General features: G+C 52.1%; 2 protein-coding genes across 4 annotated transcripts in view; one reads left to right on the top strand and one right to left on the bottom strand.

The window, feature by feature from the left end:
* Positions 1–18,678, bottom strand: part of TMPRSS3 (transmembrane serine protease 3) — a 22,746-nt gene extending 4,068 nt beyond the window's left edge. Inside the window, exons 1-10 of one of the 2 annotated variants that reach the window (XM_088017503.1) lie at positions 18,649–18,678; positions 17,130–17,262; positions 12,252–12,362; positions 11,303–11,419; positions 10,795–10,918; positions 7,144–7,269; positions 5,740–5,783; positions 4,849–5,014; positions 4,104–4,273; positions 2,284–2,379 (exon numbers count right to left, since the gene is read on the bottom strand). In XM_088017503.1, the coding sequence (XP_087873629.1) occupies positions 2,284–2,379; positions 4,104–4,273; positions 4,849–5,014; positions 5,740–5,783; positions 7,144–7,269; positions 10,795–10,918; positions 11,303–11,419; positions 12,252–12,362; positions 17,130–17,262; positions 18,649–18,678 (1,117 nt within the window). Of the gene's footprint in view, positions 1–2,283; positions 2,380–4,103; positions 4,274–4,848; positions 5,015–5,739; positions 5,784–7,143; positions 7,270–10,794; positions 10,919–11,302; positions 11,420–12,251; positions 12,363–17,129; positions 17,263–17,761; positions 17,946–18,648 lie in introns of those variants that run through there. The other variant, XM_028126548.2, reaches the window with a different exon arrangement.
* A 5,308-nt stretch (positions 18,679–23,986) lies between these two features.
* UBASH3A (ubiquitin associated and SH3 domain containing A) lies at positions 23,987–60,052 on the top strand. 2 transcript variants are annotated; one of them, XM_028126455.2, is made up of 14 exons: positions 23,987–24,133; positions 26,185–26,238; positions 28,667–28,853; positions 31,113–31,311; positions 34,454–34,623; positions 35,338–35,546; positions 42,160–42,286; positions 46,243–46,342; positions 49,471–49,593; positions 51,499–51,591; positions 53,686–53,830; positions 54,568–54,674; positions 56,974–57,083; positions 59,550–60,052. In XM_028126455.2, exons 1-14 carry the CDS (start codon positions 24,021–24,023, stop codon positions 59,685–59,687), a joined length of 1,875 nt encoding a protein of 624 aa, XP_027982256.2. In that variant the 5' UTR covers positions 23,987–24,020; the 3' UTR covers positions 59,688–60,052. The 2 variants fall into 2 exon arrangements, with proteins under 2 accessions (XP_027982256.2, XP_027982258.2); XM_028126457.2 differs by lacking the exons at positions 54,568–54,674; positions 56,974–57,083.
* Positions 60,053–70,202: the final 10,150 nt, after the last annotated feature.

Below are 70,202 nucleotides of genomic sequence, written 5' to 3'. Positions count from 1 at the left end.
ATGTGTCCTCCCAAAGGTGTCCACTTCCCAATCCGGGAACCTTTGTCTGTGTCACTTTCCCCGGCAGAAGGGCCCCGAGATGGGGACACGGGCCTGGGCTACCTGGGTGGGCTCTAAATGGAACCGCAAGCATCAGAGGTGAAGATATGATATGGGGGGGGAGCCAGGGGGGGCGGGGGACACTGCCTGGCCCACTGTGAGGACGGAGGCGGGGCCACGAACCAGCAGGCAGTCGCCAGAAACCTAGAAAAGGCCAGGAAACAGACTCTCCTTCGGAGCCTCCAGGAGGGACCAGCCCTTCCAACACATGGATTCCAGCCCGTGGAGATGGATGACTCCTGACCTCCGGAACCGAAGATAATACCTTCCTGGGGTTGAAACCAATGAGTCTGGTCTTGCTGCAACAGCAACAGGAACTGATACATCTGCCGTTGGGTCAGCCCCACCATTGACCCAAAGGGATCCACACCTCTAACTTAACCTGTTTGTAAACCGGGTATCTTTATGTTTTATAGGCTGAAAGCAGGGCACGGCCCCATTCCCGTGTCTCTAGCACATATCAGCAGGTGGGGTGCGGGTCTACACTCCTCGAGGCCACATTCGAAGAGTTCTCTGAGTGTGAGCTGCATCCTGTTTTCTGCACGGGCTTCTCCAATCCACCCATACCCCACTTGCCTGGGGCCCACTGGCCAGAGGTTGGCTGAGAGTGGTATCTCTCCCTACTCGTCCCACAGGATCTGGCAAAATAATGAACTAATGTTCTGACGCCACAAGTCCTGGAGAAACAATGTGACTAGGGCTGTGGGGGGAGTGTGGACATGGAAACCCCGACCTCCCACCACCTGGTCGTGTGAGCCCAGGCCAGGCACTCAGCTCCCCTCAGCCCCAGGCTCCTCGCCCTCAAGATGGCCATGAAGATAATTCCCCACTGAGGGGCTGCTGTGAGGCGCAGATGGCCTGGAGACATCCGGCTCAGCACCTGGTACGTGGTGAAACGGAGCTCAACGTGTCTGTGGAGGAAGCTTCCCATATAGGCAAGAGAACGTGGCAAGCCGCGGGGATGAGACCCTGCCCGGGGGAAGAGAACAAACCCTGTAGATCTGGGTAAGCCCCATGTGCCTTGGACGTTTGGGGCGGGAGGGGGGTTAGGCTCAACTAATAAGCCTCAGGAGGAAAATTCTGAACTTCCTGTATTGGGGTGAATTGCACCCCCCAAAATCATGTTCACCTGCAACCTTACAATGTGCCCTTATTTGGAGTAGGGTCTTTGCTGATGTAATTAAGGTAAGAATCTCAAGATGAGATCATCCTGGATTTAGGATGGCCTTTAAGTCCAAAGACCGGTGTCCTTATAAGAGAAAGGGGAGCGAGATTTGAGACTCGGGGCAGGGGGGGCACAAGAAGATGAGGCAGAGACTGGAGTGATGTGTCTACAAGCCAAGGGATGCCCAGGATGGCTGGAGCCACCAGAAGCTGGAGGAGAGGCCAAGGTAAGTTCTTCACCCTCAGAGCCTCCAGAAGGAACCGGCCCTGTGACACTTTGATCTCAGACTTCTGGTCTCCAGAGCTGGGAGAGAATGAGTCTCTGCTGGTTAAGCCTCTCCGTTTATGGAGCTTTGTTACAACAGTCCCCCTCCCCCCACCCCCGCCAAGGAACTCTTACATTTTCTACCCGAAGGAAAGGAATCGGTGGAAAACCTATGAGTGATGAGCACAGGTGTGCCCCACCCCGATGGAAGGATGGGCTGGGTTCCACTGGCATGCGCTGTTCTCATTAAGATGACTATTACCGTTACGATTATAGCAGTAAGTTTCCATACATCTGCTTCCTCTAATGAAAGAGCACATCTTCCAAAGCACGCAAGATGAAAATTCATCACCAGGTACAGATGTCTGCCTCCTGAATAACCCTTGGGAAGGGTTCTCTATGGGCTCCTTATGTACTCTGCTAGCATGGTGGCGAGGATGGGGGGGGAAACCGCCTGATGATTTGGTGAACATCTCCCCAACAAGGAGTGTCCCTAGTCCTCCTTTTTCATTTATTTCTCCCTGACAAAGTCTGCAGTTTCCCCAAGATAAGCGGAACCATGACTCTGACCCACAACCGCTCTGCCGAGAGCGTGTGTCCAGCAGCTGACCCGTACCCCCTGCCTGGGACACGGGGGCCTCCCACGGGGATGCCACGCTGTGACACGGGGGGGCAGCGTGTCATGGTGGGCGTCCACGCTGGGCCTCGTGGCTCTGGGCTCCCTGGGCTCAGAATCTCGATTTCAGGTGACTGACCTCCATCCTCTGTGGCCCCCCATCCTGACGTCCAGCACATTTTTCCATCAGGAAAGTTTTCTTCGGAGTTGGGCAGGCAGACGGGCTGGATCATCTCTGTTGCAAGGGGAGACAGCAACCTCGAACTCAGTTGAAGCACTAGTCCAAGAAAACAATGACTCTCCCCAGTGTCCACTCTCCCAAAGAAAGGTCAAGCCTTTGGTTGGTCTAAAAGCTGCCAGCTCAGCACAGGGATCCTCCCCCTCCAGAGCCTAACCTGTGGCACTGTGAGTGGGTCTGGACCAGGGGTGGCATATTTTCTGTGAAGGGCCAATTAGTAAATACACAAGGTTCTGTGGGGGGCCGCGTGGCCTGCCCCCGTGGCCTGAAAGCAGCCAGCCACAGGCAGTGGTACACAAACGGATCTGGTCGTGTCCCACCAGAACTTTATTCACAAAAACAGGCAACAGGTCCGATTGGGTCCTGGGGCCCTAACCTGCCCACTCCTGGTCTGGACCATGGGCACACTGCCTTATGAAACATCCCTCCATGGCTACTCTGGTCCCTCCTGGCACACCTGGAGGCAAGACACTTGCCTGTCCCCGTGGGCTGTGTCACATACACCCTCCAGCAGAGACAGTGTCACGGCTGCCATGAGGCTGTCTCGTGAAGACACTCTGAGATGCGCTAAGCCTTTCCGCATGGGACGGTAACGGAAAGGCAGAGAAGTGGTAAGAGCATTCGCTAATTTTTATCAAAGAGCAGATGTTGGCACCTCATTTTTTATAACCAAGTATCATTAACGATAAACGAACGCCACCATTACAATTTCTCTTTGCTTCTCCGGAAATGTTAGTTTCAGAGCATTACACATAGAACACGAGATGTGCGGTGTGATGAACACACTGGTCCCAGGCCACGGTTCCGTGGCATCAGGGGCCTTGTTCGATGTTCCTCTGGGGACCCGTGCGGCTATATGCCGGGGAAGGCAAAGGGGGCTTTAATTTATTTAAGAGTAGGTTCGTAATCCTTTGTCTGCATCTGCAAAATGTTTGGAAGCTCTATCCTGTGTGTTCTGGTATTCTTGAAACTTTCAGAGGTTAGGACTAGGTATTTCCCAGGGAGACACTTGGCCTGCCAGATGCAGCAGCTAGCGGGGAGAGACTGTTTCTGAGTAGTTCAGGGAGCTGAAGATGCCCAGTAAAGACGTGGCCACGGGGACGATCCCCAGCTGACTGACCTGTGAAGTGGCCCTCTTTATAAGCCATGACCAAGACACCGGGCAGGTGCACCTCACCTCAAGAAGCTCTGGGAAGAGCTCTTTAACCCCACAGGGCCAGCAACCCCCTTCCACCACCTCGAGGCACCTGTGGCCTGGCCTGGGGGAAGTCCCTTTCATCTCCAGCCGGCAACAACGGGAAGAAAATGGCACCCGTGGGAACCCCAGTGGCACCAGACGAACCAAGTTGACCAAAGTAGAACCACAGGGTCTCTAAAATCAAACATCATCAGAGGCACAGCCCACAAAAGTAGGCCAGTCACACACAGCGAACAGGGTGACCACCTGCAGAAGTTGAAGAGGTATATGGACCCGGCGTCACCTAATGTGACAGCCCGATGTCCAGAATGCTGTCGAAAATTACTCGTTATACCAAGAACCAGGAAAATCACAACTTTAATGAGAAAAGATAATCAACCATGGCCAGCAGGGAAATGAGTCAACTCCTGGAATTGTCTAGCCAAGGATTGCAAAGCAGCGTCATAAAAAAGGCATCAAGGGGTGATTACAAATTCTCTTGAAAGAACTGAAAGCAACAGAGCAGCAGGGAACCCAGACCTACCGCTGAAGGTGAGCGGCCCGGCCAGCTTCATGAGGGCGATGTCGTTGCCCAGCCTCTTGGGTTTGTACTTGCTGTGGTAGATGATTTTTTCCACCAGATGGGAAGGGGCTGGACTGTCCAAAAGGGAAACCAGCCCCACCTGGATTGTCCAGGACTTGGGGAGGTACAGGCTGAAATGAGAAGGCGGAGAGTTGAAGCAGGAGCACCCCGTGCATTCCCCGGGCAGGCCTCGATGCCTTCGCCTCCAGACTTCTCAGCATCTGAGGGGTCTGTCGGGGCCCATTCTCCATCAGACAGCAGCCAAAACAAAAACAAAAATGGAGAATTGACCTCTGGGGTTTGGAAGTCCTCCTGTGGTTTTTTTTTTTTCGCCCGTGCTCACCTCCCCCGAGACCCTGCCTGGGAGGCCGGTGCCCACCCGGCCGGGGCCACCTCTCAGTCTCTTGGCCACAGCATGCTCCCCTGTAAGTTTCTAGAGGGAGGTCGGCCGTTTCCCTCCTGCAAGGAAGCTTCTGCCCAAAGCTTTCTACCTTCTCCGTAAGAGAGGCAGGTCTGAAATCCTTAGAATGAGCTCAGCGTCACCAGTCACAGCCAGCAGGGACAGTGATGGGTCCACTTCACTGGACATTACTTTGTGACCATCCGGTCGGTTTGCCCGCTTTCTGGGCCTGCTGCTGACCACTGGAATCTTCCCCATCCTAACACGGCCCCGTCTAGATGGGGTCTGCGGGCGACAAGCACTCACTCATAGACGCAGTGTGCGGCAGTGACAATCCACACGGGGGTAATGACAGAGCCCCCGCACAGGTGATAGCCCTGGAACTGAAGGCTGGCCTGCCACGGCCACTGCATGAGCGAGGACACGTTTCCACCCACGATGCGTGAGCTGTAGCCCATTCTCAGACCGCAGACTGCAGAGAGAGAACAAGGGCTGGGGGTCGATCCCACAGACCTTTCTGGGGAACCTGCTGTCACACCCACAGACCATCCCCCCTGACAGCCTGCTGTCCTTGCAGAGCTCACAGCCCAGAAAGAGAGCCGGAGGGGGCGGGGGTGGGAGCAGACGTAGGGCGCAGTGGGAAGGTCTGGTGCTGGCAGCGCCCCTCCCCACGACGCCTATGACCCCAGTATGACCACCACTCACCAGGAGCACGGGAACCTTCTGCAGCCCTCTCCTCAGTCATGCAGGGCTACGGTGCACCTGCCTGACTTCTCCAGACCCCACCCCTGCAGTGTGAACCCTCCCTCTGCCAGGGGCGCCTGCCATGGGGCAGGGAGCCTGGGGCACTGACCAGCCTGGGCACACTTTTCCTTGAGGTGGGAAGGGGGAGTGGGAAGGAGAAAGTGACAGTGAGTCAGGCTGCTGGAGCCACTGCCGAGTGACAGGGCGTCACGGACCACGGTCCTGTCTGCGGCAGAGAAGTTGCTCCAGGCTGCCTCCCCACCCCCCGCCCCCCAGCCCGCTAACGGATGAGACAGACTGACGCTGCTCTCCTCCTCCATCAGGTGGGGTCTGCGGGGTTCCCACCTGGCACCTAGGACGGGGGGACCCCGAGCAGTCTGAGGAGGCGAGGGAGACCGGAGTCTGTGAGCGCGCGCGTGTTTCCATTTCTCTCTGCCACGCGAAATCTCTTACCTGCACACTTCAAGGTAACCACACGACCCGAGGCACACCCCTCCCTAAGGAGCAAAAGAGGAGGTTTACGGTCAGGGAAATGAGCACTTTTTTTCAACTTAATCTTGGGATAAAAGAAAAATGAACTCTATTTCCCTGCTGTTTAATACAGATTGCAATTTTTGTCCATATCAAAAAAAAAAAAAAAACCACACGCGTGTGAGGTCACCCATTCCGAAACATTTGGCTACAGTGAAGTATTGTGCATGTGGCAGGTGGCTGAGTGCCTCTGAGCTTTGTAGAGCCATGTGGCAGGTGGCCGAGTGCCTCTGAGCTTTGTAGAGCCATGTGGCAGGTGGCCGAGTGCCTCTGAGCTTTGTAGAGCCATGTGGCAGGTGGCCGAGTGCCTCTGAGCTTTGTAGAGCCATGTGGCAGGTGGCCGAGTGCCTCTGAGCTTTGTAGAGCCAGTTATGGGGGAGGCAGGAGGAGGGCTGTGGCATGAACATCACCGGCGTCGTTTGCAGGTCAGCTTTAGCCCAGGCTTCTTCGCTGGCCCCTGGAGGACACAGAGGGCCCTTCGGACAGCATGGCAGGTGTCCTTGCAGCCTGGATCACGCTCCTCCCCAGAGCAGAGCTGTGATTGCCCCAGAAAGGACCCGTGCTCGCCCTTGCACGGGGGGGGGGGGGCAGGGAATGTGCTTTTCTTAGAATCCACCTGTGTCCCTTTGTGACTTTCCCTGCCTTTAGAGCCCCAGGCCGCTCACGCAATCAAGCACGAAAAAGGAGGGGGGGTCACTAGACGGAGGTTTTAGGACTTAAGAGATGAGCTGTCCCCACAAAGTCTGGGGTGACTATCAATTATGTGATGGACAGGCTGACAAGCTGTTGTTTCCCAGAGCAGAGAACACGCTCCTGGGATTTGGCCCAAAGTGCCAGGAGGAGCACATGGGGATGCCTGACTGCAGAGGCAGGGGACACACTAGGCTGTGGGCACCATCATTTACGGGCACCTCCTTTTACTTTTCTCACGATTTGCTGGGGGAAACATGGAATAGGAATTGTAAATGTTAAAGTACTCTGTAGACAGAGGCTACGTGTCTTTCTTAATCTCGTTCTTTCCAGTTTCCTTGTCCCTCTGCCCTTTTCCGCACACACCCCTGGGGCCCACAATGAGAACAGCACGACCCATGCAGCACTGCTTACCACCCTCTTCCCCCTCTCTGTCGGGCCATGTTCGCCTGTTCTGGGCTGCGTTCTTGCACCCCAGCCGGTGCTCCCTCCACCCAGTCTAAGTGAGGCGGCCAAGCCCCCACCTTGCATTTGGAGACACACTCTCAAGTCGCTTGGGTCCTCGTGGGGCCGTGCACAGCTCAACAGAGCCAGCAGGTGACGCAGTGCGGACAGCGGCACCGCCTGGCCGCTCACCTCACATACACGGAGTGGTGCAGAGCGCTCACTTTGTCATCGGGCAAGAGGTGATTGATGGACGCAAAGTCCCCCTGGAGCTGCTCCTCGAGCAAGTCCACCCTGAGGGTGTCTGAACTCACGTAGCTGCAAGTACATTGGAAACGCAGACCTGAAGTGTGAATTCACTCTGGGCTTCAAACCAACCAGTGTTCGTGTCAGAATAACTACACGTATCGTACTGGGGGGCTGTCATTCCCTCCCCCAACCATCAACAGCTTCCTCCGCTGGCTTAGGAAGGCATTCTAGATCTTGCATTGTCTGGGACCATGGACCCATCTGGCCCCCACCCCACGGCCCCTCCACCCATGGCAGGCTCTGGGCATGCGCCAGGGAGCCCACTTCCTGATGTAGCTGAGTAGCCCCCCTTGACGCATCTGGCTGAACTGACCTTTGCTTGGCCTGAAGCAAGCCCCAGAGAGAGCAGAACACGGAACTAGGCAGAGTATTTTCAGGCGGGGCCAGAGTGGGGATGCTGGGAATCCAAGAGGAATAGGTGAGGGAGAATGAAAAAGCCAGAGCTGGGGCGGGTGCCCATCGGGGAGAGATGGACACCGAAGGAAAAGGCTCAGGGCCCCTCGGCAAGTGTGTAAAGTGTCAGGAAACGGGTCTTCTGGAGAACAACAATAAAGAAGACGTGATCTTTAAAAAAAAAATCAAGTGTTTAAGGAGTTATGAGATGAGGGGTAGTAAATGAAAGGGCATCCTCCCCTTTTCTCATGGAATGAACAAAACATGAGGCAGCTGGCTCGCTTCACTCCCTAACACACCCGTTTATCACACAGGATTGCATGTGGTTACGGAAATGCCATGGCGGGGGACAGGGGGGGACTAGATGTAGAATACAAAGTGCAGTCGAGTTTGAGTTTGGAGAGCAATGACCCTCGCAGCCCTCCCGGGACGGCTCAACCGCCGATAGGGCAGGCACCAGGTGACAAGCTGATGAGCCGGAGAGCTGTGAGATGCACGGCGGCCCCGAGGGCCACCCCGGGATCCCCATAAATGGCCCAGCCTCCAGGTGGTCGTAACCACCCCAGCCACCAGCTCCCCCGGGGCGTTCTTGTGTTCCAGGCTCAGTCCGACGCGAACCTCGCACCGCCCTTCAAAGCAGGTGCTACTACTGTCCCCGTTTTGGAGGCTGAGTCTGGGAACTGGGCTGAGGACACAGGGATTCGAACCCAGGCAACCCGGCTTGATAGTATCCCCTTTTGCTGTCATCCAGATAGCTGACATGGGATACCGCCGAGCAGAGAAGATCAAAGAAGGGCTTTAAGGAGAGAAGTGGGAAGAAAAAGCAAAAAGGCTACAGAAGTAAATCTTGGACTTGAAGCACTGGTACAGAAGGGAAGAACGGGTTCCTAGGGAAGGAAGGCGGCCGTGCTGGGGGGCGGTCTGGGAAAACCACGTCGGCTGGACTCCCCCTGAGGGCACACGCCAAGCTAAGAGGGACCATGTCAGCGTGGCTGGGCGCACAGGGATCCGGGCCCTTCTGCACCGTAGACGGGGGCCTGGGCGTCCAGAGGAAGGGATGGCACTCCAGGAGGGAGAGGGAGGGGAGCCAGGAAGAGTAGGGGCGCCCCCAGTGAGTCCAAGAAAGGGCCTCCATAGGGAACAGAAGTGCCCGGGGAAGCTTTCAGCTGTTTGCGGTGGTGGTGGTGGTGGTGGTGGTGGTGGTGTGTGTGTGTGCGCGCGCGTGTGTCTGCATGAGGCATGTGAGTGTGCATGTGTGTGACTTAGTGTTTGTGTAATGTGGTGTGTTTGTGTACATATGAGTAATGTAGTGTGTGATATGTGTGCAGTGTGGTATGTAGTATGTGTATGATGTGGTGTGTTGTGTGTATACTTGTGTCTGATGTGGTATGTGTGTGATGCATGTGTACGATGTGGTATATGATGTAACGTATGTGAATGCTTGTGTGTGTTTATGTGGTGGGTGGCATTCACGGTGTATGTTTGTGTGCGTGTGTGCACGTGTGGTGTGTGTGTGCACATGGTGTATGTGCGTGTGTGGTGTGTCTGTGTTGTGTGTGTGTGGTGTGTGGTGTGTGTACATGGGGTGTGCGTGTGCTGTATGCATGTGGTGTGTGCATGTGGTGCACATGTGGTGTATGTGTGTGTGGTGTGTGCATGTTGTCTGTGCATGTGTATGTGGTGCGTGTACATGTGGTGTGTGTGCACATGTGGTGTGTCTGTGCACGTGGTGTATGTGCATGTGTGGTGTGTCTGTGTGGTGTGCATGTGTGTGGTGTGTGTGGTATGTGTACATGGGGTGTGTGGGTGCTGTGTGCCCGTGTGTGTGCATGTGGTGCGTGTATGTGTGGTGTGTGTGTATGTGGTGTGGTGTGCATGTGGTGTGTGTGCGTGTGCACGTGCGTGGTGTGCGTTTGTGTGGTGTGCGTGTTTGCAGTGTGGTGTGTGCATGTGTGTGTGCATGTGGTGTGGTGTGCGTGTGCATGTGTGTGTGGTGTGCGTGTGTGGTGTGCGTGTGCATGTATGGCGTGTGCACGTGTGGCGTGTGCATGTGTGTCCGCACGTGTGTGTGCATGTGTGGCATGTGCATGTGTGTGGCATGTGCGTGTTGTCTGTGCATGTGCGTGTGGTGTGTGTGCGCATGGGGTGTGAGCCCCCTCCTCCCTGTCTGCGAGGGGTGAAGTCTACATAATCCTGGGAGGCATCTGTGTGGGTGGTTTGGCTGTTGTCACAGGGCTGAACTGCCGCTGATTCCTGAATCCAGGTTGTCACAGGTGAGAAGGAGGTGGTCTCAGGGACACAGGCTGGGGGACATTGGGGTGTCACGGGCACTGAAGAAAGGAGCTGAGAGGATGATGCACCAGATCTAAAAATTGAGGCTCCCTGGATTCCAAGCAGTTTCCGGCTTTAATGCCCAAGTCGGGGAACTGGGCCGAGGACATGGGGATTCAGGTGCAAACACCCAGGAGCCTGGGAACTCAGAGAGTCTACCCGCTTTGAACCCCGGGGGCCAGGAGCAAAGGGGGTTGGGGTGCCGTGGTGGGAGGCCACAGAGGACAGCAGGGCCGGGGGTCAGAGGAGGGGCCGGGAGAGAGGAGGAGAGAAATGTGTCCCCTCGGCACAAAACGTCACGTAGACAAAACCAAACGCTGGAAAGTGAAGACCCCACTCCCAGCGCTATCCCTCCTACGTGTTGCCAAACCACTGTTTGAAGTGATTGTGTTTTCCCTAAATGGCTGGCTTTTCAAACTTGGGTCTTTGGGGCTCCTGGGAAGTGTGCGCACACATCCGTGGGGCCACCGGCACCCGGCGCATGGGGGCCACGTAGCCACCCTCTGGCTATGGCCTGAGCAGCTGGCGGCTCAGAAGTTCTCTATTTCCTGTGTGCATCCGGGGTCCTGTCCGGACCATGAGACACCCCCAAACGTGCCCCTTCCCGTGTGCCTGATCAAGCCACTTAGCAGGCGGGGGTTTGGTGTGCCCACCTGGGGCGCGAGGATGACATCAAGGTTGCCGTGGGGATGCGGCATGACGGTGAGCAGCCGCACCCCGTAAATGCCCCGCTAAGAGGTGGCTCTCTCTCTCCCCATTGTCACCACGATCAAATGCTTTACCATCAGCAGGAAATGTTCTTTACGTTACCTTGGAAAGCCCAGCTGGGCACAGGCGACGTTAGCATGGAGGCCTCTCCAATCGTCAGAGCACATGGTTCTCCACGCCGCGGCTGTGAACACCTGGAGCACTGCGTTCTGGCCGCTCACGCGGACTGCCCGGTGCACAGGACGGTCAGGGTGTGAGCGGCCCGCCGAGGCTGAGCCCGCGGGCAGAGATCGCTCCGCAGCCGGCTCAGCTCCCTGCTCTGCTGAATCTGTCCTGCCCCTCACCCGCAGCACCCCCACCCTGCAGAGCAGGGGCCGTTCTTACCGCCTGGACCCCCTGAGGTGGTATGTGTGTTCCCCCCCAGCCGAAATTGGACCCCACGTAACAGTCCTCCCCCGCCCCGTGCTCCCAGCTCAGTCTCCCCTGGGGACGCGTGGCAGGTGGGTCACAGGTAAGGACGTGCGTTGAGAGCGGCATGGGTCTGGGCCCACTGCACGGATGGGCAAGGTCAGGGTCGGGCTGTCCTCCACCGTGAGGAGCCTGGCCTTACCACACCGGTACTCATCCTCCCCGTCTCTGCAGTCTGAGACCCCGTCACATCGAGCCGTCAGGTCGATACACTTAAAAGATGAGCGACACCTGTACTTTCCAGAACAATCGAAGTGGACTGAGGAAAAGGAGGGGACAAGGGCGTCAAGGAAGGGCTGGCTTCTTCAGTGGACAACACTAACAACCATCCACTGGCCACGGGACCTTGAGCTTGGCCATCAATAACGAAACCTGCATTGAAATTGCAGCCTGTTTCCCTCAGCCCAGTTTCTGTTCCAAATTCCAGAGGGTGGGGCTGCGGCACCCCACTTTGTCTCACCGTGGCCTTGAGCCACAGGTCTGGGGCTCAAGGTCAAGAAAGAAAATGCATGGCTGCGGGCCGACTGGCTAAGCCAGCTGAGCAAGGAGTTCCAGAGTGAGGACGACTCGGCCCCCAGTCTACCTCCTATTGTCTCCGACCCTGGGCAAGAAGAGAAGGGACCAGGGACCACACAGCTGAGCAGGTGGGCCAGTCATTTGAAAGAGAAGAAGAGATATTGTTCCCTATCAGAGTCCATCCAAATGACTCACTTTCTCAAAAGCCACATGAACCTTCTTTTTAAAATAGCAGGTAGGCTTGGCCTTGCATGAATGGCCTCCTTGTGTTCTCCCGGCCCCTCACCCCCTCCCACCCGCAGAATCCTATTTCATCAGCTGCCTTTCAGTACTTCTAACTGGGCAGGTTCCTTGGTGACAAAGCCCCGTGCATGGCCAGCAGCCCCTCCTGGGCCCCAGGCTGGCCCTACATTCATGCAGGCAAAGAAAACTCAAAGTCAGCAAGCCCAAAAGACGTTTGCCTCCAGTGATTAAGGCTGGGTGGCAGCACCCCGCCGGTGTGAGCGGGGAGCTCATCAAAGTTTAAATGCCTGGACAGGCATTCGAGAGCCCACTAAATAATGAATCGTACTCACCGCCCAGACCGATGGCCAGTGCTAATATCAAGGCAATGATCCCAACGACAATGATGGGAAAGAACTTCAGTGGGAGCAGGGACAGCAACTGTGCCGCAACCGCATCTGCGTCTGGAAACCGAGAAGGTGGGGGAAGAGCAAAGAGCCACAGAGCAGCGGATTTGAATAAAATAAAACTCAAAATTGAGCTACCCATCCTCTCTCCCCTCAAAGCAGAGAATGTTTTGGCCCAAAGAAAGTCGCCGTAGTGAGACCAAAGGCCACCCCTCCGGGGACACGTGCTCCAGAGGCTCAGCCCCATGCGCTCCACCCCTGACCCACTTGTGTCCACGCCGGGTTAGGGGCTGGTGCTACTGACCGAACTGTGTCCCGCCCCACCCCTCAGTATGTTGAAGCTTGACCCCAGAATATCATCTTATTTGGAAATGGAGTTTTTACAGAGGCCATCAAATTAGAACAAAGCCATCGGTGGGTCTAATCTCATCGGACTGGTGTCCTTTAAAAAGGGGACAGTTGAAGCCAGACACAGACATGCATAGAAGGGAATGGTGTGAAGAGACACAGGACACCATGGGAAAATGGGGGTGATGAACCTACAGGCCAAGGAACCCCAAAGATCATCAGCAAACACCAGAAGCTGGGGAGAGGCGAGGAAGGGTTTCCCGCAGGCTTTAGCGAGAACACAGCCCTGCCGGCCCCTGGGCTTCAGTCTTCTGGTCTCCAGAACCATGAGACAATGGACCTGTGTTGTTCTAAGCCACTTAGTCTGTCGTCCTTTGTCTCCGCCGCCCTAGGAAACTGGTAGAGGAGGGAAGCGGAGCCCAGAAACGTTTCCCCAGAAACGCTTCCCCACAGAGGGCGGTGACATGTAAAACCCAAACAGGGTACTCTGAGGAGAGGGAGGGCTGGGGCCCCTGAGGGAGTCACCAGATGATGTAGCAGCCCATTCTCCGTGAGTCTGGTGCATGGTGACACCAACAGCCTCGTCCCAGACTGTCTCCCTGAGGATGCTGGCAGAGCAAGCAGCCTTAGAAGATAGAGATGATGTCTCTCTCTAGAGCAAGGAGCAGGTTTACTTATTGTCTGGCTTAACAAATACAATGTCTTCCTTTGGGACAAAGTGTGTGCAGGTCTGCTTGCACTCCATTATAAAAGATTTGAGTTGCCTTGGTTCTGGGTTCCTTCGTGTGATGCAGACCCCCTGGGCCTGCAGAGTATCCCTGGGCTGTTCCGCACCACCTCCGTGGGGCTTGGCGGGCATGGGTAACTGACCCGAACAGGATGCATGTGCTGCTTGTTCCACGAGTAACAACGTCCTCCGTGTCTGACCCGGGAGTCTCCTGTCTCCTGCCAACATCCAGCAAACTGGGCAGGCTGATTTGTTCGGTTGCACGTAGGGTAAACCCCGGACCTGACCCAGTTCTTGCCGAAAGAACCAGACAGATTGGATGAGAAAGAGGATGCCCTATATAAGCGTCACAATGCCCCAAAGTACAAGCATCTCTGGGCAACCAGGAGAATTTCCATCAGCACATTTACTCCAAGGAGAACAGGCCCCTTCATGCAAGCTGTCTCATCAATCCTGAAAATACACCTATGCCAGAGTTGTCCCCACAGGGGACAACTTCCCTGTCCCCAGGGAAGGTGGGAGTGTAGGAAGGGCAGACAGCCTTCTTCCCAGCACACGGTTACTCAGGACACGATGTCCCTCCCTCTCACACCCTAGGCTTAGAGATGTTGAGCTGAGAGGGCTCCCACAGAAAGCCTCCCGAAATCTCCCCCGGCCTGTCTTTGGAAACCCACAGCTTCACCCTCTGGCAATAAAGGGTGTGCTTATAAAATGGCCAATATCATTCAGGGCTCCTTAAAGAAGAAAGAATTTGAAGACAAAAATGGGGGGGGGGGAGGTAGGAGAGAAGGAGAAGAAGAGTAAGAGAAGGAACGAGGAAGAGGGAAAAGGGAGAAGTTAGGGAGACTAAGGAAAGGCACGCAGTCCGTGGCCTGAAGGATGTAGAACGAGGAGGGGGAGGCAGAGGGCAAGCTCTTTGTCTTGGCCACATTGAGCAGGCAATTTGCTCTGCAGCTGTGTTCTCAGAGCCTAGACCAACACCCGGTGTGCAGCAGTCCTTGATAAATAGAGCTGACCCTTGAACAACGCAGGTTTGAACCGTGCGGGTCCACTTACACGCGGATTTTTTATAATACCGTACCTCGAATGTATTTTCTCTTCCTTAAGATTTTCCTGATAACACGTTCTTTCCTCTAGCTGACTTTATGGTACGAACACGCTGTATAATACGTGTAACACACAAGATACTTGTTAAGTGAGTGTTTACGTGATCAGGAAGGCTTCTGGTCAATAGTAGGCTATTAGTTGTTAAGTTTTGGGGGAGCCAAGAGTTATAAGTAGATTTTTGGCTAGGTGGGGAGTCAGCAAACTACTCCCACCCCTGTGTTGTTCAAGGGTCAACTGTATCAGTCAATGGAATGGATGCATGACATCATGATAATGGAGGTTGTTTTATCTCAGCATGGGAGACCAGTTCCTTCCAGGGCAACCAATTAGTGGTCTTGAGTTTACAGAGCAGACTCTTCTTTCCAGCCTTTCCCACCCCCAGAAGCCTGCACCAAATTAATAACTCCCCCTTACCGAGAGCCCACACTCCACTTACACTTTAAAAATCAGCAGGAACCCCAAGAATGACCTCTTATCATTTCCAGTTGCTCTGTGTCTAAGAGTTAGATTTAGGAAATTCATCCTAATTACAGATTCCAAGATTGCTGCTCAATTAGAACCTCTGTCTCGTTCACATTTGCCCCTTTACAGCTCAGCTGCCATGGTGCCCTGTGGGCGCTACCATGGCCCCACACCCCCTCCTTGTTCTGTCTTTGAGAGCATGCCTGGAATAAAAAGCAAAATGCCTAGCAGCTTCCCAGAAAAGAAATGCAAATGATCAACCAGCACGAAAAAACCTCCAACCTCTCTGGGAATTTGAAAAACTGCAAATCAAATGTAACTACATATCAACCTCACAATATTTATTATGATTGCTGTTGTAGCATCGCCACTGCAGCCCAAAGTGGAAGGAAATGGACCTCCACTTATAGTCAAGAGGAGTATACGTTGTATAAACTTGTTGAGAGTCAAATTGGAAATACGAACCAGAAGGCTTAAAAATGGAATTTTTGACCTAGTAAAACCACTTTCAAGAATTTATCTGAAGATGCCATCATTGATGTACATAAATTTCTACCTATATGGACACTTAGAGAGGTGGCATATGTAATACTGATGCGCGGGAAGCAGCCTGAACGCCCATCAGAAGAAACTGGTGATAGAACACATGTATAGAGTTAGTTCCATGATGGGGAAAGGGAGTTGGCAAACCTCCTCTGTAAAGGACCAGTTAGTAAATATTTTAAACTTTATGAGCCATATAGTCTCTGTTGCAACTGCTCAACTCTACTGTGGCATTAAGGCAGCCATAGACAATAGGTGAATAAATGGATGTGTCTGCGTTCCAATAAAACTTTATTTATAAAACCAAGGAGTGGGCCACATTTGGTCCATGAGCTATAGTTTGCCAACCCCTAAAGAACATTTAATTATTTAATGCCATGGAAAGAAGAACATGATATTGTTTCATTTGGGGGGGAAAAAAAGCTTCAAAATAGAATATGCCACTTCCAAAGGAAAATACAGGTGTGTAGATCAGAAAAAGGCAAGAAATCCAATACTAAAGCACAAATAAGGTTATCTCTGAGTAATGGTAAAATTGTGGGTAATTTTTAAAACTCTTTTTGATTAACTGCGTTTTCTAAATTACTATAATGAACAATGCATTGCTTATTTATTTAAAGCACTACTGAATTCCCACTGCTAGGAATTAATCATGAGGAAATAAGCAAAATTAGCAGAGGTGAATACGTATAGCGTCATTCAAGCTCATCTTATCTGTACTATAAAAATATTAGAAACAATTGTATGACAAATGAGGATTTGAAGAACTATGTAAATTACACATCTACTTGATGGAATGTTGTGATGTTATAAACAAAAGGCATACATAAAAACCAAGCAGCACGTGGGGAAACACCCGTCTATACCTACAGTGTGCTTGAATGCGTACTTATGGGCAAGGACAGAAAGAGAATGAAGGCAAACATAAAAACCAGGTAAATCTTGGGGGTCAGGTGATAGCAGGGTATTTCTTAAATGTATATTTATGTCCATTTTTTTGCGTTGTATTTTTAAATTATGTATCCTTGCCTTTTCTTGGAACCTGTCCTCCCGCCTCCCGTATTCTCTACCACCCCCCAACCTCAATTGTCCAGAGGGTTTAAAAGGAATCATTAGGGCGGCCCCCGCTCCATGCTTTCTGGAACCTCAGCCAGAGCCCCCAGGCAACCCCCGTGCTGGCCCCAGGGGTCAGCATTCCGGCTCACTGTTCCAAGTCCTGCATTTGAGACCTATTTACAAAACCAACTCTCCTTGTTGCTCAGAGCAACTCTTGTCTCCTGCTGTTGGATTTTATTCTAGGCATCAAATACCTTCAGCAATGCCCAGCTTACTCTAAGTTTCCCGGAAGAGCTGATGAACATTGGTTCTCAGGACTTTCTGGGGGGCTCGGAGATCTTCTGGCAGGACCTGACCCCTCATTCCCAGGGGCAAAGGGAGCCTCAATTTCTGAAAACCTCCATCCAGGGAATGCAAGCTTCTGTCTCCAGGAGTTGGCAAGGGGCTGAACAAGAGGATGCCCCTCTCTAATGCCCCCCTCTCCAGGGTTCTATAAACCCAAGGAAGTGCAAGCATCCAGCTTGTGGGTGTGAGAAATCCTGGTGAGGATGTCCCCAGAAATCACACCTGGTTCCACTTACCTGGTGCAACAGGACTTATTTTCAAATCGTCAAGTCCAAAAAGTGATCTGAAGGAGAAGGGGGCTTCCGCGGCAGGTGGGTCAGTCTCCCCCATGGTGACTATTTCAGGACCTCTGAGGTTTGGCTCCACCTCCTTCACCAGGAAGAACAGAAAGCGTTTGCTCCCTTATTTACAGTTGTAGTGTCCAACGCATCTTTGTCATGTTAAATCTTTGAAATCCAACAATCCACATAAAGCACATTCAGTACCCGTTAATCAAAAGTATGTGTCCAGCGAGAACGCGTTTTTTTTTGTTTTTGTTTTTTGTTTTCTGAGCCACAGCAGGTAACAGAGAAACTTCCGGAGTTAACGAAAAACTATGAACTGAATTCTGCTAAAATAATGACTTTCTCACTGTGTATTCCTACCAATCTTAAAATCAGTTGACTAGCAATCTTTAGAGATACGCCCTTTTACGATTTAGAAATTACTGTACCTTTATTTTTCAGAAGATAAATCACTTTCAAAGCACTTTCCTTCTCTTTTTTGTCGTTGTTCTTTGTCCCACGGAAACTCAACCCTTTGCCTACACATGCATAGGACACATATGATAGGACACCTATCATAACCATAAGAAGTTTTTCATACTCACACAATGTCCACGCCCAAAAAATGTAGATGGCACCAGGGAGAGGACAGACACTCACCCACAGTATGTGTAGTTTTCTGTAAACACAGCCCTTCCCTGGCTCTCGCGGGCATGACCTAGTTAAGGATGAAAGTATCCGTGCCCTCTGGGTGCCCAGTCCCCCACACAGCAAAGGGAGGAGCAGCTGGGGACCAGCTATGCACCAGCTTGCACCAGCTACACTGGGGCTCTGTTTCCTCCAAGAGAATTCCACCCATCGCAAAGCCAGAGAGGTCAGAAGCCTCTGGAAATCATTCCTGTAACTCTAAGAGGGGCGGAGTGAGCAAGGAAATGGCGGAATGTTCCCAACTAAATCCCAGCTCACCCTCCCAGGTATCAGTCAGGCATGAGTTCTCTGGGAACCTGCTTCTTCAAAGTAGGTTCCAACAGGCATAGAAACATAGATACTTAAATCACCCATTTTCAATTTCTGTTTACTGGTTGTAATGTTTGAGATTCAACAAGAAACTATTAAGCCTTTTAACACAAACTCTCTCTTCGTGTTGCTTCACATGGTCTTAGGAAAATTGAAGCGAGAGTTATGCACTAAAAATATTTATTTCATTTCCATCTCAAAAGTGGCTCTGAAAAGTATCTTAGAAAACTAGTAAATTCACATCCGGATTTTTGCTTTTGATTCCTGCTGATACTTGCCGCGTACTATCAGCATGTGGCAAATTACGCAGCTTAAATATTTATGATCAGAATAAGAACAAGTGGTAAAATGCTTCCTGAAACCTTGAACCTAGGCATGGAAGTCCCTTCCCAACCAGGCCATCGTCGGTCGGTTTCACAACACTGAGAAACGTTGAGAAATCCTCTCTCAGAAGCATCGTCTCTCCCCCACCCACTTTACTCACCATTTCTGGGGCCGCCATCATTAAAAGCAGAAATATTTTCCTTTTTCATTATAAAAGCCAGCGTGATGGTAAGCAGGCTGCCAACAGGTTCTACCAATCAGGAAATACTTCCACCAAGTCACTCAGCCTTGTCGACTCAATCATCACAGCACACAGCATTATCACGGGCATCTGTGTAACCCGACCTGGATGTGGCTATCAAGTGGCCATTGGTGGTAAGACTGCAGAGACCGGGCAGGGGAAAAATGTGACTTGCCTTTAATTAGTAAGTAAGGTAAGCAAACCTTTTCAGAAACTTCACGTAAGAGTCTTGGGAACATAGACGCTCCTTTTATAAGAGAACAGATAGGTCCTGCCCAGTGCTGAGCAAGCACACCGAGAGGGGCAGGCAAAACGCTCTGGCAGGGGTTTCTATCCCGAGGTGTGACTGACTTACAGCTGCTCTGCAGACAAAAGAGAGGGGACCTGAAGTTGTTCTCACAGTGAGCACTCCATAGAGACACTTCACACTCCATTCTGCAAGGGGCCTCTGCATTCTGAGGGGTTTCTGCACACAATACAGCTTTAAGATGTTTTATCAGGGGAGAACACAGCCCTGCTGCTGTGGGCAGGGAACTGAGCCCCTTTGGAAGTCTAGTGGAGCAGAGCTAGATGCATTCATTTATTCACCAAATATTTATGAGCCATCTGCCATGAGCCAGGCATCTAGACTCAGAGCAGATGGCAGAGAGGACAAAGCATTCATCTGTGGTCTCAGGTGATGACAAATGCGAGGAAGAGATGAGGCTGGGAGAGGCTTAGAGAGTGATCAGGCAGGGTGGCGGAGGAAGACTTCTAGGAAGAAGTGGTATTTCAGTGGAGACCTCATTGATGAGATAAAGAAGATCTTATGAGCTAAGAGGGGAGATTGTTCCAAGCACAGGGCCATCAACTCCAAAGGTCTGGAGAAGATGAGCTGGGGGGTGTTGGAGGAACCCCAAGAAAACCTATATGCTTGGAAATTGGCAGATCATGGAAGGCCTGAGCCATTGGAAGGACTCTGGTTTGGTTTCCATGTGATGAAAAGCCACCAAAGAGCTGAGCAGGGCAAAGTCAGATCTATGCATGCGTACCAAGTGTAGGGACAGAGGTGAATTCACAGAAAGCCAGCAGGAAGCTACTAAAAACCTGGGCCACCATGGCAGTGACTTGGACCAAGATGCTGGTGGGGCAAATGGGGAGCAAAAGCTGGATTTGGGATTTTAAAGATAGAGTTGGCAGGATTTGCCAATGACAACAATAGCTAGAGAGATATATTCAGCCACTTGTGGTTTAACCCAGTTTTGTTTTCCTGCCTTCCAGCACCCGCCCACACACCTCTCAATGTTTTTGGATTTAAGACTGGGGATCCTTCAAGCTCATACACCCCTCCTTTACATCTTTCTTAACTGCTCTCGCTAGTCCTTGAACGAAGCTTTGCCTTCAAAGACAGGGATAGAAAACTTAGAACTTACTTCTTTCTTTGTTTTCACCTGAGTGCTATAGGTGATGCCCCAATGGAGTACGACTCTCAGAGGACAGTCTAGAATGTATCATCGTGGCACTTGACACAGTGATGAGTGTGTGATAGGCTCCAGGTACATGGATGAGCTGATCATAAACTAAGGTGGCGGAACAATACTGAGTAGACATGTAGAAAACCAGAAGCAATCATGAATTCACATATGTCATATTAATTCATTAACATGTTAGCATCTTGGGATGTGTGTCAAATGAGGTCAGTTTGCCTGGATATAGCAGGGAGATGACCCATGATGGTGGCTGAACTTCTACCACCATACAGTAGCCTCTCAGAAAGCTTACCTACAAATTGACTTCATCAATCTCAAAATGAAACTTTAAGGAAATAGAAATCAGCATACCTAGGGCTGGCATTCACCAAGGTGGTGTCTTCCGTGGTCTTTGTTTAGAGGTATGAGAAGGGGAGGGGACCCCCTGAGGGGTCCTCTAGGAGCTGTGAAGTTTTTGTAACCGTTTGCACACAGCTTGAGTTCCGGGCATTGTCTCAATCTCCACCTTTTTTTTTTTTTTTTTTTGAGAGAGAGAGCAAGAGCAGAGTGAAGGGCAGGGGTGAAGCAGGCTCTCCACTGGGCAGGGAGTCCAATGTGGGGCTCAATCCCAGGACTCTGGGACCATGACCTGAGCCAAAGGCAGACGCTTAACCGACTGAGCCACCCAGGTGCCCCTCAGTCTCCACCTTGATCCCATTAGTGAGAGAGGGAGGCTTTGGGAGTCAGCCACAGGAAAAAAGTGTCAATCAACAAAACTTTGTCTTTTCACGGTTGGCCTTGGAAGATAACTTTTCAAGCTAAGGAAAAGGGATGAGGCTAGATTGGGCATTTCCTGGCTTAACATAAATAGGATTTTTTAAAAAGAGAGAAATTTATATTTTAATATGTTATAAGCACAATTGCTCAGAAAGTGGTTTACTATTGAGAAAAGAAAAATATATTTGAGTAGAGGCTATATCTCAGACCCAAAATCTACTTTTTTTTTCTTCTGGTCACAAGCTTTTTCTACTTTGAGGCTTTTGAGTTTGAGCTATTTAGTTCATTTGATTATAAAATTATTTCATCTTTTTAATGCCTCAAAGAAAAAATATATTTAAAAACAAAATTAACTTACATTTAAAGATGAAATATTGAAACATTTTCCTCTAAAATGGAGAACAACACAGGGAGATGCACCATATAGATATATGCCATACCTATTCAACATTTGGAGTCGAAGCCAGGACAATAAAAGAGGAGGAAAATGATGAGGAAGAAGGAGAAAGAAAGAAAGAAGAAGAAAGAAGAGGAGGAGAAGAAAAAAGAAGAGAAGGAAAAAAGAAAACAAGGAAAGAAAAAAGAAATTTTAAAGTAAAGAATATGTACTGGTAAGAAAGGAATAAAAATATTATTCATAGACACAATTCCTTTTGTACATAGAATATTTTTAAAATTCTAGAGATTAGTTATTGGAATTAATAAGTAAGTCAAACAAGATATTTGGATATAAGTTCAATGTAAAATAATGTGAAATCAATAGTATTTTTAATCACCAGCAACAGAGTATGAATGTGAAATTTAAAAAAAATAATTTACACTGGCATAAAAAATGATCAAATACTTAAGAACAATCTAACTAATACTGCAAGACCTCTACACAGAAAATTATGCAACAGAATTGAAAGAAGATAAAGAAAATCTGGTAACTCTATGCCAGGAAATTTAACAACTTAAATAAAATGATCAAGTTCGTTGAAAAACAACTTAATGAAACCAACTCAAGAAGAATACTCCTGTATCTGTCAAATAAGTTAAATCCGTAATTTAAAACTTTCCAAGAAAATTCTAGGCCCAGAGGACTTTACTGATATATCTTTTCAAACATTTAAGAAAAAGTTATACCAATCTTACAAAAACTCAGAGAATCAGGAAAGAGGAAATATTCCCCTACTCATGTATGAGGCCAGAATAACACTGACACTTAGGGTGACCAACTGTCCTTGTTTTCCAGGGACTGAGGGGGTTCCTAGAAGGGCGACTTTCAGTGTTGTGACTAGGAAGTCCCAGGAATATCAGAATGAGCTGATCACTCTACTGACACCAAAACCTGAGAAGGAACTTACAAGAAAGGAAAATAACAGGCCAAGCTAATTTACAAACACAGATGCAAAAAATTCTAAACAAAGTATTAACAAATTGATTAATATATACAAAGGATAACATATTATGATCAAAGTTTTATCTTAGAAACACAAGATTGATTTAACATTCAAAGGTCAATTGGAATAAGCTACCTCATTCACTGAATAAAGAAGGAAAACAACATGATCATCTCAAGAGATGCAGAAAACGCTTTTGATAAAATTCAATATCTGTTAATGAATTTAAAAAAACACTTCCGTGAATTAGGAGTGAAAAAAATTTATTTACTATGATAAAGTGTACTTATCCTAAACTTTTATTCAACACGTCACTGGAGGTCTTTGCCACAACGATATGGCATGAAGAGGAAATAAAGTTTACAAATATTGGAAAGGAAGGGGGAAACTGGCATTGTTTGAAGATGACATAACTATGTACATAAAAAATCAAAAAGAATCTACAAAATGTTAGAATTAATAAGTGATCTCAGTCAGATTGCTGGATGTGATGTCAATATTTAAGAATCAATTATATTTCTATATACTGGCAACAAATGGAAATAGGAATTATTTTTAAACTATAGCAACACATAGAAATAAACTTAATGACAGAAGTACAAGACACTGAAACTACAAAACACTACTAAGAGAAAGTAAATAGAGAGATATACCATATTCATGGAATGGAAGACTCAATAGTGTTAAAACTGGCCTATAGATTCAACATAATCCCCCACAAAATCCCAGCAGCCCTATTAGCATACTGTTTTTAATTGTTCTTAGTATGCCTTCCCTTTCCTTTCTAAAGATAAATTTTATTGGAGTTTAATTTACACACTTTAAAATGCACCCAATCTGAGTGTTCGGTTCAGTCAGTCTTGAAGACCTACACACCCTTATCAAGATATGGAACATTTCCATCACCCCCAAAACTCCCTCAGACCCTGGCCTTGGACAACCACTTATCTGTTTCCTGTCTCTATAGTTTAGTTGTACCTTGTTTTAAAATCTCATTTAAATAGAATCATACAGTATGTGTGATCTTGAGTCTGGTTTCTTTCTTTTAATCAAAATAATGTTGTTTGGAATTCATCCATGGTGTCTCATGAGACAACAGTGCGTTGTTGTTATTGATGAGTGCTACTTATTGACTGAATATACCATAACTTACATATACATTCACCAGTTGATGGACTTTTGGATTCTTTCTAGTTTGGGTCTACTGTGAATAAAGCCATCATGGACATTCACATACAAGTCTTCGTGTGGTCACACATTTTTATTTCTCCTTGGTAGACAGAGAAGAACAAGTGTGTCACGTAGCAAATGTATGATGAACTGTATAAGAAACTGTCCAAACGTTTTCCAAAATGGTCGGACAACGAGTAAGAGTTCCAAATATTCCACAGCCTTGTCAAAATTTAGTAGTGTCAATCTTTCCAGCTTTTGCTCTTCTGGTAAGCATGTTGGACCTCTGGAACCCAAACCCCATGTGGAAACAGGGCTGATGGAGGCTGTACCCCAGCACCCCACAAAGAGAATTCTGCAAAACCAACATCTCATGCAAACAGGATATTAGCTTTTGTCAGAAAGATCAAAAGGGTTTGAGGTTTTTCTTCACACCCCCAGGCAGCCTTGCCTGTCTCACTCTCTCTGGCTTTATCTATTCACTTCTGTCCACAGGCAGGAAGAGATGGCAGCAGGGGAGACTCAGCTCTACGCAAAGGTCTCCAACAAGCACAAGGGCCGCAGCACCCCCTCGCTCCTGGACCCCCTCCTGGGAATGGGCTTCCCAGCACACACTGCGTGAGTACCGTCGCACTGCCGTGGGCCACCGGGTGTGTGTCCCAGGCCCCCCAGCCCTTCTGGCCCCTGCCACACAACTGCAGGCAGCTCAGAGCACTTACTTCCTGCCCGAGGGGTGCACCTTGCAGTGAGAGTTACCGTCTCAAAATTAGGCCTTTTTCTCCTTTTTATAAATGACATGATCTTTGCCCTTTAAAGACAAACTCTGCTGGCTGGCTGCCTGGCTGGCTGGTAGAGGGACCCTGAAATTTGTAAAAAATTGGGAGTCATGTATTACTGGGACACCCCCAGTTTTCCGGGTTTGGAGGAGCTTGGGCCTGGTTGTACCCTCTCTGCAGTTCAGTGACTGAGACGACACCATAAGGTATTTCAGACTCTCAGTTGAAGGGAGCTGTTGCGAGAATCACCATCAAGAACGTATTTCTAAAGGGTGCGGGGAAACCGTTCATCTGTAGGGAAAATCTCTTCAGTGTCTGATCATTGAAAGAGATGGTTAAGAAAGTGCCGGAACAGCATTGACTCGATGCTGCTTACCCAAGGAAAAGGTCCCCGTATGGAAAATTTTAACCTTAAGAGCCATTCTGTCAGAGAGAGAAGTCCCTTAAAGCAATGAGCTATGATAGGGACATGGGGTACTAATTTTTCACAGACTTATTCACATGGGAAAATGCATCAGAAGTCCCTTTAAGGGGTGCCTGGGTGGCTCATTCGGTTAAGCATCCGTCTTAGACTCAGGTCATGATCCTGGGGTCCTGGGATCAAGCCTCGTGTCGGGCTCCCTTCTCCGTGAGGGGCCTGCTTCTCCCTCTCCCTCTGCCGCTCCCCCTGCTTGTGCTCTGTCTCTTTCTGTCAAATGAATAAATAAAATCTAAAAAAAAGAAGAAGTCCCTTTAAGTAACTTTGGATTGGGGAGGGGACCAAAGTTTCCTTAAACATTATAACACAACCCTGAGCAAATTGGCTGAAATCACTTGGAAGCTACACCCTTTTCTTTTCTAACCCAAATCAGAACTTTGTCGCCTTTATGTTGATAATAAACCAGGGATCTTTGAAATAAGCAGTGGAACCATGTGCCAGACCCCAACCTGGGCACCTTCCCCTGGGTGCAGCCAGGGACACTGAGCCCAGAGAGCTCAGGCAGTGGTGGGGCAGGACCCCACTCTTGGCCCTTCTAAAGCCCATCCTATATTACACTACTGAAGCTGGATGCGGACTCATGCTCAGAAGTCCTTGTAATTGAAACCAATGTCATCCCCATCAGTATTCACCAATAGCAACATGGGGCAGCACCATGTTGGTTTGCTCATCAACTCCAGCTATTTCAGCGCTGAATTCCTGAGAGAGTTACCTTAGTCATATTCCATCCTGTTCAATTTGGTCCCATTCAGTTAAATTTAATTCAGTGTATATACAGCCTGGGTTATAGTGATGAGTATGACACCATTGGGCCTCAGGGACCTTGCAGGCTGGTAGAGGAGGCAAGTCTATAGAGATGAAGCATGGTGACCATACGTGTGGTGAGGAAACAGGATGGGCTACACGACCACCCCACTGGGGGGGTTGGGGAAGTTTTCCTGGAGGAGGGACACTTGAGCCAAGCTTGGAAGAAGCAGTGCCATTTCTCTAAGGGCATGTTGGCACAGGGCTGCATTTTGGCAGGGAGGCACGTGGGCAAGCCAGGGATTCGGCCCTTCGTAGCCAACTTGCAGATCCAAGAGTGGGTTCACCTGGCTTTGGTGCAGGGTGTGTGGACTGGCCAAGGAGGCAAGACTGTGGGCATGGTTGGAGCCCGTGCCCAGGACTGGAGGCTAGAGTCCCTGAGCAGGGGAGTTATGAGCAGGTCTGCATTTTCAGAAACCACAGTGATGCCACGTGGAGATGGAGTCGGAGGCCTGGGCAGGGCAACCGGCTGCAAAGTCTAGCAGTCCAGGCCTTCGCGGGGGCCTCCCCGAAGGTCCCATGTGCTGCAGGACTACCCCTGCCTCTCCCCTGCTTCCCTGAAGAATAGACGGCAGGTCTCTGAATTCTCCTTTCGTTCTGCTTTCCTATAGACTAAAGGCCCTGGCAGCCACTGGAAGAAAGACAGCGGAAGAGGCATCCAATTGGTGAGTAGGGCTGTGTCTGCAGATGTGCTGAGTACTTGGCTTTGAGAGCTCTGCAGGGCGGACACAGGGAGGTGCCCCACATACGCCGGGCGGCCAGGGAGCGAGCCCCTGCCTGCCCACCCAGCGCCTGAGGAAAGGGGAAAAGAACCTGCATTTAAAATGGCAAACAGAGGAGAAAGATTGAAATTTGAATAAGCCTTTCTTCCCTTAAAAACCTGAGCTTACCCAAACGTGGCTATCAAAGAAGAAAGCAAGCCACGTGATTTGTTGAGTAAATAGGGAAGATATAAAATAGAGGTCCCCACTCTCGCAGGCTACCTCTGATGGGGAGAGAGTTTACTGCTGGTAGTGGATGCCCCCTGAGGCATCAGGGACCAGGTGGTGGGGTCCCGGGGGAAGAACTCAGGGTTCCAGGAGCCTCCGCCGTCAATCAGCTATGCACTCCGCAAGCCGCCCACCACTGCAGGCCTCGGCTTTCTGCTCTGGGATCACCCCGTTCTCCAGCACCCAGTCCCGCCTGAATGTGCCATGATGCTGTCATTCTGCCCCTAGGTGGGAAGTCCCCTCACTCTCTGCTCTGGAAAACCGCAGCGAAAATCAAGCAATAAAAACCAGGTCTCAGCCAGCTGGGGTGCCCTCCCAGAGCAGGATGGGAAATGCCAACAGTCGGTCTCTGAATGGCCAGCATGTCCTCACTGGGAACCCCCTTCTTTCCCCAAAAACTCTAGGCCAAGGGCAAACTATGCAACCCCTCTACCAGACAAAGGGAAACACCCAGAATCCTCTGCGCTAGGCTGACTCTCAAGTGGGTTGCCAAATTAGAATTTCAAACAAAACCCACTGCCTCGAGAGCCAAGGTGACTTCCTGCAACTTACAACTCAGCCAAGCCGATCACAAGTCCCACCAAGACATGGGGAGACAGTGGGGTCCCCTAGGCTCCACCCAGAGTGGGCCGACCTTAGCTAACCAGGGAAGTGCCAATTAAGATGCCATTAAAAATGAAAAGCAGTTTCAAGTGTCCACGTGGGTGAGCGGAAGGGGGCTCTCTCCCTGTCCTGGCTGCAGTCTGGGGTGTGTATCAACACTGCCGCCCACCATGGGCTTCCACGTCCAGGTCCGTGCCTTGGAAACATACAAAGGGCCCAAGAAACATGTACAAAGATCTTGATTACCGTGCTATGAAACTATTCAAAAAGAAACCAATGTCAGTGTCCGGCAGGGGAATGGATGGGTAAAATACGCGCATGTGTGATGAGCATGCACAGCCCTTGGACACGCTTAACCGGATGCGTATGCATCAACTTGGATCAATTGCAAAAACATGGTGTGGACTAAAAACAGTGCAACCTGCAGAATAATTTAAACAGTCGCTTATGATTGATACAAAACATGCATGTGTGTTATCTGTGGATTGGTCACCTAAGTTTCTGAAAGGAAAAGCAAACAGTGAAGGATGCATTTGCGCCAAGATGAAGGGGCAGAGCGCCCTCTGTTGGTGTTTTACTCTTAAGGAGACTCTATCTGTGCATAGCTCTTGTCTCCTCAAGTGGCCACATCCCACCTGCTAAACTCAATCTTAATCTCGGGCACGTCTCTGCATCACTTGAAATTCCTCAATACCATGACTCCTGATGAATGCATGATAAATAAACTTACCGTCACTTATCTTATCTTTATGTCTTTCCTGTTACAAATCACCCTGCCATAAAATACCTAAAATACCTCTCGTGTGCAGTGTTATTTGCTTTCTCCTTTGGAGAAAGTTCTGGAAGTAGAATTGTCAGTTCAAATGGGATGGGTATTTGAAGGCTCTTGGTGCATCCTGACAACTTGCTTTTATACAGAAGTTGCACAGATCCACTGCACCTTTGACACATGGAGCATAACCTTCTTCCTTTCAAAAGCATTGTGTTAATTTGACAGATGAGAAAATGGCGCCTTGGGGTTGTCTTAATTCTTGTTTCTGTCATCCGTGAGTATGAACTGGAATTTGGGGTTGTATGTCACTTCTTCTTGTCCTTAAAATAACCTTCTGAATACAAAGAAAATACAGAGTAGCCACCTACATTTTGTCTAGGTTTGTTTTTTTGTTTTTCTTTTTTAGTTTTGACTTTTACACTCAATTTGAAGTCGGATAGAACGAAATGTGAATGTTTTCTACAAATTTTCTGGCCCCCAAAGACCGTTTGAAGACCAGGCCATCTTCTCTCACTGTCTTGGTCTTTGGTCCGAGAATCAGACTAATGTGGGGCAGAGCCTGGGGTGGGGGGACCCGGCGCCATGCCGCAGCCACACCAGCCTCACTGAGGGGGGCTGGCGGTGAATGTGTGCAGTGTGGACACCGCTGGTGCTGAGTTGCTGCCCTCCCCATGCGGGGAAAGTGTCCTGCCATCGTGGCACGGGTGAAATCAGCCTGTTCTCTTGCAGGCTGCGTTGTCATCGTGATGACCCTTCCCTGGATGATCCCATCCCCCAGGAGTATGCCCTTTTCCTCTGCCCCACGGGGTCCCTGCTGGAAAGACTGCAGGAGTTCTGGAGAGAGAGCAAGAGTCAGTGCACAAAGAACCGAGCCCATGAGGTCTTCCCTCACATAACGCTCTGTGACTTCTTCACGGTGAGTTGGCCCCACGTGCCTTTAACGCCCCTTAACATGCCACTGCAGGGCAGCTCCTGGTGACATCTAAGCACTGCTGGATGTCACTGGGGGCGGCCACGTGATCTATTTCCATGGGGTGACGCACAGCTGCAGCACGAGCCGTCCTCTTAGTGTGGGACACCCTTCACTTTTCCCCCCATCTGGGTGACTCCTAGGCATTCCTCAGAGCCCCACTCACTTAGCCCCTCCCTTCGTTAAGTCTTCCCCGCTCCCCAGGCAGAAGGGCTGCCGCCCTTTGTGCTCCCACCATCGTGTTGCTTGTGTCTCTAGTGGCACTGTCCACGTGCTGTGGCAATGTGTCTGGTGCCACCCTGCATCCCTTAGGAGACTAACCCCTCGAGAGAAGGTAGATGCCTCACTGTTCTTTGTACCCCGAGACTAGCACAGTCCCAAGCACAGAACTTCCGGCGCAAAAACCAGGAAAGTCCCGGGCAAACCGGTGTGAGTTGGTCCCCCTCCTTTGCCAGCAACAGCATTTGTGACAGTCAGGCTCCGCCCTGCGTGTCCTGGGAAAGGAAGGCAGCCAAGTGATGAAAGTAACCTTAGAAACAGGCACGCTTCATCACGGCAGCCAGGGGCCACCTGGCCTCCCAGCTCGTCTTCCCAACCCCCTGGGACTTGCACCCAGCATGCACGTGTCCCCACAGACACATATACACACACACACACACACCACGTGACCCACACGGACACGGGTGTAGATACACATGTGCACCCTCCCTTCTCTTGCGTCTGCCGCCCCACTGACCCCCAGCCCACGTCCAACCCTGCCGGGGCTGGCCGAGCACCCTTCCTGGCAGAAGAGCGGTAGAGGGACTGAGTCTCTGCCTTTGATGCTGTAGAAGGCAACGTTCAGCCTCCACAAGCAGATGTCCCCCCGGAGCTCTGTTTGTAACAACTCTGTGCTTCCACTTACCCGAGACCCAGAGATACAATGTGGACAGACGGTCACTTATTCAAAGTTACACCCTCCATGTGTCATGTGCCTCCCCAGGCCCCACAAGGGCCGCAAAGATGTAATAGACAGACGAATAGAGCCAGCTGCTGATCAGAAGGGGCCATAAAAATGCATATTAAAACTACAATGCAGCTGGTTCCTCAGAGGATGAAAGGTGCTGTGGGAAATTCGGAGGGAACCAGCTGCCGGGAAGAGCAGGGCTTGGGCTGATTTCCTGCCAGGGGCGGGAGGGGGCGTTGGGTGGGGGAAGGGTCTGGGTTTCACTATGGTTTCACCACGGTCCCATGTGGCCACATGGGTCTTCCACATGGAGGAAGGTCTTCAAGCCCAGGAAGTGGCTTGGGCACCGCTGAGCCCCGGAGGCAGGAGGGCGACGTGCAAGTGGGGAAGTGCACTGAGGGCTCTAATCAGTGCCCACGGCCCTGGCGCTCAGGCTGAGCAGTGTAGACAGCACGCTGCGGGTGACAGGGGGAGCACCTGCCGCCTCGGGGTGGAGGGTGGCATGGCAGGGGCACGGCGCTAGGTAGCGTGGTCAGGCTGAACTGTGTGCAGCGAACCGGGGGGCAGTGGGGAGACTGGGTCAGAGCCTGTGTTGGTTCACGGTCCCCCAAGAAGCAGACCCCAAGCTGGAATTAGAAGTGCTAAGAGATTTATTTGGGAGAAACACCTGTGCAGCACAAAGAAGAAAGGGGCAGGCAGGAGAGCGGGGGAGGACAAGGGGGCAGAGCCTCAGCTGGCAACGCTGCTCCGGGCAGGGCAGCCGGCTGCGACAGGAGCCTGGGAACCCAGACCACCTCCAAGGAAACCACATCAGGGGCAGTGACGGGCTCGGTCACCGCGGGAGCGTGGCCAGGTGCCGGGGACTTAGGCCACTGTCCTCCTCACCGGGAGCTCTGAGCAGGGCAGCCTGTGACTGCCTCAGAGTCTATGGGAAACCTCCAGAAGCCGAATGATGCAAGGCCGACCACACCTGTGGGTTGAGTTGACATGACGTGGAGGGACGGGAGGTAGCTAGGGTGACAAGGGACTTCCAACCTAGACACTTAAAGGATTTTCCATTTGGAATTTTACCCGAAATCTCTAAAAACTGAGGACCAGGCATAGAACAAATCCATAACCCCGAACACATGGACAAAATAAATTACATTCCAGCATTGCGACCAGAAATAGGCTCAGTTGGCTGCATGATTTTTACTAAGTTAATAGTTGCCCTTCTAACAAAAGGCAAGAAGGCACATCCTCTGTCTCCTCTCCCTCAGTGTGAGGACCACAAGGTGGACTGTCTGTATGAGGCTCTGAAGAGAGCGGGCGACAGGATCCTGGGCTCCTTCCCCTCGGTCGTCCCTCTGGTTCTCCACTCTTCCATCAGCTATCTGGGCTTCTTCGTGAACGACAGCCCTGCAGACGTCATCCGGGAATTTGCCATAATGTTTGCTACGGAAGCCTCTGTCTTAGCAGGTAGGCAGCCCTGGGCACCTGCACACAAAAGGCGCGGTTAATAGAGAGTGACCGCTCTGCGTCTCGGGCCGAGCTTGCTCCTGCGGTACAGTGGGGGTGCGGGCTGCTCCTTGCTGCCGTGGCGGCCAGACGGCTGGCTGGGCTGGGCTCTGGGCACATACGCACCCTGGCCCGGGACATTTCCACCCTCACCTCTCCCTTTCCAGCCAGCTCCTCTGACATGGCCTTAGTCCAAGGCCGAACAGTTTAGCTGGAGCTAAATCTAATGAGCCAGGCTGTCCTTCAAAAGGAAAGCAGACTCCGAGAACCAGCGGTCATCTTTTCTCTAAGTAGGAATACCTTTGTTTGCATTGATGTGGTTTTTGAGAACATTTGGCACACTCCAGCTGCCCCAGGAAACTGTCCCAGGTGGGGACATTGAGTGGCCACGTGAAGACGGTGGATTGCAGGCTGGTGCCCATGTTGGGGGATCGGGGGCTTCCCAGCCCCATGCCCACCTTGGGCAGATCCCCTCCTGGGGTCAGCGCTGTGTGTAAAACCAAGTCCTAGTTGGTTTTTGGTAATGTTTTAGGGAGGAGCATGGTCTTTTCTCCCTGGCCTTTTGAGGAAGGATTGTCTAGACTAATTTGGAGGATCTGCGAACCTCCCTTTTCCCCCAAGACCTGCACTGGTCTGAAGATGGGCTCCGGCTGGGGTTCATGGGAGGGACTCTGGACTTGATCTCAGAAGACGAGAGTTCCTCCGGAGTCTCTGGTTAGCGCTAGGCCTTCATCAAGCCTTATCAGCTCCAGGCCTCGCCCTTCTTTCTCTGCAAATCGGTGAGGCCTCTGACCCTTCGAACAGCACAGCCTGTTTCTGTGGAGCGTCCCCATCGGTCCTGGCACACGGAAGGCACTCAGTGTTGTGACTCCAAGCGCCCGGGCAGGGACACCCCGCCCTGCCCTCTGCAGGCGTCCAGAGGCCCCATTATCAGACGCACCTGGACACAGATCTGGCTACATCAGGAGGTCACCGAATCCTGGATTTCCTCCTGGAGGTGTGCCTCTGGACCCTGGGATTCTATTTGCTGGATGATTATTGGCTTACCCTGTGTCTTTGCAGATCCGTGTCCTTTATATAAACAAGAGTCAAAGGTGGCTCTTCAATCTCCTTGCCTCCAAAGGACAACGTGGTCTCATCATGCCATGCCCTGTCGGCCCCTTGCCGCGGAGCAGGCACGGCACTTATAAAGAGTAGCATGCCCGCCCAAGGTCACTGTCATGGGGTGAAAGTGTCCCCTAAAATTCCTGTCCACCCAGAACCTTAGAAAAGAACTTTATTTGGAAATAGGGTCTCTACAGAGATAATTAGTTAAGACAAGGCCAGACTGGAGTCGGGTGGGCCCTGCATTCAGTGACTGATGTCCCTCTAAGAGAGGAGAGGACACCCAGACGCACAGGGAGGAGGCCACGGGAGGAGGGAGGCAGAGATATGGGGACGCGGCCACAAGCCACGGAGCGCCAGGAGCCCTGGGAACCTGACGCGGCAGGAAGGACACTGCCCAGAGCCTTCAGAGGGAGGGCAGCACTGCCCATGCCTGGATTTCAGACTTCTGGCCTCCAGGCTGTGAGAGAACACACTTCTGTTGGTTCAAGCCCCGCAGTCCATGGCCATTCGTGACAACAGCCCCAGGAAAGCGACCGAGTCCCCTAAGCAGTGGTCGGAGCTGGAACGTGGGGCCAGCCCTGTCTCGCTCGGCCCTACCTGGGTTCCTGCTGACCAGCCCTGCTCATCTCTTGCCGTGCCCTGCTACGCCTGTGCCTTGGGCCTGACCCGGAAGGGTGGGGAGGGGCCTTTCAGCTTCAGTGTGTCCTGGGCCCCTCTCCGGGCAAGTGGGCCCCCCACCCCCCAGTGAAACGCCCCCACAGGCAGGGGCCGCGAGGAGCAGACAAGACAAGGGCCCATTCAGAAGTCGTGTGTGGTTCACTGGTGACTCAGATGACATTGAGCATGGGTCTTTCCCAGGCCACGCCGACTCACGTGGCAAGGCTGTCCTCCCCCCAGTGCTGAAACACCTAAAGAAGGAATTTCCCCACCACCCACACAACAGTCTCAGTTTTGGCTCCTCACCTCGACAGTTTCTTGTTTGCTGTTAAAGGCGGGTGTAGGGGATGGGAGACATCAGTGGGGCCGGCGGGTCTGGGTCCAGGAAGCGACTGCAACATCGGTGACATTTTCTAGGGGAGAACAGATCCTGTCTGCTGTATGGGTTGCCCACGTGGGGGTGGCAGTTAACCAGTATTTACTAAAAGACGCCCAGAGATGTGAACGAAGAGACTGGTTTCAATGCAGCCTCAGCAGGTGGTAGTCACTGTCCCCAAGCTGTTGCTGTCAGAACGAAAGCTGAGTCAGGCCAAGATGCTCCCAAGGTCACCTCACCAGAAGCAGGTCTACCTAATACCAAATCTGTGTGCTCCCGTCGGTCTCCACCACCCCGGAACATGCACTCCTTCGTGGCTCAGCTGAAAGCAGATCCTGGCCGAAGTCAGGGCCCAGGAATGAGGACCGTGAGGGCTGGGGCCACCGGGGCAGAGGCCAGCCAAAAAGACCAGGGGCTGGCTGCTCCGAGGGCTTCCTGCTTCACCAAAGGGAGCGAAATAGTAGAGATGCTGTCATGTTTGACACAGTTGAGTTGCCTGTGGTGTTTTCTTCCTGAGACTCTGCAGCTGAACCAAACCCCATTGAGCTAGAGCGCCGGGCTACCGGTCCAGGCCACTGGGTAATGTGCACACCCAGGGAATGAAGGAGAAGCTGTTTACTACACCCACTTTAGTCAACTGTTTGGGAAACCAGCTAGCAAATCCACAGTTTCCAAACACCCCCAACCCATATCTCTACCCCTCCTCTTTCCTGTTCCTCGTAAGATCTGCAGTCCCCAACCATCCCCTCTGTAAGCTGAACTCTGGAGACAACACAGTCTGGGGGGGAGTCCTTGCCTTACCAAGAAAGCCCCAGTGCCCAGGGAGAAGGAGTGGGCAGAGGCAGGAGGTGCCATGCAGAAAGGCTTTGCGCCACCCCTCCTGGGTGCGTGGCCATCCTGGAAATGCAGTGCCGATGGTGTGGGTTAAAGCACGCATCATCCTGTGTTTACCTGATCTCACAGACTGCACCGTGAAGCCTTGCACCAAGCAGCTGCATCTGACCTTGGCCCACAAGTTCTACCCCCACCACCAGAGGACACTGGAGCAGCTGGCCAGAGCCATCCGCCCGGGCCATGGCTGCCCGTGGACCGCGGTGCTCTACTCCCGAGACATGCGCTTTGTGCACTACCAGGTGAGCAAACCCCGGCCTGGGAGCCTCACCCAGGGCCGCCCACGGGAACAAATGGTTCCCACCCGGCAGAGCACTGACCCCCAGGAGCCCTCCTCTGGAGGTATTTCAGGAAAAGGAAAACCGTCTATTGTTTTTTAAATGATTCCCTCTTTTGTGCAATTTGGAACTAGCATTCTTTTATATATGAGTTGCAGACACACAAAAAAAATTTTGAAAAAACAATGGTAGCATTGTTGGCAATAAAAAATGGACTGTTGCAAAAATTTACAAATATGTTGTATTGCTTATTAATTTGTTTAAATGATGATTTCAGTGAACCCTCATTGCAAGACTTCCTCCCCGCAAATTGATTAGCTTACATGGAAAGTAGGCAATGCTCCCTTTCAGACCCATGGAATTAGCATGAATGAATCCACCATGTTCCCTGTTGTATGAGAAGCTATAAATAATCTCATGCCAAGGAAGGTGGATGTGAAAGTCTAAATATGCTCTAAGATCTTTCATATTAGAGATCAGTAAATAGTGATAAGAGATAGATGATACATAGATAGATAGATAGATAGATAGATAGATAGATAGATAGATAGATAGACAGACACCAGAATTCATTTCCAAACCGATCCCAAGAATTCTGGGCCATATTCTCGTATATGCTACTATCATCAGACGAAGGCCTTGGAGTGTCTTCAAGGAAAACACTTGCGTCTTTTCCAGACCCTCAGGGCCCTCTTCCAGTACAAACCTCAGAACGTGGACGAGCTTACACTAAGTCCTGGCGACTACATCTTCGTGGACCCTACTCAGCAGGAGGAAGCCAGCGAGGGCTGGGTGATTGGGATCTCCCAGCGGACAGGCTGCCGAGGCTTCCTACCTGAGAACTACACGGAGCAAGCCAGCGAGTCTGATACCTGGGTTAAGCACAGGTGAGTGCAGCCTCCAGCGGCCACCCAAACATCTGTCCCTGAGTTAGTGTCCAAGAACGTCCCCATGAAAACAGCGGTTGCCATATTTGTATGCTTCTAGACCATTCCATCATCGGTAAAAATTGCCTTCTCCATGCCGGCAACATTATCCCTGCAGGTATACAGTTAATATCTTGGTCAATTCATGGTTTTCTGTGGATAATGTTCCGAAAACGTGAATTACTCTCTTGGGCTTCTGAGATCATAATCCCGAAACGACTACAAAAACCACCTCCTTATTGTGGGCGTAAGAGATCATAATCAGAGAGCCTAAGCTTGGCTTTATTTATCTTTCTGCTCAGTGTGTCAACTGTAAAGTCCTAAAATGCATGACTAGTTTTCCGTTGCTCTACAGCAGATGACCCTGAACTTCCCACGTAAAGCAACACACGTTCATTATCTCCTAGTTTTCATGCATCAGGAGTCTGGGCATGGCTTAGCTCGGGGTCTCCCAAGGCTGCAGTCCAGTTTGGGCAGGGGCTAGGGTCTCATCTGAAGCTCAGGGTCCTCTCTTGAGCGCACATGGTGATGGCAGAACTCATTTCCTAGAAGCTGTAAGGCTCCTGGTGGCTTGCTTCTTCATGTTCAGCGGGAGAATCTCTTCACTGGAGCATTTCTAGCATTGTCTAGAGAGGCTGAGGTTGCTCGGAATCATCAGATCCTGGTTCCTTTTGTTCAGTTTTCTTCCCTCAATTAACCTCTTTCCTCACATGTGTCACTAGGAGCAACAAGAATAAAACAGGCTACACCTTTAACACTGTACTTGGAAATACTCTTAGCTCCATGACCAACTTCACTGCTTATAGGTTCTCCTCTCCACCAACAATTTCACTAAACTTTTTGCCACTACACGGTAAGGATCCCCCTTCCTCCAATTGCCTGTAATGTGTATCTGACTCCTTCCTGATTCTCCCAGCATCCATATTACCACGAACGATCTGTCCAAAGTAGTTTCTTCATCGAGTTTCTCAAAATTCTCCCCACCTCCACCCACTGCTCAGTCCCAGAGCTGCTCCCATACTTTAGGGATTTGTCCCAGCAGCACCCCACTCCTGATACCAAATTCAGAGTCAATTAAGGTTTAGCCAGAGAACCAGAGCAGTAGAATAGTAATTTTTATATGTATATATTATTGTATATATTTTATACATACATAATATGAGTACATTTCTAAAATATCTATTTTATAATTAATATACAAAAATGATTTCATAATAATATAGTAGTTTCTATTTATGTCATATTATTTATACTGTAATATATGTATATGTTACACACCACGTATATACACATCCATTTGAGGGTTTATTACTAGGAAGTGCTGTGTGGCACAGTTGGGGCAAGGGAGGGAGGAAAGGGAACACAGCCGCTGGAAACCATGGTGATTGAAATGCTTGTCTCCGTGTGACAGTCGGGAAGGACCCCCCAGGCAGATGGGAGAGCAGTTGCTCTCTACTCGGAATCTCTGAGGTCAGGGAAGCCCTAAGCCTTTTTTAAAGAGCTTCCAACTGAATAAGTCAGGCCCACACAAGATAATCTCCCTTGGGATTAAGTTAAAGTCCGCTGACCAGGGACCTTAAAGGGCATCTACAAAATCTCTGCCCCGGAGTGGCACGCCACTCAGCGTTTGATTGGATAACTGGAAAAGGGTGTGTGTATGCTTTCCACCATGACCTAAATGGTCTGTAAAAGAGATCATGCAATTATGAAATAATGTATTTGGGAAATAAGTTAGGCTACATCCATGCAATGGAACACTTGCTGTGTTTAAAAATAGTCACGAGGAAGTAATTTATGGGCTGATGTGAAAAGATCCGAGACGGGTTGCAGAACACTGTGCCTAGTACAGAACTATTTGGGGGGGGAGGGGGAAGTGAAGCATGATTGTCTGTACGTGTGTGTGTGTGTGTGTGATGTGTATTTATATGCATGCCTGTGCCTAAAAGTTCCCTGGAAAGGAGCATCTCTAGAAACTTCCAACAGCGGTGCCCCGGGCGCTGGGGGAGGGGCCCGGAGAAGGGGGACTTGGGAAGGAGACTTTGCTCTCTACCGTCCATGATTTGTAAATATTGGAACCATATATATGCATTACTTATTCAAAATATAAATTCACCCATTTTAAATTTAAAGAAAAGAATATGAGGACATCAGGTCAAAGAGAGAATAAACGGGAGAAGTCAGACAAATCCAGGGCTGGGGTTGCACACACCACGCACGCTGGGCGATCTCTGCCTTCCCACACCCGATGCAAAAAGGGACACAGTTTCCACGAAATGAGCACGGTCATTCCAGGTGCGGTAGACCAGTCATCTGGAGAAGCGCCATTTTCTCAGGGTAGACATGGCTATGGGTCCTGTGGGCTACCGCAAAGTCACATTGGTGCCCCAAGGAACTGCAGAGCTAATCCAATGCAGGCCCCTGTCCTGGAAACCTGAGCACACTCTGGCCCAGGGAAGTGGGGAGGTCAGATGACGTCCCACTTATTAAGGAAGCACTTGTTTCCCTTGAGAACCAGCTCTGTCTGTCACCAGGTCCCATGAATGCTTTAAGGAAATCGGGAGACGCTGGTTACACCCCAGCTGACTGAGTTCCAGAAGGGGCAGGGTAGGTCCTCTACTCCCCGCTCAGGATGGGAGAGCTTCGCTGCCACCAGGCAACTGGCAAACCCGGATGTTTCTAGGACTACACGGTAAAGACTCCGTAGGAGACGAGTTTGTGGTTATTATATTTTTGGCTTCACAATTAATCTGTCAACCACCTGTGACCAGCATAGCCAGTCCAGCCTTTAAGCCTGGCATTGCTGGAACTATTCTTCCTAAGGACAAAACAAGTTTCCCTTATGAATTAATAAATACCAAGAAAAATTGCAACAAAAAGAGAGAAAACTAAGTAGTAGGCCCAGCGATGGGGTGTTTGATTGGCCATGTTTTGAAAGCACCCCCATCCTCCCTGAGGGAGCAGCAAGACATCCTGACCAACTGAGACATGTGGTTATGGACCCTTTGGCCGATAGCCAGCACTGCCGTCAGACTCAGTCCTTCTGGCAAAGTCTTCTAGAACTGCCAAAAGTGTACTTTACTAAGCCCCTAAGGCTTGTTAAGTTAGAAGATGATCCTTGAATGGCTGGACACATCACTAAACTGTTGAGTAGAGGGAAATGTTGTCTGGTGGCACCATCCAAAGACTAGCTTGCCGTGGGCAGACAGGTACATACCTCAGACTGCGTGGGCTGCAGGACTGATATTTGGCATGTGCAACCTGCTGGCCTTCCAGTGCCCGAGGATAGATGTGCACTTGCACCAGGAGCAGCCCCTGCCTGCCAGAGGGGACACCTTTGAGTTTGCAGCCATGCTGTTCCGCTTGGCCACTGAAATATCCACCACCCACCAGCCCATCGCCAGTTCAACTTCAGCCTTTTTTCAATGGTCCCAGGAGGCTTTGGATTCACTGCATGACAAAATCACACCCCAATATCTGTCCGTGACCTTTAAGCAGATGAGAGGTGACCAGCGGGATACAATGGGAGAGTGTCTTCATGAATCACAGTGGCTCTCAATGCTCCACATAGAAAAACGTACATAGCAAAATCTAGAACAAAGAGTGGAGAGACCGTGAGTGTTAGGCCTTAGAGAACAGTCTGTCTTCTGGCCATGATGAGAAGACTTTCCACACTGAAGCCATACCTGTCCAGTAACTTCCAAAACCGCAGAGCAAGTTGGTGGCAAGTACCTCAGACATAATAAAAAGGTGCTGTCATGGGCTGAATTCTGTCTGCCTCAGATTCCCTATGTTGAAGTCCTGGCCCCCAGCACCCCAGAATGTGACTGTAGAGATGGGGTCTCTACGGAGGGCATTAAGGAAGAATGAGGTCACTAGAGTGGCCCCCATGCAATCTGACCCATGCCCCTAAGAGAGGAGGAGATCAGGAAGCAGACAGGCACAGAGGGAAACCGCATGAGGACACGGGAGAGTAGGGTGTCCACACACCTAGGAGAGGGGCCTCGTGGGGAGCCAGCCCTGCCCACGCCTGAATCTCAGAACTAGAACTCCAGGGTGGGGACAATAAATGTCTGTTGTTTCAGCTGCCCAGTCTGTGGTGCCTTGTTACGGCCGCCCCAGGAATCTAAGATGGGGACGTGGCCCATGCAACCCCACAGACTGCAGCTATGCCCCTTTTAAAAGCCGGGGAGACTTTAAACCCATCTACTTCTGTGGCGTAAGTTGACCATTAAGCAGTTCTCCTGAGGAAAAAAAATCAGAAATATTTAAATGTTAAGTTCTTTCCTTTCTCCTCTCATTGGAATCTTGATTATATTTCATTTGAAAGACAAGCAAAAAAACAATTTGGTTTTCTCTCCAACTGTAGATTTTACAGATGCTATTTATAGATAAGGAGGCTCTGTTGTGTGGGACGGGAGGCTGGGGCGCGGTGCGGGCCCCGCCTTATCCTCAGGAAGGGGAAACCCACCGACGTTTCCTTTGTCAGTAGGAGACTGTAAATAGAGCCTCTGCCCCGGGAGGAGGGAAATGTCAATGGTTTGGACATGGACACCAGTGTTCTTGGTCCACTTATGGCCAACTACAGCCCGCAGCTTTCGGGAGCTGGCCTCTGACACTGAGAATATGTGAGGAAAGGAAATCTACGTGAGCTGGATCCTGCCAATGGGAGTTTCCAGCACAGCACAGGGGGGTGACAGTCTGAAAAGAAAAGGTACAACTTGCCGACAGTTTGAGAAGTGCGTTCACCAAATTGAAACACCACGGGGGCATGAATGGTCCGAGGCCTGAGGTGGTGGCGGTGGAAGGCTGGTGGCCGGAGGCTGGGCTGCAGGGCAAGCACTCCCGAGGCGCCCCTGGCTCTGGCCCTGATCGGGTCTCAGCATGGACAGGTGGGGCCAGCGGTAGTTGCGGGAGAATCCAGGACATGAAGCGTCTACGGGAGAAACGCTAATATTCCCACATGGGCTGAGGACGTAGAAACACACCACGTTCATGATTTGAGGAAGACGCGTCGTGCATGTATCGATTCCTCCTGGATTCACTGAAACTTCAGGATGAATGAAATGCCAGGAAAAATTCCAATGGGATCATTTGCTGGAACTTCAGTGAATGGTTGAAAAGTGTATCTGGGAAAATAAACGGGAGAGGAGCTAACAAAACTTTGAAAAATAAATATAACGAGAGGAGATAGTTACCCTGATGACGAGTGATGCTGAGCATCTTTTCATGTGTCCGTTGGCCATCTGGGTGTCTTCTTTGGAACAATGTCTGTTCATGCCTTCTGCCCGTTTTTAATTGGGTTATTTGGTTTTGGGGTGTTGATTATAGATTATTTTAAAATAGAATTTATAAAGATGATCTCCCCTTTCCTAAAGTGAATTTCCCCTGGGGAACTTGGCCATTTGCTTGTTCTCAGGGGATGTAAGTGACCATTCACTCTTCTCCACTGGCCCCTCCCCCTGTTCCTTCCAGACACACTCGACCCCCCCTCCTGTCCTGGAGTTCACACGACTCTAGTTAGCTGTGATCTTCTCCCTCCATCCTTCCCAGACCTCCTAAATGTGTGCTCACCTCACGGCATCTTTCTTGGCTCCGTGGACAGGTGGCAATTTCCTCACTGCCTGCAACTCCTCAGCTCCTGTTTTACCAGCCATCCCACTAAATACCCTTTCCCATGTGTTTCCTCAGATCTTAATGTGTCTCTTGACTGCTTGTTCATTCTTGCATCCCAGCCACATCTATCCTCACACCTTTGGCTATTTCAGAAGGTAAATCTACGCAGATGGCGGACGAGTTTGCCTGGGCCACGTACCATGTACGCCAGCCTGGGGTCTTTCTTTTTTTTTTTTTTTTTTTTAAAGATTTTATTTATTTATTTGACAGAGAGAGACACAGCGAGAGGGAACACCAGCAGGGGGAGTGGGAGAGGAAGAAGCAGGCTTCCCACGGAGCAGGGAGCCCGATGCGGGGCTCGATCCCAGGACCCTGGGATCACGACCTGAGCCGAAGGCAGACACTTAAAAACTGAGCCACCCAGGCGCCCCTAGCCTGGGGTCTTAAACAACAGACATCTCTTCCCTCATGACCAAAGGCTTTAAGTCCAAGATTAGGGTATGGGCAGGTCTGGTTTCTCCAGTGGCCCTTTCTCCTAGGTGTGTAAGACGGCCACCTTCCTGGTGCCTCATCATGGTCTGTCCTCTGGGCCAGCATCCTTGGTGTTTTCTCTGTACCCTCTAGTCTCTTCTTATAAGATAGAAGTGGGTCACCCTACTGGCCTCCTTTTAACTTATTTACCTCTTTAAACTCCCTGTTTCCAATAAAGTCATACTCTGAGGTGCTGGGGGTCAGGACTCTAAATGTCGAGGGGACATGATTCAGCCCATAATGGGATTTACTCAGGACTTGTTATGTGCTGAGCACTGGGCTCTTTGAACACACGGTTGTGTTTCATCCTCAACAACGACCTTCCCTGCCCATCTTGTCACATGTGTCCCCAGGCACATGCATGACCAGATACAGACAGTTGCTTTCCAATGTCTTCATGACAAGAGCACACTCGTTTCTTCTCCCGCAGGACCTACACCTTCAGCCTGGCCATGGACCTGATCTCCAGAAAGGACGGTGAGGCAAGCAGCCGGCGAAATTGGGAACTCTACCCTTCACAGACGCCAAGGGACATTAGCAGCATCCAGGCTTTACAGGTGACAGAATTCCCTGTTTGATAAGATGAGTAAAGGGAAGCCACACTTTAAATGAACTCCATGGTAGACTCGGCCCCTCAGGTACAGCTACAGACCCGGGTGGCTCGGCAAGAGGCTCTGCCTGCATTGCTCAGACACAGGCCACACTGCTCCATCCACCCTGGCGCAGAGGGTGGACGTCCCTTAGCTGTGAGCCCGGCTCTAAGCTCTTGAAGGCAGCCTTCTGGATGTTGCAAGAACATGCAGCATGTGTCTGTAACTCAGTTGGTCATGGCATCAGGCCATGGGGCAGGGAAGATGTGGGGACACAGTCCTGCCCAGAATCCCAGACTCTTACACCAATTATCTCATCAGCATGCTGTGTGACCCTGAAGAAGTCACCTCTCCCAGGGCCCCAAAAGATGGGGGTCTTTCAAGTCAGTTCTGGGAGAAAGAAGGGGGCTGGTACTTGGTAACCTGGAGGGCCAGCAGCCGCAGGGCCAGGCTCTGGGCCGCAGCAGGGCCACGTGAGTCCTACCACCTGCATGGGGCACGTCCAGGAGTGAAAGCTGCCTGCAGGGCCTCCACGGAGCAGGCCGCCCCTCCCCCAAAGCAAACCAGTGACATGGTGTCCCTGGCGCTGTCTGGGTGGTGGGCAGCCTGGCCCTCTGGTTCCTTACACAGGAACCCCCAGGGGCCAGGGCATTCCTGCAACTAGCCCTTGACCACTTCCCACTTCAGTGGAGATGCCTCTCTGTTGCATCATTTCCGAAGTGGTCCCTCCATGTCCTGTGCCCTGTGCCCCCACATCACATTAGGATTTCAGCCTAGCCATCTCCAACCGCATGGGAGATGTTAGTCCCCATTTCACAGATCTGAAGACTGAGACTTATAGAGGGTAGGAAGCTTGCGAGGGGCACTCAGGCACCTAAGCACCCCCGAACTTGTTGTTTTGGAGGGTTACATGGGACAAGGTGCCCATCGCAGGCCAGGCCTTCAGTGCTGAGAGTCTGTCCCTGTACAGAGGCAGGGCCATGACGTCAGGCTCGTCCCTATGTCCTCAGCACCTGGCTGGGGGCTTGGCTCGTGATTCTCACTGGCTAAATCATAGAATGACCTAATGAAGGCCCTGACCAGGACTCATGAGCCAATTGCCCTAAATCCAAAGCTCACCTTCCTTCCCCCAAGAAGCCACCAGCCCCTCCAGGCTGGGGTGGGCTTGGTCCAGACAGGAGCTGAGCACAGGACGCTGGGGCTGGGAAGGCCACAGGGCATCCCCATTAGACAGGTGTTTAGTCGGAGGGAATAGCCCGGGCTGAGTAGCTGCTGGCCAGGAGCTAGAGATGGACAAAAACGGGGCTCCCCTACCCAGACTGCCCAGACTCTGGAAGGCACAGCAGAAGCTGGACTCGGCCTCCTTAGTGGGGTGCAGGGGAGCAGGCATGGACTGGAATGGGGCTCCCTGAGGCCATTGCCCCCCTTTCCAGATGGAGGACCGGATGCTGGAATGGAAGGGTCAGCTCATAGCTCGGCCTGCATCTGAACTCGCTGCAGCTTTGAATGGGTGAAAGCCTCACAGACCTCTCCCTGCGAGCTGGCCCCTCCTCACCTGGTCTGAGCTCACCCCTCCGTGTGGTAGGAAAAGAAGACTGTGGCATCAGCTTCGATACATGGATGCTAGTAGGCTGAAGAACGGTCCCAAAGATATGAGGTTTGCCAGTGTTCTTTTATGAGGAAGAGTGTCCTTGTCTGAGGGCTGAGTTAAGGGTCTTGATGGGGAGCATCCCATGGGCCCTAAATCCAATCACAGCTGCTGCTAGGAAACACAAACAGGATGTGTGATCAACAGGGAAGAGGAGAGACCACAGAAACACGGAGGAGGAGGCCATGTGAGCGTTGGGGCAGAGACTGGAGTGTCTCAGCCAAGGCCAAGGATTGCTGGGGCTCCAGGAGCTGAGAAAGCCAGGAAGGATCCTTCCCTAGGACCTCAGAGGGAGTGGCCCTGCTGACGCCGTGATTTTGGAATTCTAGCCTCTAAACTGAATCCATCTTTTGCTTAAAGTCCGCAGGTGGTGATGCTTGGCTACACCAGCCCCCACGCCTCTCATGTCTAAAGAGACAATATAGTCCTGGTGTCCCCTAGGCCCCAGGAGTGAAGCCATTCCACTCCCCAAGGACTTTGCTCTTTATCCTAATATTCCTGTTGCAAAGCTCTGCATTTCGGAGTTCAAATGCTCTCAGCTCCTCCAGGGAAGAAAATGCTGTAAATTCAAAACCTCAGCCAGGGTGCCTGGGTGGCTCAGTTAGTTAAGCGACTGCCTTCGGCTCAGGTCATGATCCTGGAGTCCCGGGATCGAGTCCCGCATCAGGCTCCCTGCTCGGCGGGGGGTCTGCTTCTCCCTCTGACCCTCCCCCCTCTCATGTGCTCTCTCTCTCTCATTCTCTCTCTCTCAAATAAATAAATAAATAAAATCTTTAAAAAAAAAAAAAAACCTCAGCCCAATGCATCGACAGGACTCGGAGATTGTCAGTAAGCAGACTAAGCCTGGGAGCCCATGTGTGTCTTGCAATCTGCTTGCGGATCAGCCCTTGACAGGGGCAGGGGGTGAGATATTTTAATATCCATTCTCCTGGGGAAAGGCATCCTGGTGCCAATAGGCATCAACCATACTTCATGACTGTAAGACAACAAGACGAATTTCCCTTTGGAGCTCTGTCTTAGAAGGTGTGTGTTTGCCTATGAGGCCAAAGATGGGGAGTGGGAGCGAAGGGTGCACCTAAGGAAAAGGAGCTAGGCAAGGACAAGCAGACCAGCAGCTAGAGCTGCCTCCTGCCCAGGTGCCCTTCTCATTCCGGCCATCCCTGATGAGCTTGGCCTATCCATCCCGGGTTACTGTAACCCATCCATCCCAGTGACCTTGGCCTGTCCATCTTGGTGACCTTGGCCCATCCATCCCTGGTGATCTTGGCTCCAGGCATGACCAAGTTCCACGTCCGACCTGAAGTCCCCTCAGCCCACCTCCTATGGCAGGTACTGTCAGCTCTGCACCTCATCTCATCTCATCCTCTTTAATGACTCATCTTTCCATGTTTGTCCCTTGGTCCCAATGAGATCCAAAGCTCCCTAAGTGGGGAGTTTGTGAACTGAAGCTTGTGTCCCAGCCTCTGACATGCATGCTTCCAATATGCTGGGCCCCAAGGGTACTAACAGCAGTATCTATATAGAGAGAAAATATGTAATATCTATTACATGATAACATATATGTGTGGATATAGAAAATGTCCTAAGAAGTCACTGTGTAGGGATGCTCTGGTCTGAATGTTTGTGTCCCCCCAAAATTCATATGTTGAAATCCTAACCACCAATGTACTAGCATTAGGAGGTGGGGACTCTGGGCGGTGGTTAGGTCGTGAGGGTGGAACCCCCATGATGGGATTAGTGCCCTTATACAAGGGACCCCACAGAGCTCCCTTGCCTCTTCCACCCTGTGAGGAACCAGCAAGAAGTTGGCCCAGAAGAGGGTCCTCGCCCAATCATGTAGGCACCCTGATCCCAAATTTCCAGCCTTCAGAACTGTAAGAAATAGAAGACTCTTGTTTATGAGCCCCCAGGCCGTGGTGTTCTGTTACTGCCACACGGAGGGACGAGGACAGGGGTAAGGACTTGGAAGAAACAGAAAGGTAGAAGAGTTGATGTGCTCTGTATGGTATAGGCTGTTCCTATGGCTTTTCATTTTCTTGGTAGTGTCATAATGCCTAGGAAATAAAAAGTTGCTAGAAATTAAAGAGATTTCCACCTGCAATTCTTAATCTTCTTTCATTGCAATGACTTCAACGAAATGGGCTGTAGTCACTGAGGAAGGAAGGAAGAGATCCTGTTTCTAGGCCACCTACGGGATGGCGAGGGGAGGTGCCCACTGAGTAAGTCTAAGAATACAGATGTAAAAATGCACATGTCTTTCTTTCCACCATCTCAGGCCACAATAGCGAGGAGGAGTGTTCTGGTGGTGCGCCACGGCGAGAGAGTGGATCAAATCTTCGGGAAGTCATGGCTACAGCAATGCTCCACTCCAGATGGTAGGTAATGTCCTGGCAGAATCGAAACCCGGAAAGTAGGTAGATCTAACAAATGACATCCCTTCTTGACCTCCTGAGCCGGCTCTCCTATGGCACCATTCTTGAGAGTGACTGTGTAGTGATAGTATATGTGAGAGGGGTATGCGCTACATCTTTCTCCATGGGCGTTATACTCATGCACTGAGTGTGTACGCTGTCTGTGAGTATCTCACCTCAAATGCTGTGTGAAAGATGGAGGAATGGCCATCAACAGTAAGCCATCTGCTGGTGTGACACATGGACAGTCGTCTTTCTTCTGGACGCACACATATGGTAGCTGGTGAGTGACCAGCCTTGACTTGAGAGTATATTGAGGTCTCTGAACCCTCAGCTGCTGGCACAACCCTAGCTTGCAGGCTCATTGCTCTATCTCTCTGAGCTCATCTTCACTGCTGTGGTCATTTCCCTACAATGTTTAACTGTGCTACTCAACAGATGGACGTATTCTGAACATGCATCTTGCTTACCCCAAGTTCACTGGGGATACCAGTGATGCTAAGAACTAAGGACGGTGCTTGTAAATACAGCACACCCACAGGCAGTCTCTACCGATGATCCACATCTGTACCAATGCACATCCCTTAATGGAAAGCCCAGCATGCCATGATTTCTAAGCCACGGATAACTATATAAATGAAGATATTGAATGAACATAGAGCTAGCCAAGCTCTTTTGGAATTCCTCCCGGAGCCCAGCAGGCTGAGAAGAGGGGAAAATGCTAAGGGAAAACCATTGGCAGATGATCAGCACACACCAGGAAAATTCTGAGCAGATTACATCATGACTGAACGTATCTGCAAGAACCCACGGAGGGGATGCTGTGGTAGTATCTATAAAACAAGATCAGTCAGAGACACAAAGGCTCAGGAGAGAAACAATAGGATGGTAGGTGGCTATGAGGATGAATTGGCATTCACACATGCAGTTAGAAGAAACGTTCTTGTAAGACAACGATGATTGAAACCACAGACTGAAATGGCACCTGACGTCAGTGTGCATGTGGTGGTGGTGATGGTGTGAGGACCAACACAAAACAACCAGCTCCAAAACCAGTGGTGGGACGTCGTGGAAGGAGGAAGAATATTGGTCACTCAGGCAAAATACCAGGTCACCTACAGGGGAAAGTCCTTTTTTTTTTTTTAATTTTATTATGTTATGTTAGTCACCATACAATACATCATTAGTTTTTGATGTGGTGATCTACGATCCATTGTTTGCGTGTAACACCCAGTGCTCCATGCAGCACCTGCCCTCCTTCATGCCCATCACCGGGCTAACCCGTGCCCCCACCCCCTCCCCTCTAGAACCCTCAGTTTTTTCTCAGAGTCCATAGTCTCTCATGGTTCCTCTCTCCCTCCGATTCCCCCCCCCTTCATTTTTCCCTTCCTTCTCCTAATGTCCTCCAAGCTATTCCTTATGTTCCACAAATAAGGGAAACCATATGATAATTGACTTTCTCTGCTTGACTTATTTCACTTAGCATCGTCTCCTCCAGTCCCATCCATGTTGATGTAAAAGTTGGGTGTTCATCCTTTCCGATGGCTGAGTCATATTCTATTGTATATAGGGACCGCATCTTCTTTATCCATTCATCTGTTGAAGGGCATCTCGGGAAAGTACTTTAAAGGCACTGGAGAGTCCCAGCTTGAAGGAGGCTCCTGGTGGCTCTTTGCACCAGGCAAAGGGGTCCTACAGTGAATACTGACAGTCTAATTTGTCCAAATTCTGCATATTGCAATGTTTACTGTATTACAGTGGGGTGTTTGGGGGAGAGGCCAACCTTTCCTCTGACCCTCCTCATTTTGGCTCACTTCCGGGCCAAATTCCCACACCTTGTATGGCCCCTCATTTCTCAGTGCTGCTGCCAGGTCACCCCCTGTCTGTAAGGCTCTGCACCATCAGAACCTAACGTTGCTCCAGATCCTTGTCTTCTTCTGAGCTCTGATCTCCACCCTCACAGATAGAGTGTCCGAGGACAAGAGACCAACATGGAGCAGATGCCTTTGAGAATACAACACAGTCAATAGACCTTCTCTTGGGGAAAAAAAAAAAAATCCACTGTTCCAGCTAACACAACGTGTATTTTGGCATTTAATGAAGGCCTTTCTTCAAACAATGTCTCTGCCAATGGACGTTCCAGGGAGGGAGCTTTCAGGAAAATCATGCTTGGAAAGGGCTGGGATGCCGTGAGCAGGGCTGGGCTGGTGTGCTCGGGCAGGGCACGTGATGGGGCCTGCCCTGGATGTGCAGCAGGTCTCCAGGAAAGGCGGCTTGGTGGCTAGAACCTGCTGGCAGCCGGGAGGCTTGGGGCTGCGTGGGAGGATGTGAGGGGTGGACCCGGCACAGTGTCTTCTGCAGGGGTGATAGATAATTCAACAGTGAGATGAGGTCCACCACTTGTTGACCACTTACCCTCAGCCAGGCCCTGGGGTCACAGTGACTCATTGTAACAGCTCTATCATTTCCCCCTTTTACTGATAAGGCAGACCTAATCATATAACTGGCAACCCGTGGTGCCAGGATTTGCACCAGACTGGTGCAAATCAGGTCATAGAGCTCAAGGTCAAATGCTTCGCAGCCTCCAGATGGAGGATCGGGGGGAGTTCCTGCGGATCTTCCTGATTTCCAGGCATGCCTCGGCAATCGGCTGAATAATGCACAATGCGGGAACATTTGGCCATGGGTACTCCATCCCCGGAGACAATATGACACACTGTCAGCTATGGGGACAGGCAGAATTTCACCTCCTTAATTAATGCCAACTTGGGATTCCCATCAAGTTAAGCTAAATCAGTAATGGAGACAGGAAAATTGTATGAGTGAATCTTTGTGAGGGGTCCTCAGGGGACAAAGAGGGTCTCATGTTTCCTGAGGCGAAAACCTGTGTTTTCTGTATTTGAAGAAATGTGTGCACAGTAGAGTAACAATTTCTCTCCAATTGAATCCACATCGCAGAGCACATTCCAGAAAAAACACAGTTGACAACTATTTAAGTGATAACCCTGCTTCCGATATGGGTCTCGATCTTGGGGGTTTAAAATATGCACTAAGTTGATGGACCTGAATGCCTGGTGTTATTTATGCTTTAGGGAAATACTACCGGCCGGACCTCAACTTCCCTTACAGTCTACCCCGAAGGAGCAACGGTATCAAAGACTTTGAAAACGACCCACCATTATCGTCATGTGGGATTTTCCAGTCCAGGATGGCAGGTATGTTTGGGGATAATTACAATAATCACAGCAATGATTATCTCTAGTGCATACTGAGCCTTAGCTACACGTCTGCTGAGGTCGGCATTAGCATTATCCCCGCTCTGCTGATGAGGACGCTGAGGCACAGAAAGGTTAAGTAAGTTGCCCAAGATCACACAGCTAGTGAGTGGAAGTGCAGAGATTGGACCCAGGACGGACGGTTGAGGAAGTCAGAAGGAACGAATGATAGGCGTGGAAAGAACAAGAGAGGGGAGAAAAACCAACGACCACTGTGTACACTATGGGTGTTCCTTTAAAAATTAAAAAAACACATCTTCTCTTTGTTTTTATTTCAAAATCTGTCAGCTTGGGCTTATGCTTTATGTCTGGGGTTCTGGTTCCATTGATTGACTTTTTGGAACACAAGAAGCCAATAAATCCATCTGGTCTTCCTTTAATGAATGAAGAACCTGGAATCGGGAACTGGGGAAGGTGTGTGAACTGAAGGAGCTCGGTGTCCAGGCGGGCAGTAGATGGCCTCTGCACTGGCTCCGTGGGGCCACATAACAAAGTGCCAAAGTGGAGTGGCTTCACCAACAGAGGTGCATTCTCTCTGGGTTCTGGATGCCAGAAGTCCGAGTTCCTCCTGAGGCCGCGAGGGCGTCTGCTCCAGGCTCCTCCCCTTGGCGTGTAGACGGGTCCCTCTGTGCCCGCTGTCTCTGCATCCAAACTTCCCCCTTTTTACAAGGACACTGGTCAGAGTGGACCAGAGCCCCCCCAGTGACCTCATCATAACTTGACCACCATTATGAAGACACCATGTCACACTCGAGGACCTGGGGTTTGGGACCCCAGCATATGAATTTGGGGGACACAATCCAGCCTGTGACACCTTCCTCTACAGCCTCTGGCCTTGGCACTGTGCATATATCCTACTGAAAAGATCCCCTTCTTTCCCAAGGACCAGACCCTCTGGTTTTGTGAGAGGCAATGTGACCTCCAGGCTTGTCCTCGCATGAGCCTCGGATAGTCTCAAGCTCCCCGTTGCCCCAGCACAGATTACCCCGACCTTAAAACAGCCCCCACATGTCAGCTCACGGTTCCATAGGGCAGAAGCTCGGGCACGGCATGGCTGAGTTCTCTGCTCAGGATCTCACAGCATGAAAGCCAGGTGTCACCTGGGCTGGGCTCCCATCTGGAGCCTCTTGAAAGCAGTTCCAGTCTCTCCCAATGGCTATTGGGGGGATTCTGTTCCCTGCAGTTGTAGTACTGAAGTCCTCATTCCCTTGCTGGCTATCTGCAAAGGGTTGCACTCACCTCTCAGCGCCCCCCACATTCCCTGCCATGTGGTCCCCTCCATCTCTGAAGCCAGCAATAGGGAATCTCTTGCATGTTGAATACTGTATTTTTTTTTTTTTGAGAGAGAGAGAGAGAGAAAGCAGGAGGAGGTATGAGGACAGAGGGAAAGGGAGAGAGAAAATCTTAAGCAGGCTCCATGTTCAGCATGGAGCCCGACACGGGTAGGGCTCAATCTCACGACCCTGAGATCATGACCTGAGCCAAAACCAAGAGTCAGACGCTCAACCAACAGAGCCCGCCAGGCACTTCTCAAATCCCCATACTTCTGAACATCTCCGGCTTCTTTTCTGTGACAGCCAGAGAAAAATCTCTGCTTTTAACGTGCTCACCTGAATGGTCAGGCCTCTCTGCAATAATCCCCTTCTGCCGTACGACACAACACAGTCCCAGGAGCGCCACTTCATGTCATCATGGCTTCCAGCCACACTCAAGGGGGCAAGACAGGCGTGTGCAGCAGGGGGTGGGAATCTCGGGGCCCCTGAAGGTGCTGCCTCCCTCAGGTGGTGAGCTGCCCATCGGAGGCCACAGTTATGAAGAGGCATTTCTCCACCTGCTCTTTTCCAGGGGAAGCACTACTGGACAGTGGCATCAGAGTCACCTCTGTCTTCACCTCCCCGGCCCTCCGCTGTGTGCAGACAGCCAGACACATCCTGGAAGGTCGGTGAGCACCGCAGCGAGCCTCCCATGTAGCCTTGACCACGTGGCTATTCTCCAAGGGGAGAGGGAGGCGGACGGGGCTAAGAATTGGATGAGGGGCGATGAATGGCCACGTAAGTCATCAGACGGCCATGGGGCAGCCCTCCAAGAGCTATGAGCAGGCACTGAGCCCACCAACATTTCTGGAATGCCAGGATTGTAACCGAGTGCCAGGAGCCTGTCATCACACCGTCCACCTGTGGTCTACATCCACCATGTGTTAAAAAAAAAAAAAAAATCTGGGGAGGGGCATTCAGAAAAACCCAGAGAGCTCGGAATGGCGATGGTCCCTCCTGAGCCCAAAGCCCATGACTTCCAGGGCAAGCGGCTGGGCTCCTGGGAGCTGTCCAGCACCCTCGAAGCTGATGTCCCTTAGGAAGCCACCGGCGGGCTTTTTAGAGCTTCTGCCAGAGAAGAGCAGCCTATTTGGGGGCGTTGGTTCTGCATCTCCCGCTGAACCCCTGCCCTGCCCTCCTTGTAGGGGGTGTGTGTGGTGTAGGTCGCTGTGCAGGAGCACGGGCCGATGCTCCACAGCGATGGGACAGAGGGCAGAGCATGTGGACGCAGATGCAGCAGGTGTGCAAATGTGGGGGAGGCAGCTTGCCTCTACTTTCTCAGAGACAGAGGGGGTCAGGCCACCAGCTGAAAGTGAGAAAAGGAAGGCCTTCTCGAGGTTTGGGGATGCACAGAAGGTATGACATGCCCATCAGAGAGAGGGGCCAGATCACGGTGGGGAGACGGAGGATGGCCGCTGGGCAGCATGGAGAGCCCACTGAGGTCAGAGAGCATGATTTTACATGGAGACCCACCCACCGACCGGGCCCGGGGCTTTCCTGCAGGTGCAGACACGGAGGAGCAGGTGCAGAGCTGGCTCTAACAGCGCGTGGGCTTGAGATGTGAAATAAAAAGTTCTCGAAAATGTTCTCTGGTAGTGGTAATGTCAGTGCCTCTAGTACGTTCTCTCAGGGACTTGTAGCCTACATGCAGAACATCCTTCTTGTTACCATGATGCCTGATAAAGTTACCAGGTGATAAACCCCGTGTTCCTTCAGGAAAAAGAGGGCACTTGGCCTTCTTCCTAGGTCCTGGAACAGGACCGATCTGCTTCTAGACTGGCCTCCGAGATGCTAACCTGCTACCCTTAGTTTCAATGCCAGGTCAGTGGCTGTCCGGATGGACCGTTTCCCAAAGTGTGACCTGAAGAGAAGTGGCTGCCAGATGGCTCCACAGAAGGATTAGCCAAGCCTATTTGGGAACTTCTTCTACTGTTCCTTCATGTGACCTATTCACGTGGACACGGGCCCTCCGCGGGCTGGAGAGAGCCCGGGAGCCGGGTTAGACCATGGAACTCCCTTTCCTAAACGTGCTTTGGCAAAGGAACCGGTCCAGGGACCTGGAATGCATTTTGGGAACTGATTTTATTTCCAGCATTTGAGCTTAATGACATTTGCCCCATTTCAAACAAAAACATCCGGGTCTTCTTTGCCCCACTCACAGAGATGGCCTTCTGCCACAGGCCTTCTCTTAGCTGAGGGAGAAAATGCTTGGGAAGGGTAGCTGGGAGAAGTCCAGATGTTCCAAGAGACAGCTTTCTCTGCCCTTCACCTTCTGCTCGGTCTGGGGTGTTTGTCAGGACGGGGCCTCAGTGTGCCCAATGTGCTCTCCATTGGCCGGTCTTTTCCAGGGATTATTGGGTTGGCCAATACTGTGTGCTCTCGCTCTTGACCGAGAACCAGGCCCGGTGCCGGTCTGGCTGTAGAGTTGTACTGGACCATCGGGGTGAGCGCCAGGGTGAGCCCACTGCTGGTGGTGCCTCCCAGCCCGGGTCCCTTCCCGATGGATGGGCATCACCGCTCCTCAGATACCTTCCAAACACACAGTGGTTTTGGGCTCAGAAATAGCATGGCTACGAGTAATCACAGAACAATACTTGCCAAGAAAAAAAAAAACCCACATTTTTTAAAAGGTATTGTTTAGGTGTTGGAAGAGATTTAACTTACGTAAAACCAAAATGGACTCTGAGGATGACCAACACTTGTGTTCTGTTGGATCCAGAGCTCAAACTGGAGAAAAGAATTAAGATAAGAGTGGAACCCGGAATCTTTGAGTGGACGAAATGGGAGTCTGGCAAAACCACCCCGACCCTCATGACCCTGGATGAGCTGAAAGAGGCGAATTTCAACGTCAGCACGGATTATAGGTATGCTGTCCTCTTGCCTTCTGCCGGGTGGAGTGCTTCTCTAGTGCTTGTTCAGGAAGAAATATTCCCGACACCCATGAAAGACGGTACGAAAGGCTGTATTCGGGGAGAATGCTGCACTGGGGGGTTGTCACGGGGGAGCAGAATGGGACTCAGCTCCGAACACAACGAGGCCAAGTGGGGGCTGTTAGCGGAGGAGCGGGGTGGGGGGTGGAAAGCTACTAAGAGGGTGGGTAATTCTCCGTAAACTGCCCTAGCAGCAGCCGGCTGAAGGCAGGCCAGAGGGACCGGACATCACCGGGGGGTGGCGGGGCATGCAGGGCTTGCTCGGGTATCGAGGGGGAGCCCATACCAAGGGTGGGGCTTCTGGCTTCACAGTGTTAGCAGGAGTCTTGCTAAAACTGACTCTACACAGTTGGACACTGAAGCCCAGCCGTCGGCCTCGTGAGCCACGGGCTCAAGGAGCCTGGCTATAGGGTGTGTGGTCAAGGAGACAAGGTTTGTCATTCTCGGCTCACGGCTGACTCTTGGCCATCACAAAACCCTCTGGTGTTCCGTGAGGGCACTTGCTGGAGATTGGACGTCAGCCCTTTGTTGGCTGGGGACACACAACCGGAGTGTCGCTGTGGACCACGAGCTGCCTTGAGGCAGGGCTGTCTCAGCAGGGCTTCTCCTTCTCCAGCTGGCCACACAGCAGGCAGGCCAGCCTGGCAGGGGTCCTCTCTCTCGTTCTTTAGGCCTGCGTTTCCTCTCGCCTCCCTCCTGCCGGCTGAGAGTTATGACGAGTATGTGGAGCGGTGTGCGGTGAGTGTGGGACGGATCATCAGCGCCTGCCCACAGGACGGTAAGTGCTTCCCCCTCCTTCCCCGTCCCCCACCTCTGGGTATGGGCAGCCCCCCGGGGGTTGGAGTCTTACCTCTGGGGTGGAAACCAGACGATTTTACGAACCTAGGAATGCCGCAACTCCCTCCGCCCCCCACCCAATCAACGGAGCTACACGGCGGGCTCTGCAGTAACGCAGTGCGTAGACACATCCCCCCTGCCACCCTGGGGACCCCGATTCTGAGACGGGGAGCCGATGGGATCCAGGACAGTGGGTCAGCACAAACCACACATGTCTGCCTCCTAGGAAACAAGAGACTAAAGATGGAAGAACCAGACGTCAGACCACATTTGAATGCCGATCGGCACAAAACATCTGTATCCGTAGATGGTTCAGACCCTTAGAAAAATCCAAATGTGGAATCTGAATGTGGAAATGCCTAAGAGACTGAGTGGGTTCTGTTAGGTGTGACAGTGGCAGGTTGGGTGTGGAAGGGCGGAAGTCCTCATGGGGAGGGGCCGCCCCCGGCAGTGTCTGAAACACCCGGACTTCGGCGATGGCGGGGGAGGAGCAGGGGGCGCTCTGACGGCACACGATGCACAAATGTCACACAGTTGCGTCTCCGCGAGGCGGGAGGCCCACCTTTGGGCCTATCTGGGTATCTCTGAAAGTGTCCATAGTGAAAAGCTAAAAACTAAGCCTTCAAAAATTTACATTTAGCAAGTGTGTAGTGAACATCGTGCTGTGTCAGATGCCAAATAAAACACGGTGGGGAAAACCCAAGTGAAGAAGCACGTGCTCCCCCCTCAAGGAGTTTGAATATGATTGGGGAAAGGGGCATGGCATCTAGAATATTAAGAGTTTTGAGTGGCATGAGGCTGCTTTACGTTGCCTGCTTCGACGGGCTGGTATCCTGGGAAGTGTTCTTTTGGGAACCGCGCCTCAGTGGCATTTAATTGATCGCCAAAGCCCTGTTCCTCACACTGACTGCCACCGGAGCACCACAGGACGGAAGATGACGTTAGAGCCTTCCACTGCACGGCCAGGGTCCCTCCTCAGCCTGCTGCTTTTCTGCTGTTCATGTCAAGCCTCTGTCCTGAGCCGAAATTCAGAGGCCACAGGATGCTCCGCCCTTCTGAGGACCCCCTACAGGGGTGAGGCCCTCGGGAGCAGGGATGGAGATCTGGTTTATCAGCTCCTGAGCCCACTGAGCACTGTCTACGTGCTGCTCACTGCAGGGAACACAGCCCGCCTGGCCACAGGGCCGCACGTGCCGTGGAGGCTGCCGGGGTGCCGCACCTGAGCTGTAGGACAAGCAGGATTTGGAAGGCAAACGGTGCCCAAGAGGGGAGAACGTGAGCAAGGCAGGAGGGTGGCAGGTATGGCAAGCCACAGAAGAGGAATGAAAAAGCCAGGTGGGCTGGAGGGAAAAAGCCAACACCTACCGGTCCCCGGGCAGGGGGCCCTTCACAAACATTACCTGTTAATTGCTCACCTTCCTGTGCGGTCTGTGACATGACGGCCCCATACTCCCCATGACGCTGAGGCTCAGAGGGCTGGAGCCCACATGCCCAAGTCACCCGCATGCTGACCGCACAGGCCCAGAGTCCAAGCTGCACGTCCTCCTCCCAGATGATACCTGGCCGCCGCACCATGACTTGGGAAGCCAAAGATACGAGAATGGAATGAACAGGAAATAACACAGGAAGAGTATATCCGGGCTTCGGTCCTGTTGGAGAATTTACAGTCGTGTTAGGAGACAGCGTGAACGGATTGTTCTGTGTCAGCTGTAGCCCTTGGGGGAAGCCCACCGCCCGACTCCATCCAGCAGGTGGATCCAGTGGGTCCGGCCAGGGCACCTCCCGGACTCGTCCGGCTGGGCCAGCTCTCTCCCGCTGTGCTTGGTGCCCGCATCAGTCACGCTGCCGGTGGGAGACTCGCTCCACCCATGGACTCAGAATGTCCTTATCGAAGCAAGAGGCATCAGCAGGCTCATGGAGGCCAACTGGCTGATAATTCTCTAGCTAAGGGACCCAGCCTGGGCGGCAGCCACCACAACATCCTGTGAGAGATGGAAGCTTGGATCACGGCGCAGTCCCATCCCCGAAGCTCATGGCAGGTGCTACCGCCCCAGACCATGCCCATGGACGTGAAGCACCACGGACTATGCACGGTACCTGCCACACCGCTTCCTACCCCAGCTCTCTCAGGCTTTGTGCACCACAAAGTTGTTGCCCCCGGTAACACTGCGGACCCTCGTTCTAATAAAAGGCACTCTCTCTGTGTCTCCTCTGACCCCGAGGTGTGCTTTTCCCTACAGTGGGTGTCATTCTGATTGTGAGCCATGGCTCGGCGCTGGACTCCTGCACTCGCCCGCTCCTTGGGCTGCCGCCCCGGGACAGTGGAGACTTCGCCCAGCTGGTGAGAAAGGTACGTGCCGGCCCCTTTCTCTTTGGGCCATGAAGTCAGGCCCCCAGAGCCCACAGGGTCATCATACTTCCTTCTCAGAATGAAAACAGGTGTCCAGCCCACCCGGGGCAGCAGGGACCACCCCACCCACCCCATCTTCTGAGAATGTGTGCACCTGCTCTTATGCAAAGGGCAGCCCTGGCCAGGGGCTGACGGAAGCAGTTTATCGTCTTTATCACCATTATGGCAACTTGGCCATTTGCTGCCCAGACTACTATTATCATATATTATTATTGTTACAAAAAATAAGATATGGTTATCCCCTGCAGCTCCAGTAGTTGAACAAATGGTCCAGTGGGGAGTAAACCATGTGGACACAAAGAGAAAGAACAAAGGCTGGCCTGGCTTGCTCTGGGGACCCAGGGGCAGGGGAACCCCCACCCTCTTGCCTTTGGAGTCAGCCCGCCATGGAACACACAGGACTTGCGGTAGCCTGAGTGCCCGTGGTTGGGCTGAGGCTCTGCAAACACTTACAGGTAACCAACATGTAGAGAAGGACAGTGGGTACGTTGCACCAACCTGTTGACCATCACCCAGTAACCCAGAGGCGGCTTTATCCGTTAGTGAGGTGAATCAAGGCAGGCAAACTAGGGGCTCAGACCCAGCCCCTGCTCCTGCCCTGAAAATCTACTCAGGGCCAGATTTGCCCCCCTGTCCTTGTCCATTTTATCAAATTAATCAGTTGACCGATGACCTTGAGGCTGGGAGCGCAGTGGTAGAGACAACACCTGTGAAGAACTGGGTCCCTGAGTTGGTTTGTTGGTGCAAAATTGTCACAGGACCATGAGCGGCCAAAGTCTGTTCACAGAGGAGCAGACCCTCGGCCCCGACCAGCCAACACCGGCTCTGAGCCTGGGCAAGGTCCTTGGCTTTCAGAGCCCCGCCCTGCCTGCCAGGGAAAGCCAGGTCCTCCCTCACGTGGGGGGTGAGTCAGAGAGCACTACCTGTGTGCGCCTTCTCTCTTCTTGTCCCGTTTCCTCTGGACCTGAGTGGAAGCATGTATCCCCTCCAAAGTGTCTCCAAGGTGGGGTGTCCCAACTGCAACCCAGATATTCCCAAGCCCTTCTGGTCCTGGGCCACCACTTGACTGCTATCTGAATATAGGGCTTGAGCCTCCAGGCTATGCTGGATGACAATGGATTTTTCTGGGGGTTCTCCTTGTGGCCTCTGCACCACCTGCTCCCCGAGCGTCGCTCTTGCTGATGTCACTATCTCCCTCTCATGTGCTCCCGTGCTGCACGCTCCGGATCCTGCACCCCTTCCTAGGCTGTCCTGGGCTCCTGGTCATGGGCACGTGCCAGTTGCAGACAGAATCGCAAATTTGGTGCTATTCCAAAACCCCACTGGTCTTCGAAGCCAGATTCCCACCCACTCCCCTGACCCTTGGCTTCCCCTTCTCAAGATGCCAGCCTTGAACTTCCAAATTCCTGCGACTTTCTTATCCTGACAGTTTGGTGTCCACCTCACCCCCTCCCCAAATAAGCTGGACTTGCCTGCACATATCAGACATTTACCAAGGCGCTCTGGGTAACCATGGGCCTTCAAATCAGGGGCAGATGGAAAGAGACCGTTCACAACCTTCCCTTTGCCCACTGCACCGTGCTGCCCCCAAATGTACACACACACACACGTATGTACACACACATAAATACACATGCACACATGTGCACGCATACACACGCACAAAGATGCATACGTGTGCACATGCACACGCCCATGAACCCACACGCGCACACACACATGCACGTGCACACACACACAGTCTCTCTAAGCAGGAGAGAGTCACCCTGAGTCACCACCAGCCTCCACAGGGATCCCCCTGCATGTTGGAATTTCTGCAAATTTTGTCTCACTGAGGAATTTCTCAGCATCAAAAGAGAGGGAAAAAAGGAAAGCAAAACATGCAAACAAGCCCCAAAAAGCCTTAAAAACAAAAATCTATGCGAACGCTTTCACTTTGCAGATGAAGACATGGAGGTCTAAAGTTTCACTTAGTGGTTTTTTCTGGGCTCTGCAGACAATGCCAGTATCTCTTTGTGACGCTAAATTTGAGAATGCAAGTCAGTCCCCAAGCAGCAGCCTGGGCTTTGCAGCCTGGACACTGCTGAGCTTCGGGCTTCGGGCAGGGTGCTTCCGTGTTGGGGGACACCATGCTCCTGTGCCCTGTAGGACATTAGCAGGATCCCCGGCCTCTGCCCCTGCCAACAGCACCCCAGTGTGACAACCCATGGGAGGGGCACGGCCCCCGCCCCAGGACGGCTGTGTGGGACGTGGACGTGGGCATCGTGTTTAGAACAGCGATGCCAGTGTGGGCCCATGGCGCCCGCGTCCCCGGCCTCGCAGGACCTGCTGGCTAGCCTTGGAGCAAGTGTAAAATCAATTGACCTGGTATAAAATATTAATAAGTGTTTGGAAACTCTGTCCTAGATTCCTTCTCTGGGCATGTGCTTCTGTGAGGAAAATAAAGAGGAAGGAAAATGGGAACTGGTGAATCCTCCCGTGAAGACGCTGACCCACGGCTCGAACTCGGCATTTAACTGGCGGAACTGGCTCCCGGGCAGCTAGGAGCCCCGCTCAGGCTCTGCTCGGCGCCGGGAGGAGGAGCGTCCTCCGCGCCCCCATGTGATTTATAGACGCACGAAATGCACTTTTGGATCCCCGGAGGTTCGCCATCCGCTGTCCCCTTCACAGCGGCACCAGTGGACCGTTACCCTGTGAGCGCAGCCCTTGAGACGTGTGGACCTGCCACGTGGCGGGAGGGAAGGAGCCGTGGCGACCCACCACAGAGGACTGGAAGGACGCGCCCACTCTATGTGCTGTGTTCTGATGAGTCATGTTCCCTGTTGTTTTCCTAGTTCTAGTCCACTTTTGGGCCGTGTCCACACAGGCCGAAAGGGGTATAAGAGTGAATAAAATGGAATAAGAAACCACCAGCCAGCTCAAAGGCACAGAGCCCCGGCTCGGTGTCCACACCCTGGGTACGAGTTTCCCATCGCTGCCGTAACAAGTCACCGCGGAGCAGCAATTAGGGACAACACAAATTTTTAATCACACGTGCACAGATTAGTTCTGTTGCAGCCCTAGGGGTCGGGATTTCTAAGACAGGTCAGCGGGCTGCATTCCTCCCAGAGGCTCTTGCGGAGGTGGGGGAGGGGTCTGTCCCCTTGCTTTCCCCGCCCCCGAGGTGCCTGCCCTGCCAGCCTCCATCTGCAGACCGCAGCGTCGTCAAGCCCCCCTGCCCTGTCCCCACCGCTTCCACTACCACGTGGCCTTCTGCCTTGGACCCCATCCCCGTTTTGTAAGCTCTCTTGGGATTACAGAGGGCCTGCCCGATAGTCCAGGATGGTCTTTCATCTCAAGATCCACAACTTATTCCGTCTGCACGGTCCCCTTTTCCTTGTAAGGGACACAGTCACAGATCTGGGATTAGGATGTGGACGGCTTTGGGGACGATCTCCATCCCCACACCCCACACATGGGGCTGCTTGTACCGGGGCCCCACTCTGAGGATGTGAGACACCCCACTCGGTGCAGACCTTCCCCAGCTTCTCCTTTTCTCCCTTTTGGTCAAGTGGAGGGGGAGGTGGCTTTGCAAATCGGGGGAGCGTGTCCCACCCCGACTCACCGCAGAGACCCACCACCAGCACAGGGACTCCTGCCCAGATGCTATCAATCCTGTGGTGCCTCTGACTCTCCAGCAGTTGGTCCAGGTGGGTGACTGGTGTCTCTCCCGTGGCATCCTCGACCCAGCCCCCACTGGTCACACCTGTCCCCACAGCCAATGCCTTCAGCATCCCAGACAAAGTCCCACCACGGCGCAGCGAACCCGACTGGCCTTCCTCCTCTCCCACCACATTCCCGTTCCAGTGTTTGGGACCATGGTTGACCCTGGCCTTTCACAGAGCAAGGAGGGAGGTTGACAGGAAGAGCCAGCCCCACCCCCAGCTCTCCCCTGCTGTCTCCCAGGCGAAGCTGTGGACACACAGTCCTCGGAGCTCTTGAGGAGCAGAGAGGGTGGACCCCGGAACCTGGACGGGGAACCAGCCACTCACAAAGAACACACAGGCCACACAAAAGGCTCTTCGCTGTGCAGTCCAACCGGGCCTCCCGGGGGAAAGATAAAAGTGTTTGTCCCTTGTTTTCCTTTACTCGTGACGTCATTTTTCTGCCTCCGAACATAAAGATGTTTGCAGTTGGTGCAGAACAGAGAGCAGAGGGCAGCCCACTCACAGGCTGCTCCCGGACCTGGTCTCCCACACAGTTCAGTCTTAGGGAAACAACCCTGCATGCCTCCCAACAGGTACTGACCAGAAAGCAAACCGGCCCCTGGGACTGGGGGCGGGGAGGGCAGCACCTCCCACGAAGTCTACGCCTGCCTCTGAGCACCTGGATGCTGCCTTTCTCTGCAGCAAGTACCATGGTCGGGAGGAAGCCTTCCCTGTCCTCCCTCCCAGATACCCTGGTGCCACCCCAACATCACTAATTGTGATGATGAATAAACTTCACAAATCAAGCAAGTGGCCCTGTCTTTGGGGTGGTCCCAAGGTGTCCGGATTCGCCCTGTGGAGGGTGAGGCTGGCTGGGTTGCCTGCCCCTGGGTAATGAAGGGGAGGGCCTTCCTCCTTGCCCGGCTGCTGATGGGGGTTTGCAAGAGATGATGAGATGGGCTTGAATCTCAAATTCCAAGGCCAAAAGCGCAAGAAACTCCAATTTCTTTTTTTTTAAGATTTTTTTTTTTATTTGAGAGAGAGACAAAGAGAGATAGTGGCAGAGAGAAGAAGCGGGGGGGGGGGCGGGGGAGAAGGAGAACAGGCTCCCCGCTGAGCAGGGAAACTCCATTTTTTTTAAATTCTGTAATTCTGGTTTTGACTAGCTTCCCATTCTGATGCAATGGCAGGAAAGCCCAGTTCCGTCCCTTTTAGCCTCCAGAATGAGCCTCATTGTCAGGACGGGGCCCTGAGAACAGAGCCGCGCTAGAGAAAGGGAGGGATGGACGTTTATCACGGATTGGTGCAAGTTTGCAATTCTACCAAGGAAGAAGCTAAGAAAAAAAGAGATCCGTGAGCTCTCTGTGGGCTCCAGCACCTGTGTGTTTGTAAGCCGACACTGACCCCTGCTGACGTCCTCTGGGAATGGCCTCCTGTTATCGCAGACCCCCTCCCAGCCCACCCACAGCATCTCTGGTTTCCTCACGGGGGGCTGCAAAAAACAGGCCTGGAAAGGAGCTCTCCACGGGTCTGCTGACTCCCCTGATGTGGCGGATATTCACTCGTGTTCACGAGCCTGAGGCGCGGTGAGGGAGATCTCTCCCTGACCCACCACCAGCTATTTCAGAAGATGGAGGGGCAGGGGGTCATGGCCTTGGGGCCGCAAAGGATCAGGGAGCCTGAGTCTGGCCTGATGGGGAATCTGGAGCCTCCGAGGGACACGTGCGTGGTGACAGGTCTGGGGCCACTGGTCCCTGGCAAACACCCTCTGTTATCTGAGAAGAAACAGCCATCGTAATTTCCCACCGAAGCAAGTCTTATTTTAGAACCAAATTTGAGAATTTTTTTTTTAGATCTGGTCATGTTGGTGAATTTCATGGGCTCAATCGTGTGCCCCCCAAATTCATAAGTTGAAGTCCAGACCTCCAGCACCTCCAAATGTAGCCTTATTTGCGGGGCTCTAAAGAGGTGATAAGGTAAAGTGAGGTCCCTAGAGTGGTCCTGATGCAATCTGACCAGCGTTCCTATGAGATCAGGACACAGACAGGCACAGAGGGCAACCGCGTGAGGAACAGAGAGGACCACATCCCCATGCCCGGGAGACAGGCCGCGGGAGGAGCCAGCTGGCTCCACGCCTAGACCCTGGACCTCCAGCCTCAGACTGTGAGAAGATACACTTCTGCTGCGGTCCCTTGTCACGGCAGCCCTAGGACAACACAGTGCCCAGAAAACCTTGGTATAAACACCAAAAATTACAAACCCCTGACTGCCTGAGCACCAGCCACGTCGTGTAGCTTGGCACAAGGCGTGTGGTAGACGGCACCATTGACCGAGCCGGTTGGATACCCACCTCCATGCGCTTCCTCTCCCGACCTTTTTTTCCCCCCTTTATTGTACTTATTTTTAAGCATTAAACATAAAAAGGTCTGGCTCCCTGTGGGCCAGTTAGGTCAGTGTGAGGGTTAAAGGCAAGAACACAGATCCCCAGGTGCCGTCCCGTTCCCCACCTGGGGAAAGAGCATGGTTTCTATGCTCCCTGGGCTCACGCCCACCCAGGTCATCCAGGAGCCGCCAGGGGCTCACAGGCGCTCAGGAAGGAGTCTGTGTGACACAGTCCCCAAGCTTCCCCACAGAGCCCACTGCCCTTCTCAGCCCTCGAGTAAGGGGCGCTTACTGGTGGCTTTGCCACACGCCCATCAGGAGGAAGACCAGGTATCCACTTGGGGTCACCCCCCAGTGCTCCCAGAGCCTCCCTCCTCTGCAGAGCCAAGCTGGGAAGGAGGGTGGTCTTCTCCACTCTGAGCCACTTAGTCACCTGGTCTCAGGGGCTCACAAAACCCCACGGACAGCCCTAGCCAGAACCTCCACCCTTCAGGCCCCCAGACCAGTCCAAGGAGCCACAGAGGGTAGAGGTGGGGACGCAGAGCCCCCTCCTCACCACGCAGAGCCCCCTCCCTCCAGCCTGCACACCGAAAGCAAGCGGGAGTACTCGCAGATGCAGGGACCACAGACCTGGAGCCCCAAGAAAGTCACTCGAGATCCTAGGACCACAAGAGGAGAATCAGGAAGTGCCTGAGCTCAAAGATAAAGTTCAGACGTCAACAGACCTCGTGTATGCCAACGTCACTGGGAGATGCGGTGACAGAAAACATCCCATGTACACAGCAATGACAACAGAGCAGAAGATACGCAGGACTATGCTTAGGAGAACACCTGAGAACCTAAACCTGCCACCATGGGCCCAGAAGAGGACGGGTCTGGTTGGACAGGCACGCTGGGTCCTTGGGTAGGAGGGCCCAGCACTGCGAAGGTGACACCTCCCCACAGTAAGCCACGAAGCGCTCACGGGGCCCTCCTGGGGGCCCAGCACCTGTGATCATGACTCACGGCACAGCTGTGTGTCCGGGTTCAAACCCTCAGCACTGCTGACATCTGGGGCCGGGAACTCTTTGTTGCAGGGGGCAGGGGCTGTCCTGCCCATTGTGGGGTGTTTAGCAGTACCCGTGGTCCTGACCCAGTAGGATCCCAGCAGCACGCCCCTTGGACAGTCACACTCCCAAACACATCTCCAGATCTTGCCAAATATGCCCTGGGGCGCAAAATCGTCCCCCGTTGAAAACCCCTGATGTGTTCCCTGAGCCCTGGTCCTAGGCGATTTGTCAAGGCCCTTGGGCACCCATGACAGCACAGGTGTGGGGAGGGGGGGAACCTGGCGTAACTATTTCACACCCTTGTGGAGTAGACGCGCTATTCTGGAGACAAACATCAGGAAAAAAATGTGTCTATCTTGAGTTGAGCAGTGTGTGATGCTCTGAAGGGCAGGGTCCTGTGACACGAGGACAGAGGAAGTCCAGGCACGACCCGGGCCCCCCTGCCACCCAGATTCTAGATGTGGGAAGTGTGCCACGAGCATCAAAAGGCTGCAGCGTCCTTGGGCCCAGGGCCGATCCCAGCACAGCAGGACGCTACGGCAGAGGCGTCCCTGTCCCATAGCCACCCCCACGTGCCCTAGGGGCCCACGGACGGTGCACGCACCTGGATCGGTGGAATTGCCAGAAATAGTTTCCACTAACGAAGAAGACATTATTCGAACTGTTGTTCGAAGGACTGCACTGCGTCTCAGGAGACCTGAGTTTGTACCCCATTCTGTCTCTTGCCCGCTGTGACCTTAAGCACGATCTCTGTGTGGCTTGGGTGCAGACTGTCAGCGGGCCGACCCATCACAGCCTCCTAGCCTCTGTTCTGGAGGAAGTGTCGTCTTCCGAGCAGTGAGCAGCTGTGGGCTGAGCTGGAGTCTTTGTGGGGTCTGCCAGTTTCCAGGGTGTAAATGCTCCCACGAACGCTGATTCTGAGCCGCCAATGTCTTAACAACAGATTTCTAAAATGCCTAAAAATGTAGAAATCAGCCTTCATGAGCTGGGATGAGCCGGCTTCAGCCCACAGGTGACAGGTGGTATGAACACTGTTCTGCGGGGAGAGGTCACCCCCTCTTCTTAGTGAGAAGAGGCCAGGACAGGCCTGCCGAGGACCACCACAGTAGGCACTGGAGCCGGGAGGGAAGCAGAGCTGGGGGGAAAGTCTGGGACCTGGGCAGACTGTTCGATCCTGGGATCCCACCGAGGCTGCGTCTCCTTCAAGCTCCCCACCCTGCCAGCGACTCTGGAGCCTGGACCATGCCTGGAGGGGGCTCGCGCCTCGTCTCCCCAGCCTCCCTGTTCAACGGGATGCTTCTGCCTCTTCTGACCCCATTGGCTCAGCCACACGAGGAAGCCACACAAAGCCAGCACACCGTGCCACTGAGAGCAAATTTGCAGGCGGGCGTCCAACTATTAAGTCGGACTGAAGTTTTAGAGACGTAGGGGATTTTAGAGATGCTCCATCACAAGTGTAACCAGAATCCAGTCATGTCAAAAGATGTTTGCAAGTTGCTGCAGAACATTTCCAGAGTCGTTAGCTTTTCACCCCTGTTTGCTTCCAAGCAAATGCCACTTCCAACTGTTGAGGACCGTTTGCTTCTAAAACTTAAACCGCACAAAAATAAGCTAAGAATCACACACACACACACACACACACACACACACACATCTTCTTAGTGAAGCCTGCAAGCAAAGAAGTTCCCTGAGAAGTCATTTGGAAAATGAATGATCTGGAAACGTCAGATTTCTCCTTCTCTCTGCAAAAGTGTATTTCTTTCAACTATGAACTCAGTATCTTTCACTGCGTGCCATCCATAATGAGGTAACCATTCCTCAGTGCAATAAACCAAAGTATTTTCCCAAGAAGCCATAGCACAAAACCAACATAAACCCCAATGGAGAAATACTTGGGAAGAGCTCCCTGCAGGGAGAGCCCGCAAAACGCCTCCCAGAAGGACAATGCAGTTGCGTTTAGTGATTGATTTTGGAAAATGCGTGTTTTATTTGCCCTCGGGGATCCGTGGACCACTTTTCCATCCTTGATCTGGGAACAGCTAGGAAGGGCTGAGTGTGTGCCATGGTCCACTTCATGGTTAAACACTGGGGCCCCCAGAGCGCATTATCCGGGAGAACTACAGCCAGCCTTGAGGAAAAGGTGAGGAAACACCAAATACGTCATTTCCAATCTGCTTCTCAAACACGTGGTCCGTGGGGCATCACCTGGGAGCTTGTTAGAAATGCAGAGGCTCGGGCCCCTCACCGGCCCGCTGGACCAGAAGCTGCATTTTAGCACCGTCCCCTGGGGGTCTGCATGCCCGCCAACAAGGAGCGGTGCTGTTTGCCTTGACGTGTGTATAATGCGAAGCGCCCTCAGGAGATGAAGAAGGGGAAAGCAGGGAGGGGACCCAGCAACGTGAGGACACGCCGTCTTGTTCCAGGAATCTGCTACCTGCATCCCCCCGGGGTCCTGGGGACAGCACCGCAGGCTCGGACCCTGCCCTGGAGGAGCTCCCACCGTGCGCGGGTGGGTGGGACGGTGAGCGGGGAGCTGAGTATGGCAGGTGCAGCCCAGAAAAACGCACCACCTGTTCCTCGTTCAGACCGGACCGAGCCCCTTCCCCCGAGTGTAATGGCTTATAATGTATTTCACAGCTGTTTTTATTGTGGTAATAAACCTACTGGCGCTCAGTTATAATCCTCCTTATGTTATTAACATACCCTGCAACTGTCAAAGTTCATACCTTTGTGGCACGATGAAAAACTTTTATCCTGCATCTGCAAAAGGCAATAAAACCCAGTAATGTCGTGTAACCTATTTTACACACTCTCACAAACCCCAATTCTAGGCACCTGTTTTCCAATCTATTTCACTCGGCAGATGTGTTCTGGGTCGCTGCTGTATAAAATGGACCTGAGTGGACTGAGGCGGACGGTGGCGGCCACAACCAAGCAAAGGCTTATTCCTTGGAGGTCGTGTGGTTAAGTACATTCCTGCTTCATCTCGTGGAATCCTCAGGGCCTCTCTGACATCACCCAACACTCAGGGACCGTCAGGAAGCCGGCTGGCTGGAAGGCTAGACACCTGGACACATCAGCTCGAGGGTCCTGACCGCTGTGACCCTGAGACACGTCAAAGGGGCTCCAAGCTGGTGGTTCTCAAAGTGTGGTCCCTAGGCCAGCAGCACCTGCATCCCCTGAGGGCTTGTTATAAATGCACCCACGGAGGTCCCACCCCAGACTCAGGGGATCAGACACTCTGGGGGTGGAGCCCAGGAATCTGTGTCTTAACAAGCCCGCCGGGTGATTCTGGTGCTCGCCCGAGTGTGAGAACCACTGCTGGAGGAAAACTTGCTTTGTAAAGGAATCCCACTGCAAATCCCTTACAGAGACGGCCCCTTGATGTTGCGGACCAGGCGCTGGCGTCAGCTTTGCTCAAAGGCAAGACCCCTATATGACAGGAAGATGGTCCCATGACTTTATTTAGACTCATACACATGTGTGCATTCATGCACTTGTGTGTCTACATACGTATTTGTTTCTTCTATACTTTCGGTGAAGAATAGCAGGTTCTTCACCACGCAGAGATTCCCAGGCCAGTCTGAGGCTCTGCAGAGCAGTAGCCCCATCCCCACGGCAGCTCCTGGGACTCCATCCTCAAGGGGGCCTCTGGGTGTTTGCGGCTTTGCCCAGAGGCTCACTATGAGCTCTGAGCCTAAGTTCTTGCCGCTGAGTCCAGATGTGGGAGGAAACCACACCATCTGCCCACAGGCAACAGGGGAACTTCAGCGGTCACACGGCGTGGGCCCCTCTGCCCGCAGTGGCCTGCTCTGCTCTCACGTGGCTGTGACAAAAGCAACAGGCCTCCCGGGTGGGACGTGGGGCTGCCCGGGCGGGACCTGAGCAAACCACCGTACTCCCTCTGGTTTGCCCCTGGGTAAAATCCAAAGTACAGGGAAGCTGGAGGCATGGGTAGGGTATCACTTGAAAGTCATTCTCGTCTCCTCCCGATGGCCGGGAAAAAGGACCACAGGACGGATGTGCACCCGGGGACGGGGCCTGGGGAACAGAGAGGGGCCCCAGGAGTGTACGCACAGCCCGGCTCGGGGCTGGACCCGAGCGGTGCAGCATGCACAGGTGGGCTCACAAAACTGGCAACTCTTCCCCAGACTCTCCCTGCCGGAAGTGTTCCTTTAGCGTTCATTGTTGAGTGTCTGCACTGTGCCAGGCTCTGTGCCAAGGGCTAGGTATGCAGTGGCTGAGCTGGATGGCTTCCAGTTGCCTCTCTGTCCCCAAGCTGACCCATGTGGACACATCACCCAGGTTCCTGCGCCCTTGGGCCGATGGGGAGCCCGGGGGGCGATGGCATGAAGGAGGACGCTGGATTTGGGGTATCTATTTCCACAGCTCGCTCCCTTGCAACGTTTCCCTCATCTTTGTAAATAGTCCCTTTCAAGCTACCCTCACGGGGGGGGGGGGGGTTCTTTCCTGCCGCAACCTTGTAACCAGTTCAAGAGTGGCTCAAGAAACAGCTCCTCCCATTATCGGATCCTGGATTACTCACACGTGCAACACGTACGTGGTCACCTCCTTGCCTGTTGGGAGAGGAAGTAGGTCGCCCATGGCGTGCAGTAGCGTCCCTATCGCTCACGTTCACACTGCTGATGGCAAGGGATGGGGGCATCCCCAGCTGCAGCTCTCCGTTACCATAACTACTAGTAATGACACAGACTGCACATCCCCTGGCCTCTCGGGGCCCTGGAGGCACACACCCCGGGAAAGAGAAATGCAAAACTGTGGACATATAAACGAGAGCAAGCGCAGGGAGTCAGTGGTGCTCCTCGGGTGATCACTGGGCGGGTGAGCGGAGGACCAAGCATGGGTCTGCTTGTTAGGGAGGCAGAGCCGAGGGCCAATTAAAATGCTCAACTCCAGGAGAGGGTGCTGGAGGAAGGGAGTGAGAAGTAGAGAGGCACACAGTGGAGACATTTGGGCGGAAATGGATGAGGAGCTGAAGACTTGGAATTGCAAATTCCCCTGAAGCCGCACATCTGCAGAGGAGCATCCCCTCCCCTCCCTCCTCTCCCGCCCCTTCCCTCTCCTCCTGTCCCTCCTCCCCCGTGGAAGGGAACCAACGTTTCTCTGCTACAAAAGCCTCCCTACACCTGCTCCTGGGCGAGTTGCCTCCGATCCGATGCTAGTTCTCTGGACACCCACCACGTCTCATCGCTCCGGTGCCAGAGAGGAGCTGAGTCCAAGGGAGCCCGGGCTGGGGGCGGGGGGGGCACGGACCTTTCCAGGAGGGAGCTGCCCGCACAGGGGAGAACTGTGGGTCCCCCAGCGGCCCAGCAGGAACCTGGGAGCAAGTGCCAGACCAAACGGGATGGCATGAGTCAAGATTCGCTCAAGTGTTTGACGTAGCTGCCCTGGCCTGGGACTTACACGTTGACTTAAGCCCCAAAGGTGTGGTTAATAAGTCACCAGGTTGACTACTTGAAGTCTGAACAAGGGTGTTACAGAACTAATGAGGTGAAACCGTCTGGGGTCCCAGCCTGCCGTACAGGACAGAAGTCAAAGGCTCCGGGACACAGAAGTGTTCTTTGCAAGTGACCCAGCCGCGCCCTCATCACAGCCTCTCCCCGGCGGGAGCCCAGAGGACAAGACTGCACAGAGGTCCTTACGGAGCCCTGGGGGCTGTCCTCTGCAGCCTGGAGGGGATGCTGGGGGATACAGAGCGGGCACTGGATTCCGACCTCAGCAGGAATAATGGGATCCCAGAGTGGGAGCAGTGCCCAAGCACCAGGGACCAGGCGGGCCCCAGCGCCTCAAGGAGGCATGCGGATGGCAAGACAACAGTGACTTGGCATGTGTGTTGCTGGCTCCTTGCTCACGGGAGTCCCCAGGCACGAAGGAGATGCCTACCAAGTGCTGTGTGACACGTTCAGGTATGGGAAGCCCTG

The sequence above is a fragment of the Eumetopias jubatus genome, unplaced genomic scaffold (assembly GCF_037043125.1).
Source record: "Eumetopias jubatus isolate StellerSeaLion01/CBP00866 unplaced genomic scaffold, mEumJub1_p1.0 scaffold_1, whole genome shotgun sequence".
In the NCBI taxonomy this organism is placed as follows: domain Eukaryota; kingdom Metazoa; phylum Chordata; class Mammalia; order Carnivora; family Otariidae; genus Eumetopias; species Eumetopias jubatus.
The sequence above is the reverse complement of the archived record's forward strand: the minus strand, read 5'-3'. Positions and strand labels throughout refer to the sequence as shown.

Coding starts and splice junctions, on each gene's coding strand:
- UBASH3A (XM_028126455.2), top strand. CDS start 24,021: ATGGCAGCAGGGGAGACTCAGCTCTACGCAAAGGTCTCCAACAAGCAC. Junction 24,134..26,184: donor GGCTTCCCAGCACACACTGC/GTGAGTACCGTC, acceptor GCTTTCCTATAG/ACTAAAGGCCCTGGCAGCCA. Junction 35,547..42,159: donor GATACCTGGGTTAAGCACAG/GTGAGTGCAGCC, acceptor CTTCTCCCGCAG/GACCTACACCTTCAGCCTGG.